Consider the following 72,089-nt stretch of genomic DNA (forward strand, 5'->3'; position numbering starts at 1 on the left):
TGGAGTCCTTGTAGAGTGTTGATCCTTGTCTTTCTGTAAGTCTCAACTTTTAGCACAGTTTATGACAGCACTCGTGCAAATCTAAAATTTGTTGAAATTTCATTTGTTCAAAATTGTTTGATTTTTGTTGCATATTGTTTTTTTTTATTTCCAAAATTCAGTTAGGTGAAGTTAATATGGTTCAGAAACAGCAGATAATGAACATGAGTTATAACATGTGTTGGTGGATGCTACATCTATCCCATTGTCAGATTTTGTTTTGCACATTTTGTCATAACAACTGTCTTTCAAATCATGGTAGAGCATCAATACATTAAGTAAAGGTCGTAAGAAACAAAACACAAGGAACAACATTTATGCTCGATGAAGGGCTCACACCCAAAACGTTGGTGATGTATCTTTATCTTTGCTACATAATGTGCACTGTTTGACCTGCTGAATTTCTCCAGCATTGCATTTTTACTTTTTTTTTACAACATTTAGGCTCATTTCTGAATGGAAGATTAGACAGTGTTTCAGAATTGAATTGATACTTTAATTCATTTTTTAAATCATGTTGGATGTTGGATTATTACAAATTAATTTACAATCAAATAAGTTTTTCCTCTTTTCTCAGGGGAAATGATGCCAGCAAAATTAAAGGAGTTCAGTTAGAAGAATCACCAGTGGTATATTTAATTCATCACGACACTCAAGGAATAACTGAAATAGTTGCTTCTATCATACTGAGTATTTTAGTGGTCTGCTGAGACTGAGGAAGTGTTGAAGGAACATGTAGTGCCTTTATTTAGAAAAAAGGATTAAAGTCACAACAGGATCACTCTAGACTGAATTTATTCTCATCAGTGGGAACATTAATAGAAAATCTTCTTACTGATCAATTAGAAGATGTAGGCTTAATAAGGGCTCACCCAACAGGATAAAAGAAAACACAGGTTTGACAAATGAGATTTAACTTTTTGAAGAAGTCTCTAGAGTTATAGATCATGAAGATACCCTGGATGTTCCTTAATTAAATTGTCAGAGGAAGCTATCTATAAAATACTGTTCTATGTTAAATTAAATCTGCTGATGTCAGTTTTTCCCGCAATATTTTTATTGAAACTGGAATTGAAGTTCCATATTGAAAAATATAGAGTACATAAGACTACATATCAAAAGTTAAAAAATAGTACATTACACTTAGATCATACCAATTCTCAATCAAACAAATTATATTATAGTAATATTTTATTATTTTATTTTTAAAAAATTGAAAATCTAAACCCACTTCGAAAAAAAGAAGCTGTTTGGCAAAGAGAGGAAAAAAAAGAATTCCCTCTCAGTGATAAATGACCTACAATTCTGCATTCATATCAAATCAGAGATTCTGAAAATAATTCATAAATGTTCCCCACAGTATTTCAAAATTTAAATTTAAATTGGAAATTGAGCATCTAATCCAGTGGTTCTCAACCTTTTTCTTTCCACTCACTTTAAGTATTCCCTATGCCATAGCTGCTTTGTGATTAGTAAAGGATTGCTTAAAGTGTTATGTGAGTGAAAGAAAAAGGTTGAAAACCACTGTTTTAATTGTACCTAATTGACTCGTTATGTGCACAGTTTCATAACTCCAAAGGAAATGGACCAATGACAATTTTTCTCAAGGAAAATATTTCAGTAACAATTGGGTCTCGAACAGTGATTCTCAACCTTCCCTTTCCACTACCTTAAGCAATCCCTTACTAATCACAGAGTGCTTATGGAATCGGGAATACTTAAAGTGCTCTGTGAGTGGAAAAAAAAATGTTGAGAGCCACTGATTTGATTTTCTCTAAATTTAAACATGACATGACATCACATAGCCATTGAGCTTGAGTAGGTGGAGTGAAGCCCTTGAATCTCAGGACCACTGCCCACCTAGTCATAAGAAAAGTAAAAGCTAATACATGCAAATCAGGTGGTGTTAAAATTATGCCACTCTCGCCAACAACACCAAACAAGGATTAGGCTTAAAATTAACTTTAAAAAGTATTGAAAAAGTTTGAAATACTTCATTCAAGTATTTTTCAAGGCTCTGGGATATCCAAAGCAGTGATGCCAGGGTTGATATGAGATTAATCTCTGCATGATTAAAGGCCTGGAAGGAAAAAGTGGTTCAAATGTGAATGCTTCTCAAGAGTCCTGTCACTTGTTGGTTGTTCTATGGCTTCCCTTCTTCTTACTCAATTCAATAGTAATCTGAAAAAAGAAATGCAGATAATGTAAAATTTGGTCAGGTCTTAGCAGAAGATGAAATGAATTATAACAGAAATTGAAAAGACTGAGACAGATATTAATAGTGGAAATGAATGTATATTTATACAAATAGATGTGTTCTATCTGGAATGAGAGTAACATAGAAGTCTAGTAATATCATGGTTAAATCTCGGGTCTGGCATCAAGAGGCAAGACTATCAATCAAAAAATGAGTTCACCAGTGCAGCTGCTAGGGAATTTAAACACTTAATTAAATTACATGAATTAGAAATTGAAGAGATACTTTCAATAATGCTGACCATGAAGTGGTTGGACTTTTCTGAAACCCACTGAGTTCATTAATGTCTGTTGGAGAGATACAAATCTTTCCTTAGTTTTACCCATGGTTTACTCCAGGTTCCCAGCTGTGCCATGAAGTGGCCTGATTTGGGATAAGGTAAAGGAAAAAAACACTTCATTCAGGGGAATGTGGATCCATATTACCTCAAATTAATTAAGAAAATATTCTTGATGGGCAATGGCTAAATGTGATAGGTATGGAGGAATGTTCATTGGTTTCTTTGAACAGGGTCAATCTCCAGGCAGTTGCATCCCAGATTAAAAAATGGTCTAGACTATATTATAAAAATCCTACAGTGTAATTCTTAGCAATGATAATGGAGTGTATTGCAATTTTGTATTTGTCTTAGATTTTCCCTTGCAAAGGCTGATATGGTCACTAAAATATTTTAACTTCATACTGACATAGTATAAAGCAATTATAATTGGAAGCTCATATGTTAAGTCAACATAAAATTCCATTCACATGCACAGTCAGAAGTGCTTCTCAAATCCTCCATGTGATGGGCAGACTCAATGTGCCTGACTATTTTTCAAACAGGATTTGAGCATTTAGAGAAGCAGCAGTAAATATAATTTGCTTCACTTAATTTTTGTTTCAGAAGTGTTAAAAAAACATGTTGTAAGGAATCATAGGTTCTCAAGTATTGATTTATTTGTTATAGGAGTGACCTTTATTTCAAGGCAACTTCTAATTGCAGAAACTGACCTCCTTCATTCCAACTTTCATCTTCAGATTCAAGCATACACTTCAGAGTTTAAAATTCAAGGTCCCTGGTGTGCTTTTCCACTTTTTACTCTGCAGGAGAGATCTCCTATAAGACTACCCTTCAACCAACTAATTACTCATGTTTTTTTTTGTTTGTGAGGCCCTGCTGGAAAGTGGTTGATGTACTTTCCTTTAACATAATCACTGCACATCACAAGCAGTTAATTGGCTATTTCTAAGCATCTTGGCAACATGAAAGGCATTGCAGAAAGTGCTCCTTCTTTTTTTTTTGTACTATAAACAACATAGTTAGCATCCTCTACATCGGGATGAGGTAACTGGGAGATTGCTTTGTTGAACACCTTTGTTCTGTTGCAACAGCAAAAAACTCCCAGTGATCAACCACTTTAATCCCACAGATCATTCTACATGTCTGCCACCCGCAAATTGAAAGAACATCTTGGCAGTTCCAATGAGACAGCATCAATAGAATTTTCTCCAATTTTCATTTACCCCTTTTCCTTCATCTCTTTGTCTTCCTACTTCCAACTCCTCATACCTTCCCTTTCTTCTTCTATCCAAGAACTATCTCTCTTAGAACTCCTTAAATTTAAATTTAAACATACAGCACGGGATCAGGCCCTTCCAGCCAATGAGCTTGCGCTGCTCAAATACCCAAATTAATTAACCCACAACTCACATACATTTTGAAGGGTGGGAGGAAAAGAATGCAGCCGGAGAAAACCCACACAGACACGGCAAGAACATACAAACTCCTTACAGATAGTGTTGTTACGAGTCCAGAGGACCCCAAAACCCAGCTGCAATAGAAATTCACCAAGACAAATGGTAACTTAAACAAAAGTAGTTTTTCATTTTCTTTAAACATAAAAACAGGATCAAACTTTAACTTATTACTATTAACTTAACTAACCTAACTTAACCCCTTTCCAATTCTATGCACATGTATATGTAATGGGCGTGTTCAGAAAACTTATTTGATTCACAGTCCAATCACACTTCTCACTCCTCCATGTTCACCGGTATCAGGCAATTCTTATATTGTGCACAGAATTTAACATTTATGAATTTTCACCAAGCTCTGGTGTTTAAAAGTAATTACTTGCTGCTCAGAAAGGTTCTCGTTGGTTTCAGAGAGAGATTTGTTGTTTGTTGGACACAAACTGCTTCCCTTCAATCAGCCTCTTTAGTGTCTTACTGAAGAAACTTGCCCCATCAGGGTTTTCTAAATGATAATCTCTTCTTCTGCAAGTCACCACAGAGTTCCTTTTTGTTTTCCTTATTTCAGGTGAAACATTCTGTCCAGCCATTTCCTCTTGTATGGACCATATGGGTTGTTTCAACAGGCTGAACTCAGAACTCACAACTTGTCTTCAAAATGGGGTTTTAAACAAGCTGCCAGCTTGCCATTACTGAAGAAACCAGTTCTCTCTCTCTCTCAACCAGTTCTCTCTCTCTCTCTCTCTCTCTCTCTCTCTCTCTCTCTCTCTCTCTCTCTCTCTCTCTCTCTCTCACTCTCTCTCTCTCTCTCTCTCTCTCTCTCTCTCTCACTCTCAGAGAAAGCCTGTTTGGTCTCCTCTCTCTTACTGTTCTTACATTACCTTCTTAGAACAGTGAACTGCATTCAGACAAATTGCAGCACCAGGCCCAATCTTCAAAGTCTGTTCATCTGTTGCTTTCAAAACAATAATCCATTACTCCACAGCATATCCCACTAAAACCTACTTGTGGACTCTCTATAGGCAGTCTTCAAAGTTTTTGCAAAGGCACTCGAAGCCTAGACTATCTGGCTTGAGCAAAGCTCTGGAAATTTTAAATGAGATCTGTTATGTGAAGTGTTGGTGTTTGTTTGTGACCTATACCACCCCCACAATCTATCTCTTTCAAAAACATAACTATATACAATATAAAATATGATATAATCCATCACAGTAGAAACACTCCAAAATGGTGGAAAAACTCAGCTGGTCTTGCAGCATTCATAGGAGAAAAAGGCCCTTTCACACTTGCAAGTGATCCCAGGAATTAACAATTAATCGGCCTTTAAAGTGTGAAAGCAAAATCAGCTCAATGCCGGCATCAGATGATGTCATCTCATGCCAGGGATTGATGACCTCAATTCCTAGAACAATCCCTTTGGTGCCTGCAGATGCTGGCATTGCAATCAGACAAGTGTAGAACGGGTATTTGCATTGTAGGAATGAAATGCCCAAGTTTTTGTGTGAGTGCAGGAACATAAAGGAAGAAGAGATTGAAATGAATGTATAAACTTTGCCATGGGAAAGTTGCAGCAGGAGAGAGAGATAGAGAGAGTGCAAATAAATGGCAATAAATATCAAAAGCAGACAATTTTTAAAGAGCATGGGAAAGTTGGCAGGACTATACCGTACAATTTATCAAGACCATTGAAAAAAGCTACCAACTTTCCCACAATGTTTAACAATTTTCCGCTATTGATATTTATTCCTAGCACTTTCCCACAGTTCTTTATAAAGGGTTATTTATATAGGTCAGCACAACAGCAACAGGGACTGAAGGGCTCATACTGTGGTGTAGATAAAGCTTAATTATGTTATAATTAGGCATGATTAATTTTGTTCAAATATGAGATCATGGGGACAGGTCCACCGTCATTCAATGCATCATGACATCTGTGTCATCTTCTATTCGTTTGAGTGAATTCTTAGACAACACATGGGTGAAGAAAAAGGTTCTTTACTTTAAAGTTGTAAACAGCACATGACAGCACATGAAGCATGCCATGAGGCTGAAAGCCTCCATTATAGATAACATAATGTGTGTCATCCCCCTGCTGGCAGCCAAGTCTAATCAAACAGTAACTATAATCAAGGCCTTGGTAGTGGCCTTGCACACATGATCACTATCATTACATCTCCCTTTCTTAAAACAAAAGTAGCTTACATTTAAGTAACATGTTTGATTTGTATAACTGCAATTTTAACTTTAACATCAAGAACTTACATTCTCATTATTATAAACATTGTTTACATTTTTAAACTTATTTTGTGTGTTCACATTTACATACACTAAAACTTGAAGATCGAATAAGATAGCACTACTTCATTCTATAACAGGAGTCATTAAATTTGCTCAATGAGTCTCTCACATGTCTTGAGAATCTCCTGATTGATTGTCCTTGAATTTGAGTTGTTTCCTCAGATGCTGTCTTCTCAGATGTGTATTCAGGTTGTTCAACAGTATCTGTCTTTTCATCTACTATAGCTGGTCCCATTTGAAGGTCTCGACAATTCCTTTGCAGAACAGCACCTTCATCTGTCTGAATGGTGTGTGATCTTGGCTGGACTTCACCAAGGACAGATCCCTTCTAAGTCCATCAGTTTGTTTTGTCTTTTAGCCTTTCTTGGTCACCAGTGCAAAGTTTCAGTAGGTTTTTTGTTCCTCTGTCAAAGTAATACTTATTTTTCTTTCTGTTGTTCTTTGAACTTCCTCAATTTCTCCCCCTTTTTTGTTTTTAGGAGGTTCTCCTGAATGGGTAGGTTTGATCTTAGCCTATGTCGCATGTGGAGTCATGCTGCTGACATACCACACTCGAGCGGTGTTGTGCGGTATACTAACATGCTCTGGAAGAAGTCCGTTCCACTGTATTTTGCCTTGTTCATCAGTCTTTTCACCGTCTGTACTGATTTTTCCACTAGACCATTGGAATGTAGAAAATGAGGACTTGGCGTGGTGTGTACAATTGGCAAACTGTCAGAACTTTAAATTGCAAAACTGGCATCCATTGTCTGTGAAGACCTTGCTTGCCACGCCATGTCTGGAGACTATGGATTTCATACCTGTTATTACAGCATCTGCAGTGGAGGTGTTCAGTCTACACACCTCTGGATACAGGGAGTCTGTGACTAAAAGATAGTCCTTCCCTTGACGTTCAAATAGGTTAGCGCCTACCTTATGGTAAGGTCTGTATTGTGCTGGATGTGGCTTTAGTGGTTCTGCTGGATTAATTGCTTGATATTTATGGCATATTGTACAGTTTGACACTTCATTTGTTATATCATTGTTGATTCTTGGCCAATACATTACCTCTCCTGCTCTTTTCTTAGACTTTTTGATTCCGAGATGTCCTCCATGGATCTGTTTAGCATCTCTTTTCTCAGACTCTTTGGGATTAGGATTTTATTTATTTCGTAGAAGATGTCTTCAACCACTGATAGTTCCACCCTGCAGTTCCAGTACTCTGAAATGTCAGGTGAGCAGTCTTACTTTATGTTGGGCCATCCATCCAATTTTCTTTTTCTCTTTTGTATCAGTGTTTCATATTTGTCTGTCTTTCACTCTATGAGCTCCATTTTAGCATCTGATATGGGTAGTGCATTTGTGATCATGTCCACGAAGGCATTCATGTCTTCATCCATTTTGGTGTGTGCGAGCTCTCTTGTATCAACAGCTCTAGACAAAGTGTCTGCTGTGTACATTAGCTTACCTGGAGTGTACGCCGCATTCAATGTATAGGGTTGCAGCCTAATCATCATTCTTTTTATTCTCAGTTGACATTCATATAATCGCTTTTGAAACAATGCCATCAAGGGCTTATGGTCAGTCTCTACACTGATTGCTTGTCCTGACACAAACTGATGAAATCTTTCACAAGTGATGCTGAGCAGCTCCTTTTTAATTTGATTTGTATCATGTCTCCACATCTGTCATTGAGCATGATGCATATGCAGCAGGTTTCCAGTTATCATATTTTTGCAGAAGAACTGCACCGAGCCCACTATGTGATGCATCTGATGATATCTTGATGGGTCTCGCTGGGTCGTAAAACCTCAGAACTGGTTCCTCTGTGAGCAGTTTCTTTAGTTCCCTCCATGACTTTTCATGGTCATGATCCCACTCCCATTCAATGTTCTTTTCTGTTCGTCTTCTCAATGGAGCCATCTTTTCTGAGAGGTTGGATATGAATTTACCCATATAGTTGCCTATTCCTTTAAACCTCTGTACATCCTTGTTGCATTGTGGCCTTGGCATGTTCCCAGTCGTGGACACCTTTCTGGGATCTGGTCTGATGCCCTCACTGCCAATAATGCCTCCTAGAAATGTTCGTTCTGTCACCCCGTACAGGCATTTCTCTCTATTCAGCTTCAGGTTTGCTTTCCTTGTTGCTTCCAGCACTTTCATTAGTCTCTCATCATTGTCCATTCTTGTGGTTCCCCATACTATGATGTCATCCACTGAGGTATCAACACCGTCCAGGTGCTCATAGACCATATGGATAGTTTTGTGATTCATTTCAGGAGCTGAGGCAATTCTGAATGGTCACCTTAGGAATCTGTATCTGCCAAATGGACAATTGAACATGCACAGTCTTAAACTTGCTTCATCCAATTGCAACTGCCAAAATCCTGTTGATGCATCTAACTTGCTGAAAAACTTTGCATTTGCCAACTGTGACATGATATCTTCATGTGTCAGAAGCTTAAAGTGGTCTCTCTTTATGGCTTTGTTTAGATCTCTTGGATCCAAGCAAATTCTAAGCTTTCTATTCTTTTTGTCCACAACAACAAGTGAGCTCATAAAATATTCCTACCCAAAATACTGAAAGTCCCCCAAGTATTGGGTTGTCTTTGACTCTTTGCCAGATAACCACAATTCCCTTATCTATTTGGGTTGTGGTAATAACTGCAAACGGCATCAGATTTTGCAGTAGCAGTTCTTTTTCTCTCCCTAGCCCCTCCCCCAAGAAACACTATATTTTTCAAAAATGTAACAAAGCTTTTTTCCCCCTTTTTTCTTTTTTTTCCCTCCTTATCTTTTTCAAACTTAAACTTTATATTTACATTATTATCTTTACAATTTATTTCTATATATTGTTTTGATAGTCTTTAAAAAAAACCCTCATTTTGTTGTCTGATCTGCAATTGTTCTGCAAAGTGTTGGGCATCATTCGGATCTGAGATCTATGACAATATTAAAAGTATTCATTCCAGGGGAAAGTAACTTTATTATTATGGAACGTGGTTTTTGGTTTGAATAAGGTTTTGGTGCCGATGTTCCATGTGCTCTTTTAATTTCTATTTTGTATTTCTGCTTCCAAGATTTGTGGGATCTATCTTTTTATGAATCCCTTTATGTCTGATCCTTCCACGCCTTCTTGTACGCCATACTATTTTTATATTGTTTCATTTGCTATAATTCTCTAACACATCAATTTTTTGAATTAACAGATTTTGTATCTCTTTAATTTCTTTGTCTTATCTTTCAGCTTTTCTTTTAGTTCATTCATTTCTAATTCTACAGCTGTCTGACTTTCTTCCACTTTATCTGTTCTTTTTCATATATATGCTACGGCCAGCTCTAGTTTTTGCATTCTGTCTTCAACTTTTTCCATTTTTATTTTTATTGTGTTAAATTCTGTTGTTAAAATGTCTTCTAATGTCTTCATTTGCTCATCAAAATATTCTCTATCTATTAACTGTTTATCTTTATTATTTTCCTTTAAGTTTTTTTATCTTTTTCTTCTCTCTCTAACTCCTTCTCTTGTCTTCTGTTCACCTCTTCTTGCCGCGATGTCATCTCCCCTGTTCTTTCTGTCAGTTCATTTTCGTCCTATTGCTGGGCCCCCCTCCCATCAGTGTCTTTTTTGTTATGCGCACCGCGCATGTGCAACTCTTCACACATGCACAGTTGTGCATCTTTTTGTGGCTCAGTGAGCCATTTTTTTTAAACTTTATTTATTAATTTTAACATATGAAGAAAGTAAGTAATTCATGTATAGAAAAAATACAAAATAAAATAATACAAGTACAAAGTAAAATAGTTAATACAATACCAATCTCGGCATCTCCCCCTAACAACTAAAAACTAAGACTAAAAAAAAATATTTTTAACCCCTAAACCCCCCCTCCCCACCCCCACGATAAAGAGTGAAGAATTAATACTATTAGTATAATAAAAAATATATATATATCTTTAAAAAAAGATTGATATATATAAAAAATATTAATTAAGTATTAATTATTAATCCAAATTTTTTTTATTATATAAGAATATATATGAAAAAACAAAAACAAAAATAACTTAAATGAAAAAACAACTAATAAAAAAAACTAAAAAAAAGAAAAAAAGAAAGAAAAAAAGAAAACATATATATAGAAAAAATATATAATAAAAAAAAGTTTTTTTAAAGAAAAACTTATTTAAATTGTATATAATCAATAACTCATAAAAAGACATCTTATCTTGTATAGAAAAAGATATTCTTTCCATAACCAAACAAAACTTCATCTCTGAATACCACCTATCTAAAGACAATACATTTCTATTCTTCCAAGTAATCGCTATACATTTCTTGGCCACTGCCAGCGCTAAATAAATAAAAGAGATCTGGTAATTATCTAATTCCAAATCAATCAACAGTTGCATATTTCCTAATAAAAATATATCAGGGTCCAATACAAAATGAAGATTTTATAGATTATTAAATACAGATTGAATACCTTTCCAAAATTTTGTAACCGATCACACAACCAAACAGCATGTAAAAAAGTACCAGAAACCTGATCACAACGAAAACAAAGATCTGACTTACTAAAACCAATTTTTTAAAATTTTTTGGGTGTTAAATATAATTGATGCATAAAACTATAATTAATCATCGCCAATCTAGCATTAATCAATTTTCAAACATTATTACGGCAGATTTCAGACCAATCTTCTTCAGTTATTGTTAAACTTAAATCTTTTTCCCATTTCATTTTATCTTTATCCCAATCTATTTTACTTTCACTTTCCAACAAAATACGATACAAACCTGATATATAACCCTTTTTTGCAAATCAGAGCACATATTTCTCAAAATCAGTTTCAGAAAGTAAATTCATTTGACGACCACATACCTGTTTTACAAAAGATCTTAACTGATAATACACAAATATAGAATAACCACTTATATCAAATCTCTTTTGAAATTTTACAAAAGAACAAAAATGACCTTCTAAAAAACATTCAGATAAATTATGTATTCCTTTCTCCTCCCATTGTTTCAAAGTAGTATTAGATACCATGAAAGGAACAAGTTGATTATTATATAATGGTAATCTTCCCGACCACTTATTTTTCAATCCCATTTTATGTAATTTACTTGTCCATAAATTCATTAAATGTTTCAATATTGGTACATCATAAGTTCGTAACAAATCTTTATTCCATCGAAATAAAAATTCATTCGAAAAATTTTCAGAAATAACTGCCAATTCTTCCTGCCAATTGAGCTGCTTCATAATAAAATTGAAAGTTAGGTAGCCGTAACCCTCCAAATTAAAAATCCCACGTCAATTTTTTCAACGCAACCCTAGGAAATTTTCCTTTCCACAAAAAATCCCAAATTACTTTATATAAATCCTTAAAAAATCTTTTTTGTAAACAACAAGGAATTGATTGAAATAAATATTGTATACGAGCAAAAATATTCATTTTTATAGTATTCTTTTCTTTGGCTTGGCTTCGCGGACGAAGATTTATGGAGGGGGTAAAAAGTCCACGTCAGCTGCAGGCTCGTTTGTGGCTGACAAGTCCGATGCGGGACAGGCAGACACGATTGCAGCGGTTGCAAGGGAAAATTGGTTGGTTGGGGTTGGGTGTTGGGTTTTTCCTCCTTTGCCTTTTGTCAGTGAGGTGGGCTCTGCGGTCTTCTTCAAAGGAGGTTGCTGCCCGCCAAACTGTGAGGCGCCAAGATGCACGGTTTGAGGCGTTATCAGCCCACTGGCGGTGGTCAATGTGGCAGGCACCAAGAGATTTCTTTAGGCAGTCCTTGTACCTTTTCTTTGGTGCACCTCTGTCACGGTGGCCAGTGGAGAGCTCGCCATATAACAGGATCTTGGGAAGGCGATGGTCCTCCATTCTGGAGACGTGACCCATCCAGCGCAGCTGGATCTTCAGCAGCGTGGACTCGATGCTGTCGACCTCTGCCATCTCGAGTACTTCAACGTTAGGGGTGTAAGCGCTCCAATGGATGTTGAGGATGGAGCGGAGACAACGCTGGTGGAAGCGTTCTAGGAGCCGTAGGTGGTGCTGGTAGATGACCCATGATTCGGAGCCGAACAGGAGTGTGGGTATGACAACGGCTCTGTATACGCTTATCTTTGTGAGGTTTTTCAGTTGGTTGTTTTTCCAGACTCTTTTGTGTAGTCTTCCAAAGGCGTTATTTGCTTTGGCGAGTCTGTTGTCTATCTCATTGTCGATCCTTGCATCTGATGAAATGGTGCAGCCGAGATAGGTAAACTGGTTGACCGTTTTGAGTTTTGTGTGCCCGATGGAGATGTGGGGGGGCTGGTAGTCATGGTGGGGAGCTGGCTGATGGAGGACCTCAGTTTTCTTCAGGCTGACTTCCAGGCCAAATATTTTGGCAGTTTCCGCAAAGCAGGACGTCAAACGCTGAAGAGCTGGCTCTGAATGGGCAACTAAAGCGGCATCATCTGCAAAGAGTAGTTCACGGACAAGTTTCTCTTGTGTCTTGGTGTGAGCTTGCAGGCGCCTCAGATTGAAGAGACTGCCATCCGTGCGGTACCGGATGTAAACAGCGTCTTCATTGTTGGGGTCTTTCATGGCTTGGTTCAGCATCATGCTGAAGAAGATTGAAAAGAGGGTTGGTGCGAGAACACAGCCTTGCTTCACGCCATTGTTAATGGAGAAGGGTTCAGAGAGCTCATTGCTGTATCTGACCCGACCTTGTTGGTTTTCGTGCAGTTGGATAATCATGGTGAGGAACTTTGGGGGACATCCGATGCGCTCTAGTATTTGCCAAAGCCCTTTCCTGCTCACGGTGTCGAAGGCTTTGGTGAGGTCAACAAAGGTGATGTAGAGTCCTTTGTTTTGTTCTCTGCACTTTTCTTGGAGCTGTCTGAGGGCAAAGACCATGTCAGTAGTTCCTCTGTTTGCGCGAAAGCCGCACTGTGATTCTGGGAGAATATTCTCGGCGACACTAGGTATTATTCTATTTAGTAGAATCCTAGCGAAGATTTTGCCTGCAATGGAGAGCAACGTGATTCCCCTGTAGTTTGAGCAGTCTGATTTCTCGCCTTTGTTTTTGTACAGGGTGATGATGGTGGCATCACGAAGATCCTGAGGCAGTTTACCTTGGTCCCAACAAAGCTTGAAAAACTCATGCAGTTTGGCATGCAGAGTTTTGCCGCCAGCCTTCCAGACTTCTGGGGGGATTCCATCCATACCTGCTGCTTTGCCACTTTTCAGTTGTTCGATTGCCTTATATGTCTCATCCAGGGTGGGAACCTCATCCAGCTCTAGCCTTAGGGGCTGTTGAGGGAGCTGGAGCAGGGCAGAATCTTGGACTGAGCGGTTGGCACTGAAAAGAGATTGGAAGTGTTCTGACCATCGGTTGAGGGTGGAGATCTTGTCGCTGAGGAGGACTTTGCCGTCTGAGCTGCGCAGCGGGCTTTGGACTTGGGGTGAGGGGCCGTACACAGCCTTTAGAGCCTTGTAGAAACCCCTGAAGTCGTCAATGTCCGCGCTGAGATGTGTTCGTTTGGCGAGGCTAGTCCACCACTCATTTTGGATCTCCCGGAGTTTGCGCTGAAGATGGCTGCATGCGCGACGGAAGGCTTGTTTCTTCTCTGGACAGGACGGCTTTGTAAGGTGAGCCTGGTGGGCAGCTCGCTTCTTTGCCAGAAGCTCCTGGATTTCCTGGCTGTTTTCGTCAAACCAGTCCTTGTTTTTCCTGGTTTCTTCCTAATAAACCCAAAGGTAAATCTTTCCATTTAACTAAATCTGCCTTAATCTTCTTCATTAAAGGAAGATAGTTAAGTGAATATAAATTTTGGTAGTCAGTATTAACATTAATTCCCAAATATTTAATTTGTTTCGTCCACTTCAAATTCGTAATATTTCTGAACATTGAATAATCATCTTTACTAATTGATAAAATTTCACTTTTAGTCCAATTAACCTTATAACCAGATAATTGACCATAAATCTCTAAGGAATTTTGAAGTGCTGGCAGAGAAACATCAGGATCCACCAAATACAGCAAAACGTCATCCGCAAATAAATTTATTTTATAATCTTCATTCAAGATTCTCATACCTTTGATACTATCATTCTGACGTATTAATTGTGCTAGAGGTTCAATAACTAAAGCAAACAAGGCGGGTGATAATGGACATCCTTGTCTAGTAGATCTTGTTAAATTAAAGGATTCTGAAAGCAAACCATTAGTAACAACTCTAGCTTTCGGATCATTATACAGAGGCCTAATCATACCAATAAATGAGAGACCAAACAAAAACTTTTCAAGAATTTAAATAAAAACTTCCATTCTACTCTATCGAATGCCTTTTCTGCATCCAATGAAACCACCATTGGATAATTCTTCTGAGATTTAGATCTATTTATCAAAGTAATTAATCGTAGAATATTATCCGAATCATACCTATTTTTTCATAAAACCTGTTTGATCACGATGTATTATCTTTGGTAATTACTGAGCCAACCTATTAGCCATAACTTTAGGCACTATTTTATAGTCTACATTTAACAAAGATATAGGACAGTAAGAAGCTACCTGTAAGGGATCTTTATCTTTTTTTGGTATAACTGTAATTATAGCATTAGAACAGGACTCAGGTAATTGAAAAGTATCATAAAGTTGTTGTATTACATTCTTAAATAAGGAAGATATATCAACATAAAAAGTCTTGTAAAACTCAATAGAAAAACCATCTCCACCAGGCGCTTTTCCATTTGGCATATCTTTTATAGCCATTTCAATTTCACTATCCATAAAAGGTTTATCTAACTCTTGTCTGTCTTCTTGAGATAACTGTGCTAAATTAATATTTTTCAAAAAAGAGTCTATTGCATCTTCTTTTATCTCTTTACATTCAGTCAAATAAAGTTTTTTGTAAAAATTACAAAATTCATCGTTAATTTCTTTTTGACTAAAAGTAATACCCGATTTATTTCTAATAGCTGGTATAATCCTAGATAACTGTTCTTTTTTTAATTGCCAAGCTAATACTTTATGAGCTTTCTCACCCCATTCATAAAATTTATTTTTTGAACGATTCAACAAACATTCAAATCGATATGACTGTAACTTATTATACTTCAACTTTAAATTAGTTAATTGGATCTTTTGGAATTCAGTAGCTTTCTTTCAAAATTCTTTTTCACAGATTGTTATTTTCTTCTCCAAATCCTCAGTTTCTCTAACTCTCTCTTTCTTCAGTTTGGATGCATAACTGATAATTTGACCTCGTAAAAAAAGCTTTCATTGCGTCCCACAAAACAAACTGATCAGAAACAGAGTGAACATTATTAGCAATGAAATCCTCAATTTGTTTTTTCAAATAAACAATAAATTCGGGCTTTGTAGTAACATAGTAATAAATCTCCATCTTAAAGTATGTTGTGTAACTTGAGAACTTTGATATTCCAGTAATAACAATGAATGGTCCGAGACTAACCTTGCCTTATAATCCACAGATATAACCTTATCCTGTAAATGTGCCGAAATTAAAAAATAATCAAGTCTTGAAAAAGAATTATGTTGAGAAGAATAAAAAGTAAAGTCTTTCTGTGTAGGATTAAATCTACACCAAATATCAACTAAATTCAAATCTTTCATCATATTAGCCATATGTATCGCCATCTTAGATTTCTTAATTACCTTTGGATACTTATCCAATAACGGTTCTAATACCATATTTAAATCCCCCCCAATCATCACATTGGAATTAGCTTGTCCCAATAATAAAGATATTTCTGTAATAAAAGCAGTGTCTTCAACATTTGGAGCATAAACATCAATCAAAGTCCAGGCTTCATTAGAGATCATACAATTCAACTTAAGTAGTCTTCCTCCATTTTTCTCCTTGTCTTGCAATTGAAACGGTAAATTCTTATGTACCAAAACCGCAACTCCTTTTGCCTTTGAATTAAATGAAGAATAGAAGACTTGTCCAACCCAGTCCCGCTTAAGTTTCAAATGTTCTTTATCTGTCAAATGAGTTTCCTGTAAAAAGGCCACATCTACTTTAATTTTTTTTAAATAAGCAAGTACTTTCTTTACGCTTTAAAGGATTATTCAAACCCTGAACATTAAGAGAAGCAAATTTAAATTTCGAAATGTCTTACAACAGTTAGAAAAAAAACCCAACTCTTACCCCCTTACCCTCTCTTAATACAATCAAAAAAAAAGAAAAAAAGAAAGAAGAGAAAAAAAAATGAAAAAAAAAAATTATTATTTAAACAAAAAAAACCCTTCACTCTTTAATCTAATAATACAAAAAAAAAGAAAAAAAATGGGTAGGAGGTTAAAAATACCCCCTTCCATCTAAACTGCGCAATGCGGTAACTCCCAGAAAAAAAAATGGTTGTGAGATAACTCACACGTAGCAGATGACTTTCAGAAAATAGTGCCTATCCATTTCTCTCCCCCAACTCTCACTTCATCTTAAACTAACATCATCATTATTTAATATCCCTTTTTTTTGAAAAAAAAGCATAAAAAAAAGGACAACTCTTCTTTTAATCAGCTCCAACTGCCGAGTCACCATTACGACCGATGGCAGTCTCTTCAATCTGAGGCGCCTGCAAAGCTCACACCATGACACAAGAGCAACTTGTCCGTGAACTACTCTTTGCAGACGATGCCGCTTTAGTTGCCCATTCAGAGCCAGCTCTTCAGCGCTTGACGTCCTGTTTTGCGGAAACTGCCAAAATGTTTGGCCTGGAAGTCAGCCTGAAGAAAACTGAGGTCCTCCATCAGCCAGCTCCCCACCATGACTACCAGCCCCCCCACATCTCCATCGGGCACACAAAACTCAAAACGGTCAACCAGTTTACCTATCTCGGCTGCACCATTTCATCGGATGCAAGGATCGACAATGAGATAGCCAACAGACTCGCCAAAGCAAATAGCGCCTTTGGAAGACTACACAAAAGAGTCTGGAAAAACAACCAACTGAAAAACCTCACAAAGATTAGCGTATACAGAGCCGTTGTCATACCCACACTCCTGTTCAGCTCTGAATCATGGGTCCTCTACCGGCATCACCTACGGCTCCTAGAACGCTTCCACCAGCGTTGTCTCCGCTCCATCCTCAACATTCATTGGAGCAACTTCATCTCCAAAATCGAAGTACTCAAGATGTCAGAGGCCGACAGCATCGAATCTACGCTGCTGAAGATCCAACTGTGCTGGGTAGGTCTCGTCTCCAGAATGGAGGACCATCGCCTTCGCAAGATCGTGTTCTATGGCGAGCTCTCCACTGGTCACCGTGACAGAGGTGCACCAAAGAAGAGGTACAAGGACTGCTTAAAGAAATCTCTTGGTGCCTGCCACATTGACCACCGCCAGTGGGCTGATATTGCCTCAAACCGTGCATCTTGACGCCTCACAGTTCGGCGGGCAGCAACCTCCTTTGAAGAAGACCACAGAGCCCACCTCACTGACAAAAGACAAAGGAGGAAAAACCCAACACCCAACCCCAACCAACCAATTTTCCCTTGCAACCGCTGCAACCATGTCTGCCTGTCCCGCATCGGACTTGTCAGCCACAAACGAGCCTGCAGCTGACGTGGACATTACCCCTCCATAAATCTTTGTCAGTGAAGCCAAGCCAAAGAAAATAACCCAATAAACACATCATTGGATCCAATTGGAAATCTATTTTGAACAAATCGCTCAAAAACTTTACAACTTCCTCCCAAAAGGATTGAACTTTTCTACATAACCAAACTGAATGTATGAACGTACCTCTCTGTTCCCCACATCTAAAGCACAAATCTGACAAACTAAATCCATATTTATTCAATTTTTCAGGAGTTAAATATAATTGATGTAAAAAATTATAATTAACCATATTATACCTCACATTAAACAATTTTGTAACACTATCAGTACACATAATCGACCATTCTTTCCATGACAAAACAATATCAAATAACCTGTTAATAAATTTCAATTCTGCACCTCCATAGTAATTCTGAAAGCTGTGGTAATTGTAAAACACCTAATTCAAAATGCCAACCCTTGACAATTTACAGTTCCATAAAAATAACCTAATTACTTTATTTATTTCCTTAATTTTTTTTTTTGGTATTACACTTGGTACAGATTTTAAAAAATATATTGTATCCAGGGGTAAATATTCATTTTGATACAATTTACTCTCGCAATTAAATTTAATGGTAAATCTTTCCACCTACGTAGATCACCTTTAATCTCATTCAATAACGGCATATAAATTAAATTGTAAAAATCTTCATATTCCTTATTCACAACAATTCCCAAATATTCAATTTTAGTTGACCATTTAAATTTAGTAATTTGCCTACAATCTGTATAATATTCATCAGATATTGATAATATCTCACTTTTTTGCCAATTAACCTTATACCCTGATAACATTCCATATCGATTTAACAAATTTTGTATTGACTTCAATGAATCTTTAGGATCTGTCAGATATATCAGCACATCATCTACAAACAAACTAATTTTATATTCCTCTTCTCCTACTGTAATTCCTTTAATACTAACCTCCTGTCATATGGCCTGAGCCAAAGGTTGTATTACCAAAGCAAACAAAGCAGGGGAAAGAGGACACCCCTGTCTAGTTGAACAAGACAAATTAAAAGATTTTGAAATTTGACCATTTGTCATACAAAGCTTTAACCCAACCTATAAAAAGGACCAAAATTATTTTTTTCTTAAACTTTAAATAAAAAATTCCACTCAACTCGATCAAATGCTTTTTTCTGCATCTAATGCTACTACCATTGACTGATTAACCTGTTGTCTTGCAACATTTACTAACGAAATCAATTTAACTATATTATATGCAGAATATCTACCTCTGACAAAACCTACCTTATCAATATGTACAAATTTTGATAACAAATTTGCTAACCTATTAGCTAATACTTTTGCCACAATTTTATAATCCACATTTAACAATGATATTGGTCTATATAAAGCCACTTTTAGAGGATCTCTATATTTTTTTTGGAATAACAGTAATCAATGCTCTTGAAAAAGATTCAGGAAACAAACAAATTTCAGTTGCTTATTTCAATACTTCTTTATATAACAGAAATAATAAATCATTAAATTCTTTATAAAACTCCATTGTAAATCCATCTTCTCCTGGAGATTTCCCACTAGGCATCGACTGCAATGGTTCCTTTAACTCTAATTCAGTAAACGAAGCATCTAAATAGTTAACATCCATCTCACTCAATAACAGCAAATTTAAATTAGATAAAAATAATCAATTTGATCTATTTCTTAATTACCCTCTGATGTATATAAACTTTGATAACATTTAAAAAATTTCTCATAATTTCCTCTCATTTGTAAGTCATGTCTTATACTTCCTAATTGCATTAATCATTCTCAATACTTGCTCGGTCTTCAATTGCCACCCTAAAACTTTATGTGCTCTCTCCCCAACTCATAATAATGTTGTTTGGATCATAAAATCATTACTTCATATTTATAAGTTTGCAGAGTATTATAATGTAACTTCAATTTAAGTAATTGTATCTTATATTCCGTAGATTTTTTCTGAAATTTCTTCCCAAAATTTTCCGATTAATTTTCCAATTATAAACTTTCTAATAAATATTGCTTTTTAATCTTTGCACTATAATTAACAATCTGACCCCTCAAATATGCTTTCAAAGCATTCCATAAAACAAATTTATTCTGTACTGGACCATCATTCATTTGTAAACAAAAAATAATATACCAAAAGATCCAAAAAAATTTTCTGTTAAATAATATGAGAGACAAAAAATTAGGACTAAAATTAGACAAAGCCCAAATAAAATTTATTATGATAGTGGTAGCAGTAGCAAAAAATATATTATGACAACCTGGAAAATGGAAACGAACCTAAAAATACAACAGTGGTTTACAGAAATAAACAAGTGCATTCCATAAGAAAAAAATTACATACAATCTGAAAGACAAGTGTACATTATTTGAACAAATTTGGGAACCATACATAAAATATGTCGGAGAATGCCGACAACAAACCTCCATCTCGTAAAACAACCTAATTATGAACACAATAAGATTTAAATATGTGAAAGTAGACAATACAACTTTTTTCTTTTATTTTTTGTCATTTTAAAATCAAATCAAATAAATCAAATAGCATTTTATTGTCATTGTACAAGTTATACAACGAGATTTATGACAGCAGTACAAGGTTTCCCAATGCAGCGACGCAACCACAGGCAGCATCACTGAAGTTAAATAAAAAATTTAATTTACAGTGCCGTATATGTCCTTTATATGAATGGAGGGGGCGGGGGGGTGTCGGCTGTATGTATAATAGATGTGGAGGACAGAGAGGGGAATTTGTGGATATGTGTGTTCAGTGTAGTGACAGCCTGGGGGAAAAAGCTGTTTCTGAGTCTGTTTGTTCTTGTCTTGATTGACCTATAGCGTCTGCCAGAGGGTAGTAGGTCAAACAGATGCAGGGCAGGGTTGGTGGGATCCTTTATTATTGCTTGTGCTCTACTGAGGCAACGAGAGGTGTTGAGATCCTTCAGGGAGGGTAGGGGACATCCAATTATCTTTTCTGCTGCCCTCACCACCCGTTGAAGTCTTTGCCGCTCTTCTTCAGTGCAATGGGAGAACCATACTGTGCTGCAGTACAGCAGGATGCTCTGTATGGTGGAACTGTAGAAGGTAATCAGCAGCTTCTGACCCACCTTGCTCTTTTTGAGCATTCTCAGGAAGTACAGGCACCTCTGGGCCTTTTTAATGACTGCTGAAGTGTTTACAGTCCAGGAGAGGTCATCTGAGATATTGATGCCCAGGAGGGTGAAGCTGTGGACCCTCGTCACACAGTCACCATCTATGTAGAGGGGGAGCGGGTCAGACCTGTGCCTCCTGAAGTCCAGAATGATTTCCTTTGTTTTTGTGGTGTTTAGGATCAGGTTATGAGCCCGGCACCACTCGGTCAGATTCAGGATTTCATTCCTGTAGGCAGACTCATCTCCCCCTGTGATCAACCCCACCACCGTGGTGTCATCTGCAAACTTCGCCACGGTGTTACTGGCGTGGACAGGTCTGCAGTTGGCGGTGTAAAGAGTGAAGAGCAAAGGGCTCAGCACACAGCCTGTGGGAAGCCCGTGCTCAATGTGCGGGTGAAGGACAGGTGGGTTCCAAGTTTGACTGTCTGTGGTCTATCTGTAAGGAAATCTTTGATCCTTGAACAGGTGAGAGGATGAAGGCCCAGAGCAGACAGTTTGCTGACTAGGATATCAGGGATGATGGTGTTAAAGGCTGAGCTGGTCCACGAAAAGTACCCTTGCATAGGTGTTCCTGTGTTCCAGATGGCTCAGCACAGTGTGGAGGATGATGGATATGGTGTCTTCCGTCGATCTGTTCGCTTTATAAGCGAACTGGTGTGGGTCGAAGGAGGGAGGGAGACAGTCTTGGATGTGGCCTAGGACCAGTCGTTCCAGGCACTTGGTGATGACAGGTGTGAGTGCTACTGGACGGTAGTCATTTAGGCCGGTTATTTGTGGTTTCTTTGGTATGGGTATGATGGTGGAGGCCTTCAGACAAGCTGGTATAATGGCTTTTGACAAGGAAAGGTTGAAGATTGTGGTGAAGACCTGGGACAGCTGATTTGCACAGGCCCTAAATACCTTCCCCGATACGTCATCTGGACCAGCCGCTTTTCTTGGGTTTACCCTAGCGAGGGTTCGTTCCACCTCGAATGGCTGCACAGTCAGTGACTCGTAGCTAGGGGCGGACTGGGTTAGAGGGGGTGCAGCTGTAGGCTGCCGGGCGGTGGACTCAAAGCGTGCGAAGAAGGTATTTAACTCCTCCGCCAATGCAGTGCTTGAGTCCACAATTTTGCTGGGCTGACCCCTGAAGTTGGTCAGCTGTTGTTGTAACCCTTGCCACACTCGCCTGGGATTGTTGTCAGTGAGATGGCCTTCCAGTACTTCCTTATTATCTAGCTTGGCTTTCCTGATGCCTTTCTTTAGTTCAGCTCTGGCAGCACTATACAATTTATTATCACTGGATCTAAAGATAGTGTTGCGGCTCCTGAGGAGTGATTTAACCTCCCTAGTCATCCAGGGTTTCTGGTTTGGGAACACCCGGATGTGTTTGATGACAGTGACAGTCTTCATGCAGAACCTGATGTACTCCAACACATACTCTGTATACACTGACAAGTCATGGTGTTCAAATATACTCCAGTCAGTGAGTTCGAAGCAGTCCTGGAGCTGGGAGAGAGCATCAACGGGCCAGGTGGTAATGGTCTTTCTCACAGGAGCTGAGCTTCTTCTCATTTCTTTTATTTATGTGTTTTATTATTTATTGATTTTTGAAGAGGTATCGGGAAGGGGAGAGGGATGAAAGGGGGGGGGGGAAGAACAAATGTCACTATGAATATATTGATGATGATCATTTGTGGATGTTGTTACTGATCTAACTCATAGTTCAGGCTTTCCACCCTGTCCAACTCTTCCTTTAGTTGTTTTTGAAGTGCAAATGGAACTTTTCAGCATGGATGTATTATCGGTGGCACACATTTATCCACTCTGATCATGTGTTCTCCTGGAAGGCTACCTAGACCCTGAAATAGGTCATTGTACTCGTTCATGAGTTCATCATAGACTGTCTCTTCTTCGCTTTCCACAACAAGGACTCTTTTTGCCAGGTTCAGTTTCTCACAGGCTGTTAAACCTAGTATGGCCCGTATATCCTTTGGTACCAAGATGAATGCTAGCATGTGCTCTTTGTCCTTGTGTTTCACTTTGACCATGCATTCCCCTTGCACTGATATATCAGGACCTGAATATCACGTCATTACATTAATTTGTGCTCCAGTATCTAATTTAACATATATGTCATTCATTTTTAATCTCTATTGCAGTGGATAGATCTGAGGTGCTTAACAAAGCAATCTCCTATTCTGCATCCATTTCTGATGTAGAGGAGACCACAGCAGGAGCACTGGATGCAGTAGATTACCATTGTAGATTTATAAGTGAAATGTTACTTCACTTGGGGCCCTGAATGGTATTGAGGGAGGAGGTGTGGGCTCAATTATAGTGTCTCCTGTGGTCTTAAGGGTAGGGACCTCGGAGATGATTGATGGGGAGGGAGGAATGGACAAGGATATCATGGAGGGAGCAGTTCTTGTGAAAGGTAGGGAGGGGAGGAGATGAGAATATGTATCCAGTGGTGGGATCATGTAGCAGTTGTCAAAAATAGCGCAGGAGGATGTGTGATACCCCTGTAAACACACACCTCCTCCCTCACCATCATTCAGGACCTCATGCTGTTCTTCCAAGTGAAGCAACCTCACTTGTGAATCTACTGTGTCCAGTGCACCCGTTGAGGTCTCCTCTACATTGGAGAGACTTGGTGCAGACTGGGATATTGTTTTGTTGAGCACCTCAGGTCTGTCTATCTCAATAGCGTGCATCTCTCAGTGGCCACCAATTACAATTCCCCATCACATTCCCTTGCTGACAAGTCTGTCCATGGTTTCATGCACTGCCAGATTGGAGGAATAACTTCCATCTGGTTACCCTCCAATCTGTTGGCATTAATCAACTTCTCTGACTTTCATTAAAACAACCCCCATTCCCCATTTCTTCTTCCGTCATCTTCTGTTCCTCTCCCCTTTCCCTCTGTCTCTTTTTACACAGACAAAATCAACTCTCACCTCTCCTCTTATCATATCCAATTAACAGCTTATGTTAGTATGGAGTTCCTCCAGCATTTCAGTGTGTTTCTACTTCAATCACAGCGTCTACAGACTTTCGTGTTTCACTCCTTACAGACAGCATTGGATTCAAACATTGGTTGCTGTCACTGTAATAGCACTGCGCTAACTGCTACTCTAACCACGCTGTCCTCTCTCCCTATCATTTTATCTTTTTATTTTCTACCCTCCACGTCCATCTATAGCCTCTTCAGTTAACCACTGTTATTCCCCTTTCACCTCCTGTCACCACCGTTTCCCGATTTTCAGCCCTCCTAAAAAGAGCTCCAAAATAACAAATACCTTTTACTTTCTACGATGCTTAGTGATCTGCTCAGTTTCTCCAGCACTTTTGTCTATGCAACTTAATTCCCTTGTTAGATCCATGACCAAACCCCAAGACCAGTATGCCTCATACTTTCAGCATTGTAGTGCACTACCAGTAACTACAAAGACTAGGCTGAGGGAATGATAGACTTGAATGTACAGAAGAACCTTGCTGGCCCGGATGCAGGTATAGGAATAGTGGGAAGGGAGAGGTGGCTCGACCTTTATACCCCAGGACCACGGGAGCGGAGTCATAGGGTATGAGTCATCAGTGGGCGGGCCAGCTCCATATATAACTATCAATTTTATATATTTATATAAACAATGGAGGAAACAAGCATGTACTGACACAATTGAGTTGTGGAAGTTCAAACACCATGACACGATTGTCGCTGACTTTAATGCATTCTAAGGCAGACTTAAAGAATTATGAACAAGAGATTCAGAGAGCTTGTAGCAGTGCAAAGCTCTGTACTCTAAAGGAGCTCTAGATAAAATGAGGACTCTTCCAATAACAAGGGCATGCATTTGAAATACAGGAGAAAGTGGTTGTTCTCAAGTTACCACCAATTACTTGTTAGCATCTGCAACTTAGCATCTGGTAAAGTGATAAGAGAAATTCCCAAGAGCAAATAAGGTCAGACTGGAAAAGAAGAGTGTATTCCTGGTAGAAAAACAGAGCTATCTAAAACAGCCATATGTTGAGGTAGATAGCGAGCTGAATCACAACAAATTCTGCTCTAGACATTCCTGGAAGCTTTCATGTTCATTCCCTTTATTAGGGAGCAGTTTAAACTTCCGGCCCATCATTTCACAGTAAAATGATCAGACACAGGGATGTTGCCATCATTTAGTCATAAGGCAAGGCCTGCAGGAAAGGCTTGAACCGAGTAACGAACATATGTTCCTCCCTGTAACAGCTGCAAGACCTGCTGCTACCTCAACATCTTATTCAGCTCACTCTTGCCTTTTGTCTGCTGTTCCACAGATTGTTGCTTTACAACTTTTGTGTGGCTGATCCTGCTGTGCAGCATATGTCACGTCATCAAGGACCTCTGGTATAAATTGGTCAATTCTGTTGACCAATTCCAGAAGCTGGATTTCAATATCACGAGCATGACTTGGAGAAGGTTATTAATCCACACCACACAGAGAGAAGTCAGTGCCTGGAATGCATGGTCAGGGGTGGTGGGAGAGACTGATACAAAAGGGACATTTAAAAGACACAGAGATATCAGAAAACAAAATGGAGGGTTAAGGATGCAAAAGAGGGAAGGGATAGGTTTATGGGAAGTAAGTGTATATAGATCAGCCGATATTTACAATCATCCTAAAATGATATACGTGATGAGTGTTTGAATAAACACGGTTCCAAAAACCCATTGTTTCTTGAGAATATTCTAGACTCCAAAAAATATATTTTTAGCCTCTCCTGTCAATATTTATCAAAAAACTGGCTTTGTTAGATTTATAGCTCAAAAGTTCAAAAATTATTTTTATTGTAACATAATTATGCATTAAAAATGTAATATACATGATAAACTTTAAATTGTGTCTGTCATAAAAAACAAACAGTCCCCATGAGCATTCCCCAGTGCCCCAAACAATAGGAGAAAGAGAAGCAAAAGAAAGTCCCTTCATAGACACTGAGTGTCCATGGATTCACTTTCAGTGCTCCTGTAGTCTTTGCAGCTCTGCAGATTCCAGTTCAATCCATCGGCAACCTGAGCTCCAGATCCAAACCTCCAATACGATCAGCAAGCCTTCAGTATATAAAGCCCTTTGGGAGCCCTTGCCCTTGGCACCCTTTCGAATCCCAGTTCCAAGAGTCCAATCTCTTTCTCATAGGGCAGTGGGGGCATTATCTTTGAATATTTTTCTAAGTCCGAAGAAGATCAAAACTGAAGATCTAATGTGAAATTGAGGTTGCAATCAACTATGTCAATATCCTATTAATTAATGGAGATGCTTAATTCCTGTTCCTACTTTATGTGCTGGTACATTTGCTCAGCAGTTTGGTTGTTTCAATAGTTGTATTTTTGCCCATGTCAGAGGAGAAAGACAAGCAGCAGAGGAAGACCAAAATAGGCCATGAGACTAAGAAGAAATCTAACACCACTTCAGATGGTGTGTAGCATGCAGGAAGCAAAGACACACTGGTCTTACTCAATGTCAATGTGTGAAGGGTTGATGAATTACCAATGCTGGATGCATTATGATATTTGCTAGAATGATTTCAGCAAAAGTATCCACTTTTCCATAAAGGCAGTGCTGCTGGTATGGACTGGAGAGAGTGGGTTGCAGAGAGACACAACACTGCTCCACAGGGTCCAACATGATACCAATGGCTCCAAACAGACATTAAAGGCAGAATCCGGGGGAGGAGTGGACCAGTGCAATGTGCTAGAAACTGTGAGAACACCTTTCTCCATTGAGATGGAAAACCATAGGATGATGAGCATGGCAGCGGACCATTGAGGGGCTCAGCATCTGAAGAACCCACACAGGCTGTGGTGCATTGGCAACTAGCAGTCAAAGAACACACACAGGCAGCGGGAGACTGATTCATGGAGCAGAATGTACCAGCACATGAAGTAGGAACAGGAATTAAGCATTTCCATTCTTTCTTTGGCTTGGCTTCACGGACGAAGATTTATGGAGGGGGTAAAAGTCCACGTCAGCTCCTGGCTCGTTTGTGGCTGACAAGTCCGATGCGGGACAGGCAGACACGGTTGCAGCGGCTGCAGGGGAAAATTGGTTGGTTGGGGTTGGGTGTTGGGTTTTTCCTCCTTTGCCTTTTGTCAGTGAGGTGGGCTCTGCGGTCTTCTTCAAAGGAGGTTGCTGCCCGCCAAACTGTGAGGCGCCAAGATGCACGGTTTGAGGCGATATCAGCCCACTGGCGGTGGTCAATGTGGCATCTCCATTATATTGACATAGTTGATTGCAACCTCAATTTCACAATAGATCTTCACCATGCATTGGAGCAGTTTTGATCTTCTTCGGCCTTACAAAAATATTCAAAGATACTGCCCCCACTGCCCTATGAGAAAGAGATCTGACTCTTGCCCACTTGAGAAAAAAGATCAGTTCATTTCTGGCTTCAATGGGTAACACCTTATTTTTAAGTGGATCATCTTTTACACATCAAACCTATCAAGATCTTTCACGATTTTATTTGTTTCAATCAAATCACCTCTCACTCTGCTAACCTTCTTGACAATCCAGTCACTATTCCAGGGATCAATCTGGTAAATCTTGCTCAAACTACGTCCCATGCATTGGCCTGCAAAGTTCCTCCTTTCAATATCTGTTAGTGAATGCATTCACAATCTTCCCTTCAACATCACAATTAACACAATTACCTAAAATAAGCTTGGTTCCGCTAGTTACCCAGACTCCCTTCTCCCCATCAAACACTATCTATTCTGATCAATGTTGTATGGATTCTTGACATTTCAATTTCAATGCCATCCAATAGATTGTTGCAAGGTTTCATCAATGGCCATTCCTCATAAAGAGTAGAGAGGCTTCAGCTTCAAATGACTAGACAGCCTTTGACACCAGCCTCTATCCAGAGGCATATAAAATTAGATTAAAATTGCTATAAGTAATTGAAACATATAATAACTAGTAAGTTGTAGGGTCTACTTGGGTAAAGTTACTAAAGCAATAGACATACACTGGGTTAGTCAACACAAGACTGTTTATTTGAGCTTTACATGTTTCTTTTATATCCCTCACATCCTGGGCTCCAAGGGACAGGGTGGTGGCATCACTATGTGTTTACCACCTATCCACAAGGCTGGCAGGTTTAAATTAAACATGGTGGGGGGCCCGCGCCCTCTAGAAGGAGACACAGCAAACCGACATGCCATTATTCGGCAAACAGTACCACATGCGTGTGGTCCATTAACCAGGTGAGTACCCAGCAGTCCGGCCTATGGCTCCACGTGCCCACCGAAGAGCTGCACCAGCGACAGTTTGTGATACTGCTCTGTGCTCCCACTCTGCCCACTATACGGCTGCTACAAAGTGATGTTTATTAAAACCAAAATATATTGAATGTACCTTCCTTTCTCATCTTTAGCTTTCAAATGAACAGAGATTCCAATGCCACCTGTTTTAGTCTGTCTTGCATTGACTCAAGATTTTGTTTCAAGGTTTCAGATTTATTATCAGAACACTTAAAAGACATCATAAACAACTCTGAGTTTCTCTGCCCTGCCGTTTAGGCAGGATTATCACTTATTGGTAGTTCACATGTAAACAAAGGTGGTGAGGTCAACAAAGGTGATGTAGAGTCCTTTGTTTTGTTCTCTACACTTTTCTTGGAGCTGTCTGAGGGCAAAGACCATGTCAGTGGTTCCTCTGTTAGCGCGAAAGCCGCACTGTGATTCTGGGAGAATATTCTCAGCGACACTAGGTATTATTCTATTTAGTAGAATCCTAGCGAAGATTTTGCCTGCAATGGAGAGCAACGTGATTCCCCTGTAGTTTGAGCAGTCTGATTTCTCGCCTTTGTTTTTGTACAGGACTCTACATCACCTTTGTTGACCTCACCAAAGCCTTCGACACCGTGAGCAGGAAAGGGCTTTGGCAAATACTAGAGCGCATCGGATGTCCCCCAAAGTTCCTCAACATGATTATCCAACTGCACGAAAACCAACAAGGTCGGGTCAGATACAGCAATGAGCTCTCTGAACCCTTCTCCATTAACAATGGCGTGAAGCAAGGCTGTGTTCTCGCACCAACCCTCTTTTCAATCTTCTTCAGCATGATGCTGAACCAAGCCATGAAAGACCCCAACAATGAAGACGCTGTTTACATCCGGTACCGCACGGATGGCAGTCTCTTCAATCTGAGGCGCCTGCAAGCTCACACCAAGACACAAGAGAAACTTGTCCGTGAACTACTCTTTGCAGATGATGCCGCTTTAGTTGCCCATTCAGAGCCAGCTCTTCAGCGCTTGACGTCCTGCTTTGCGGAAACTGCCAAAATGTTTGGCCTGGAAGTCAGCCTGAAGAAAACTGAGGTCCTCCATCAGCCAGCTCCCCACCATGACTACCAGCCCCCCCACATCTCCATCGGGCACACAAAACTCAAAACGGTCAACCAGTTTACCTATCTCGGCTGCACCATTTCATCAGATGCAAGGATCGACAATGAGATAGACAACAGACTCGCCAAGGCAAATAGCGCCTTTGGAAGACTACACAAAAGAGTCTGGAAAAACAACCAACTGAAAAACCTCACAAAGATAAGCGTATACAGAGCCGTTGTCATACCCACACTCCTGTTCGGCTCCGAATCATGGGTCCTCTACCGGCACCACCTACGGCTCCTAGAACGCTTCCACCAGCGTTGTCTCCGCTCCATCCTCAACATCCATTGGAGCGCTCACACCCCTAACGTCGAGGTACTCGAGATGGCAGAGGTCGACAGCATCGAGTCCACGCTGCTGAAGATCCAGCTGCGCTGGATGGGTCACGTCTCCAGAATGGAGGACCATCGCCTTCCCAAGATCGTATTATATGGCGAGCTCTCCACTGGCCACCGTGACAGAGGTGCACCAAAGAAAAGGTACAAGGACTGCCTAAAGAAATCTCTTGGTGCCTGCCACATTGACCACCGCCAGTGGGCTGATAACGCCTCAAACCGTGCATCTTGGCGCCTCACAGTTTGGCGGGCAGCAGCCTCCTTTGAAGAAGACCGCAGAGCCCACCTCACTGACAAAAGGCAAAGGAGGAAAAACCCAACACCCAACCCCAACCAACCAATTTTCCCTTGCAACCGCTGCAATCGTGTCTGCCTGTCCCGCATCGGACTGGTCAGCCACAAACGAGCCTGCAGCTGACGTGGACTTTTTACCCCCTCCATAAATCTTCGTCCGCGAAGCCAAGCCAAAGAAGATGTAAACAAATAAAGAAATGTAAACAAACTGGTTGTGACATTGAGCTGTAAGATTGTTGTTAGTGGACAATTCAGCAAAGTTTCCAATCTCCATCCTGTATGCTAACTTATTGCCCCTTTTTTTATACCAACCACCACCATGTTATTGTTAGCGAATTTGTAGAAGGTAGTGTTGTCATACCAAGCCACACAGTCATACGTGTACAGGGAGTAGAGAAGGGGGCTAAGAATGCAGCCCTGTGGTGCTCCTGTACTGATGGAGATTGTAGAGATGTTCTTACTAAGCCTCTCTGATTGTGGTGTAAACATTTAGAAAATCCAGCATCCAATTACATTGTGAAGTGCTGAGTCCCAGGTCTTAAGAGTTTGATGATCAATTTTGAAGGTATGATAATGATAGGATTACAGAGGTAGAATTCCCAGCACAACTAAAGTTACAGGTAATGAGGCATCCCTCACTCCAGTGATAATTCATAATGCAGGTCAAAGATTGAGGATCTGGTTGGGTGGACAATCTTGTCCCAAATGTCAGCAAGACCTTGGAGATTATTGTGAACTTTAGGAAAGGGAGGCTGAGGGACCACATACCTACCTTCATTGGCAACACAGCTGTGGAAATGGTTAATAGCTTCAAGTTTTGGGAGTCTACTTGTGGAATGTCTTCTGATCACAGAAAAGTGAGGCAACTGTGAAGAAACAACACCATTACCTTTGCTTTCTAATAAGTCTGAGGAGATTTAAAATGTCATAAAATACAATCCGATTTCTACAAGTGTACTGTGGGAAGTATACTGACTGGTTGTATTAGGGCTTGATTTGGAAACTCAAAAAATGTTGGTGTCAACTCATTCAGGTTATACTAACAGAGGCTAGAAAATCTAGATTAAAACCAGATCTTGTTATGAATCACATTTGACAATTCATCATCTCAGCATCCAGACTTTGATTCTTGGGCCAGAAATTTGAGACTAATCTTCAGCACAACTCTTGTCAGGTCTCTGCTCCTCAACATCTCCATCAAGATTTATATTTGACCCAAAAGAACAAATAATTTCACTGCCACCCACATTGCTGATCCTTTTAGCCAAACAAAAAGCTCAAAACATAATTCTTAGCAATTACCCAAACACTAACGCTGTTAAATAATCCAATCATGGACTGCTCCAATGGCACAAAAGCACTATCCGCTCTATTGCAAGTCTTTAATGTACACTGGGATTATTGTGAACATTAATTATCTATCTTAGGTATTTATTGTCTTTTAAAATTCTATTAAATTAACTATTATAGTACCTGTTCAGCTTCAGCAAGTCAGAACTTTGGTGCATATGTCCCTTGAACATATGACAACAAACTAATTACAATTATGTCATAACATTGAAGGTCAACATTTAGTATTCAGTTATCCTCAATTACAATGATTTAAATAAAATGGGTGGTACAGATGTTTGAACTGCTGTCTTAGTACTCTAAGATAAATCTTTACCTCAGTTGTGTCCATTCAAGGAAGGCATGTTCCCTTATATCTGCAGGCATTTCCAGTAGCTGCTCTGATTTCCCCTCTCTTTCAAATCATGAATTAGGAAGTTGATTGTTAGTTAGTGAAGATGATCCTTTTTCATCGGTAAGTTGTCATTTAATTAAATGAGAATGGATAGATATTTGAGTGAGAATAAGGTGCAGGGATATGAGGAAAGTAATGAGAGGGAATATGACTAATAGTGAGTTTGCTCCGCTTGGAAGCCAATTAATGAATGAACAGTAACCTCTTTCTTATTGTAAGTAAGAACATGACTAGTGTACAGAAAAGAAACCAAAACCATTCCACAATCATTCCAATGGTATGTTATATGGCAAGGATACATAAAGTGATGTTACAGGAAAAAAAAAGATCTTGACCAAATTTCATTCCAGACCCACAGAAAATTAAAAATGAAAACAATTGCAAGAATATTCATTTACTGGCCTTGTTTGGAAACCTTTTTGGATAACTAATGCCATATTTATCAAAATCACCTTTTCAGGTTGATTGAGCATTGATTGATTGCAGGATGAACATTTTCATTCAGAAGAAATTCTTTGGCTTGGCTTGGCTTCGCGGACAAAGATTTATGGAGGGGGTAAAAGTCCATGTCAGCTGCAGGCTCGTTTGTGGCTGACAAGTCCGATGCGGGACAGGCAGACACGGTTGCAGCGGCTGCAGGGGAAAATTGGTTGGTTGGGGTTGGGTGTTGTGAAAAAGTCAATGACAATTTCCTGGCAATAATCACTCAAAGAGGTTTAAGGTGAAACACACAGGTTCAAGTACAGTTCCTGAATGAAGTGCAGCTGGCTTGAAACCATGGCTTAACAAACAAACCTAAATGCAACTTTAGTTTGAACCAACAATCATTCCTCAAATTAAGAAAGATTGCATTCCAGGAAAATATTTTATGAGGAACATTTTATAAATCATCACGGTTTTGCAAAATTCATTTATGGCTTCTTTCGTACAGGTCATATTTATGGGGTAGAGGAAGGTAACAATATTTCACTATGAAGAGAAATACATTTGCAAAATAAAGATATGTAGCCCAAAGAGTTAAAATAAGATTTAAAATAAATTCATGAACTCAACATAATTAAATTAGACAATACTTATACTTTATTCACTAACAGTATGATACAGTGCGATATCAAACATACACTTGTTCATTTAGAATAATCAAGGAAGTTATCAAGAAGCAAATGATGTAGCAATGTTCAAAACTCATGTTATTCACCTGTAGAATTCTTGATGAAAAGATTGAGAATGTTCTTGAGTCTTTTTCAATAGATTTGAATATAAATTAGTTAAAAATATCTCTATCGCATTAGTCAGATGGATTGTAGTTTCAAACAAAAGGTATGTTCATGTTCTAACCCACTGAGCATGCAAGTGGGAGGTGATGATAGTTGTGTAACATATTGAAAGTGTCAGATATTAAGAAGAAAGTGATGATAAAATCAGACTGAATGATAAATGTTGGAGATAAATGGTCTGGATGATGAGCTATTCATCCATGACATTTTATTCCAGATGGATCCAAGCAGGCTTCAAAAGTGAAGCATTTACTCCAAGCATATTTGACAAAGGATCCTCATATTGTCCAAAATATATTTCAACAAATAAGGAAGGAAATCAGGAAACTTAGTTTCTAGACAATTTTATAATTGTGAAAATGTTGCCTCTAAGGTCCTTTTAAATCTTTCCCTTTTTGCCTTAAATCTATGCCCTCTAAAGTTGGACTGCCCTAGCCTGGGGAAAAAAGACTGTGATCATTGAATTATTAATGCCCTGAATGATTCTATATACTCTATAAGATCACTCCCCAGCATCCTACATTTCAGAAAAAAAAAATCCTAAATCTATCCAGTTTCACCTCGTAACACAAGCATCCATTCCTGGTTACATCCTTGTGAAACTTTTCTGCATCCATTCAAGCTTAACCCTTTGGACTCCAGCCATTTTTAACCTTTCATGATATGTACTCCAGACTGGGTCCATGGATCAGCTACAATACAAACACCAGCACAGACCAGCTGGTGGTTGAGAATAAAACTAGTCCCGGAAAACTAGGACACAGAGAATATGCGCTTGTTGAAAACTGGGACACTTGAGTCCAAAGGATTAATGACAAAAGGAAGTCTGGCTGACCAGAATTGCACATCATCTCACAAACAACCTGTACAGCTGTAACATGATGTTTCAAGTCTTGTACTTAGTGTCCTGACTGCTGAATGCAAGTCTTTTATATGTTTTCTTCACCATTCCTGGCTATACGGTTGTAAGTGTAGAGGAATTATAGTAGAGAACTGAATACTCATCCTTGAGTAGCGCTGTCATTGAGCGTAATCATGGAGGAAAAGAATATCTTCACTGACTGTCATTTGTTATACATGGTCAAGGATGCAGTTGCAGAGGGACCTGAGGTCTAGATCTTGAAGTTTAGGCATGTTTTCAAGAGATATGGCATTGAAGATAGTGTTACAGTCAATGAACATTACACTGATAGAGGTATCCTTGGTGTCCGGGCCTGACCACATTGATCCTTAAGAAGCCCCTTTCTCTCCCTTATTATCTTTTTGTTTTTAACATACTTGTAGAATCTATTTCCTTCTCCTTCACATTATCTGTCAAAGTTACAAAGTTATTTCATATCCTCTATGTGTAGGGGTCCAGGGCTATTTTTATTAGGTGCCAGAGCTCACCAAAAACAGCCACAATGAGGTGCCAGAGCCCTGCCATGAGGTGCCTGGAAGAGCCCCATGAGATGCCGGAGCTGCCCCCCCCTGAGGTGCCGGACTGGCAGCACAGCAAACCTGTCTAGGTGACTGCTTGATTTCCTTCTAAAGTGTACTCCGACATTCCTTGTTGTATCTTGCAGCAATGTTATTATTATGGATGTTTGGAATGTTCAGTTTGCTCAAACATGTGAACAGTTTATCATAATACAGACCTGTAAATAAACCATTACTACTTCTCTGCGCTGTGCCTTCATTTTTTAAAATCATTTCAGAGATTTAATTACTGTCCCGTCATTGAGACCTTGATACATTGTTTCCTTTGCTGCACTGTTCTTTGCCTAATGCTTTCTTCACTTGCATGCAAAAATGTCCAAGTCTGCAAAAGTAAAGATGATACTAACAACACAACCTATGAGATACTCTGCTACTGCAAAACGATGGGCCATTATGTTTTCTTTAGCAGCTGCATGCTCTATCCCCCAGGGAATCAGAGAATTCTGCATTATAACAATTAATCTGACAAGAATGGTCTTTTCCCAGTTTAATTAAAGAATGCTAATTGTAATGACGCACCAATGGATGCCGTGGTGATGGATGGAAACTTGCAGTTGTGAAATTAATTACTTTGCTAGGGTAGGCCGGTGCCTGTGGAGAGCTCAAACCCTTATGAAGTATCTAATTACTCTCAGATAGTTATGACTGTGGCAAGTTATTTTAACATAATCAACCATTAAGAATTTGCAGTCCTAGTGGATTGTTTAAAACAAAATAATGACAAACAGTTCATTCTGTGTAGATTTAAAATGAAAATCTGAAAACACTGTGATTCTGGTTTAATACACAAAAGTGCTGGAGAAACTCATCAGGAAATGCAGTATTCTTAATGTCTCTGGGTTACTTGGGAGGCTTCTTAAATAACTTAGAGATGCAAGATTCAAATTAACAGAAGGGAATTTACTTACTCATGCTTTCCACTATCTCAGGAAACTGTACACACACTCACACACATATATATATATATGTGTGTATAGCGATCTTTGTCTGCGGACAAAGATCGCTAAAGTGACTCCCAGGACAACGAACTGGAATTGTTAACTATCATATCAAAGAACTGGCGGGGGTAGAAGCTGGGGCAGCATCAGACCAACAACCCTAAAATGGCATTGGTCAAGCTGCCCAGCTAACTCAGCAGAAACAGGCTGGGGAAGAAGTGCATTCATATGCATGGATGTTCCCGCTCGCTGTTGTTATTCATATGTGTGACTCAATTAGCAATAAATTAAAGGAACATGAACAGTATAAAAGCAGCCTTTTCAGCCCTAATGTATGAGTGAGCTTAACCTGGCACACTGTGTGTGTGTGTGTGTGTGTGTGTGTGTGTGTGTGTGTGTGTGTGTGTGTGTGTGTGTGTGTGTGTGTGTGTGTGTGTGTGTGTGTGTGTGTGTGCGTGTGTGTGCGTGCGCGCGTGTGTGTGCGTGTGTGTGTGTGCGTGTGTGTGCGTGTGTGCGTGTGTGTGTGTGTGTGTGCGTGTGTGTGTGTGCGCGTGTGTGTGTGCGTGTGTGTGTGCGTGTGTGTGTGTGCGTGTGCGCGCGTGCGTGTGTGCGTGTGTGTGTGTGCGTGTGTGTGTGTGTGTGCGCATGTGTGTGTGTGTGCGCACGTGTGTATGTGTGTGCGTGCGTGAGTGTGTGTGTGTGCGTGTGTGCGTGTGTGTGTGTGTGTGTGTGTTTCTTTGTAGAGGTCGGTCACAGTTACTACAGTGAGAAGAGTATGTTCTAAAGCTCTTTCAATAGTTTACGTTATCCTATCTATGTAACATCCTTCCTTCTCAATATAAAGGAAAAGATAGTGTTCTTTGTCACTTTTATTTCCAGTGCAACTGAAGTAACTGAACTTGTGCACTAATTTATTTACACAATTTATCGACACACACTGGCAGCAGTATGTTCCTTCACCATCTTGTGGATTTGGCTCTGTGTAGCTGGTACCTGTGTAGGTGATGTAGCTTGTTGGGCTTCACCTAACAACTCAGTATTAGTGGTTGTGATCTCTTCACTTGATAACTCACTTGATATTGGTGTTGCAGGCTTTGCTAGTATTAAAGCTTTCTGCTTCATCACATCTTGTGTCGGCCGAATGTAAATTCTGTTCCTCCTCAGCTGATTCCCAGAGTCTGTCTTGACAATGTGTGATTTTGGTGTCTCAGCTTCTCTGATGACCTTTTCTGGGATTCATGTTTTCAACATCGGCTCTTGAATATGCACATGCTGCCCTCTGAAGAATTCTCGCAATATTTGTACATGTTTGTTATAATGCTGGTGTTCTTCTTCTTGCTCATCAGCCAATCTTCTGGTTTCCTCCTGGTCTTCTGGAGGGTGTATTTTGCTTGGCAGAGTTTATTTTTAAATATCTCCTGCTATTTAGAAGTTCTGCCCGGGACTTCATGTTAGCCCATAAAGGTGTGGCTCGTAATGATAGAAGAGCTAGGTATGGGTCTTCTTTTGTTTTGTGACACTTAACCAGTGTGCGTTTCACAGTTTGCACTTGTCTTTCAATGAACCCATGACCTTTGGGGTAGTATGGGAATGATAGCTGGGCTGGACTCTCCAAATTATGGAACATATGTGAACCATCTTCCTCTTCTTCTGTGACAAACCCTAGCTTCACTACAGGTTGGAAAATGTGGGCAATACTGGAGAGTCTTTGAAAAGGTATATGCAGACAAAGGGTTTGGAGCTGTAGTATTTATTGTATGTCTAGAAATTACTCTCCCTAGTTTAATTTAGATAAGTGTTGTGCCTGCTAAAGATATCAAGGGGTGGTGGGTATCTTATGGTGTAACTTGATTGTATAGCTTTCTATCCATAAGTGATTGCAAGTGTGCGATTTTATCCAGCGAGTGTGTGTATCTGTGTGTTATGTATCTCTGTTGTTGGCTCGTGTTCAAATTCATTGCCTTTTGGACCCGTCAAACTGATTTCACACTCAAAACAGATGTCCATAGAGAAAGTAAGGCTGTTGAGTTCAGGGACTTGGAAGCTATCATTCCCATACTACCCCAAAGGTCATGGGTTCATTGAAAGACAAGTGCAAACTGTGAAACGCACACTGGTTAAGTGTGACATGTCATAGATGTTGGCAGGGAGGGACTGGAACAGGGGGGTGGGGGAGAAATTGAGTTGAAATAAGATGATATGAGTTTGGTGGGGCAGGAAAACACAAAATCAATGGGTCTACTGAGACAACTGGGTTTAGAACATAGAACATTGAGTATAGAAAACTACAACACAATACAGGCCCTTCGACTCATGATGTTGTACTGACTTATAACCTACCTCCCCCCACAAAAAATGAACTCTCCCTACCTCATAACCCTCTATTTTTCTTTTATCCATGTCTCTTAAATATCTCTAATATTTTAGCCTCCACCTCTATCCCTGGCAATTCATTCCAGGCTTAAAAATTCTATGAAAAAAAAACACCCCTGATGTCTCCCCTAAACTTTGTATAAATGTCCTCTGGTGTTGGCTACTCCCACCCTTGGAAAAAAAAGTGCAGACTCTCTTCATTATCCATGCCTCTCATACTCATATAGATCTCTATTAAGTCACCTCTCATCTTTCTTTGTTCCAAAGAGAAAAGCTTTAGCTCTGCTAACCTTGCCTTATAAGACTTATTTTACAATCAAGGCAACATCCTTGTAAATCTCCTCTACACCCTCTCCATAGCTTCCACATATTTCCTGTAATGAGTTGACCAGAACTGAACACAATATTCCAAGTGTGGTCTCACCAGAGATTTATAAAGCTGCAACATTACCTCACAACTCCTGTACTAAATTCCCCAATTAATGAAGTCCAGCATACCATAGGAATTGTTAACTAGCATATCAACCTTCATGGTAATCTAACGAGATACAATATATGGATTTGGAATCAATATGTAGGCAATATTTCTTTTAACCAAATCAATAAAAATATATATTTTTTTAAAAATGAAGGTCCAGAACGGGAAGAAGGTGGATGGGATCCCAGGATGGGATCCCAGAATGGGCTGAGGTGTCAAAGAAGAGGGAAAAAAAGCTTTAGGTGGGAGTACAATAGGGGCAGGAGAATCTTGGGGGAAGAAATGGGCATGGTGACAGAGATGACAGAAGAAGAGTTTGGCATCATGGTATGCACAGAACTTTCTGAGGTGTGGGCAAAGGGAGATGAAGGTAAGGCCTTTACTGAGGGATCAAGATAGTTTACTCCATGCCTTTTTTATCATTTCAGAAATAAATGATTAGAGGAGATTTAGGAGTGATAGCCAAACAGAGATCCAGCCTTGGAAGACAAGGAAGAACCCTCTGCATATCTTGTTATTTAAGAAACAGTTTTGGATGCTGTCTAATCCAAGTGAAGACAATATTCATATCACCTAATAACTCACCATTTACAAATGTTCCTGTCATGAGAAGTAGAATATATTAGAATGTGAAATGGGGAAAGGATTTTGATGATGAGTAGGTTCAGTAAAATAGTGGGGGATTAGTTGGAGGAAGGTTCTGATGTAACAAGTGCATTATTCATGATAAAAATCCACTGGCAATAGATTTCACATCTTTTGCTGAAAATGAGGATGCTAAACTGAGCACCCAGCACTTAAAGTCCATCTCATGTCATTTCTTAACTTAGATGCATTTCAACATATGAAAATAAATTAATAAATGTAGCATTTATGATTTTTTTTTCTTTCTATTGCACCTCCACCACCATATTAAATCAAAGGGTGTTTCTCACCAAATATTTCCACTCAACCTTACTCTCCATATTTTTATTCCATTGATTTCAGTGGAATGAAAATCTGGCAGATTGTGTGTTGGAGAGCAGGGACAACAGAAGATTGTACAATCTACACAACCAGATATTCCCAAAGGAATGAACAATAAACATACTCTTCTGCAGCAGTTAATTATTTCACTTAAAGTCCCCTTCTAATTCCTTTGTTCATCTCTGAAAAGTGTTCTTTTAGTTTCTTTCTTCCAGTTATTTTCTCCTTATTTCATTTCTATCAAGAAAATGAGTGGGGGGGGGGGGTGGTGGGAGAGGCAGGGAGGGAGGGAGGGAGAGAGAGAGAGAGAGAGAGAGAGAGAGAGAGAGAGAGACAGACAGACAGACAGACAGACAGACAGACAGACATACAGATTGCTGACTACAGGCCCTTCAACTCATCCATGTTCAGCTATCTTTGTCCTTTTTCTCAGTACTTGGGCAGCTGCCTTCAATACAAAGATGGAAGGGCATCCACTTAGAATAGTGATGTGGAGGAATTTTCTTTAGCCTGAGGGTGATGAATCTATGAAATTTGCTGTCACATGCAGTTGTGGAGGTTAAGTCATTGGGTGTATTTAAGGGAGAAATTGATAGGTTCTTGATTAGCCAGGGCATCAAAGGTTATAGGGAGAAGGCCAGGCAATGGAGCTGAGTGGGAAAATGGATCAGTTCATGATTGAATGATGGGGCTGACTCATTAGGGTGAAAAGTCTATTTTTGTTCCTCTTTCTTATGGTCTTGTGGTGTCATTTCATCTATAATCTCCACCACTTCCACCACCTTCACCTCTTCCTCCACTTCCACTATATTCATCTCCACCACTTCCATATCTCCATCATCTCCACCATCTTCTCTATCTCCACTGTCTTTACCATCTCCACTACCTCTATCACTATTTCTGAGTTCTAGGTTCAAACACTGATAAATGAAAACATTATTTCCTTATATCCCAACTTTTCCCTTAAAATCTTTGCCTTCTTGTCATGGACATTGCTGTTCAGGAAAAATACTCCTCCTTAGCTTCCCCCTTCCTTACTCCTCACAATTTTGTACATAGATTAACCCCTTTGCTGGCTCCATTTAAAAGAAAGCAAACCTCCCCTCCCCCTACCCCCATGATCTTGTCTCTCCTTAAAGTCAAAATAATTCATCCCAGGCAACATCCTGGTGAATCTCCTCTCCCATGCAATGGCATCTTTCCTATAGTGTAGTGACCAGAAGTGCTTTCTTTACTCCATTGGGAGCTCACCAATGTTTTATCATGTTGCACCATAACCCCACTGGACTAACATTCTATGCTTTTGATATGAAAAGTAAGTCCTAAATGCTTTCTTCATTTAATTATCTACCAGTGTAGTTGCCTTCAGACAACCATGGGCATGAATACCCAGATCCTCTGTCCCTCAGTGCTTCCTTGGCTCTAATCATTCATTTTGTTTATCCTAGCCTTAGTAACCTGTCAAATACATCAACTTATTTCAGGATTAAATTACATCTAACATTTCACTGCCCCTTTACCAAATGATCCACACTGTTACTTTGCCTAAGACAGAGCTTCATTATCAACAGCACCAACAATTTCACGACACACGTGAGCTTTCTCATCATATCTCTTAATCAGAATCATTTAGATTGTTAACATACATGATAAACAGTAAAAATCCAGACACTAATCTCTGTGGCATCCCATTGGTCTTCCATTCACAAGTAGAACCCTCAACCATCACCATTCATCTTCACTTACCATGCCAATTTTGTTAAAATTTGCTAAACTGCCCTGTCGCTCAGGAGCACTTAGCTTTTGATTCAGCCTCTGATGTGAGAACATCAAAAGCTTTACTGGAATCCATCTGGACATCAATTGCATCACTAACAAAGTATATAGCCTCCTTTAAAAGTTAAGTTGAATTAATCAGACAGGAATTTTCCTTAATAGAGTCAGAATGCATATTCTTGTTTATCATTGTGTCTCTTTCTTTTTAAAATATTTTTATTGATATTTAAAATATGAACAATTGAACAGTACAATTATACATTGTGCAACAAAATTAGAAAAAATGATTACAAATGTGATCATAATTAAGGAATCCAGAGCAAATCTTAATTATAAAATAAAGCTTAACAACAAAAAGAAAAAAAATGTAAAAAAAATAAAAACCCCTTTCTCTAAGCAAGGTTGAAAATTGACATGTATGAATCAAGTAACACTTCCTGGAGAGGGACAATACAGTGCCAATATTCCAGAACAACACTAAATCTTAAGATTATGATAGTACTCTGTAAATGAACACCATGTCTTTTGGAATTTGATATTTGAATCCTTGATAGCGTATCTAATTTTTTTTTAATTTAAGCAAGACATATTATTTAGCCACTGTGCATGAGTAGGTGGGGTATCATCCTTCCATTTCTCTCAAAATTGCTCCTCTATCTATCAACAAAGTAAAAGATAATATTCAGCTCTGTGGAAGTCAGTCATACATTATCCTCTTGAGATATTCCAGAAAGGACAATTAAAGGGTAAGGTTCCAATTTTAAATTTAAAATGACCAGTAGCATTTGAAAAACATTCTTCCAATATTTTGCTAAATTAGAACAGATCCAGAACATATGAACTTATAGAGGCATCACCTGTTTTACATTTGTCACATAAAGGATTCATATCTGAATAAAAATGCATTTGCTTAACTTTAGGCATATGTGCTCTGTGGACTATTTTAAATTGCAGCAAACAAGGCCCTGCACAAAAGGAAGTAGGGTTAATGAAATTAATAATAGAATCGCAAACCTCATTGGACAGCAAAAGGTTCAAATCCTGCTTTCAGGCATTCTTGATTTTAACTGACGAGGCTGGTTTTAAATTTCCCACTTTGTCATAGATAAGAAATATTAAGCATTTTTGAGGAGATTGTAGTTGAGAAAATGTAGCAAGAACATTCTATTCTTGACCCTCAGTGTGCAGATTAATCCTAACCCTCTGAAGTGTTGACAAATAATTTCTCTCCGAGCAATTTTACGGTCACTGGCCTGTATTTACCTAACTCATATCTGCTGCTTCTTCAGAACCCACACTGCCTTACCAGACCTCAACAATTATGTCCCTATGCTCCTACTAAATGTGCAATATATGTCATCAGTTTCTTTATGGTCACCATGGCATCTTGTACTTATTTCTTCTCAATGATAATTTGTACCAAAATTTTACTTTTCCCTTCCCTGAGTTCACTAGCCACAATGACCAACCCCAAAGTAAATACATGTGAAAACTATTAACTCCTCATCAGCAATCATTAATCCCACATAGTTTTTTTTTCCCAAATCAACCCGATAAACTTCTGGTCTTTATTTGAAAATGCACTGAGATTTTCTTACGTGACAGTGCTATTTCAGTACCTCTCTTTGACTCCTCAAATACCTTTTGAGAACTCTCCTTTCAAATATTCTTTCTTTTTTCTTTGGCTTGGCTTCGCGGACGAAGATTACATTTCTGTTAAACGGGATATTATGCAAACATTGGGGTTGAGTGCAATAATGCTGCTTGACCTGCTGAGTTTCCCATCATTTTTGTTCACTGTTATATTTCTGTCAAATATTCTAATTCTTCAGACCTGGTATAAGCTACTTCTATTTCTTTTATCCCATCCTTGCTGCTCTTCAGGTTTCTGCAACTTGAACTTACCCACCATTAGTTTGGGAACACAGTTATTCTGAACTCCTGCTATGCTTGGGGAAAAAAAAAGCTTGATGCCTGAAATTGACAGGTCTAGTGGTCTTTCATGTTCCAATATTGCCTAATTCACTCAGAATATACACAGAGTTTGATTTTTGGTTGATAACCATTAAGGTTAGACATCAATATTTTGAATATTATTGCTTGATTTTTCTCAATTATTATACTGTTTGTTTTGTTCATCTCTTCTCTACATGCTAATAATTTGACTTTATTGGTGATGGGATGAGTCAAGCTTTATAAAATATGAAATTACAGCGCATCTTCACACTCAGATAATGGATAGCGGAATAGAATCACATGATCCTTCCATGATATCCTCATGAGCTAAAGAAAAGGCTGCATCCCAAACATATAATCAGAAATATTTCAATGCTCAGGATGGAAGTACTAGGTCCTGTCTGTTAACCTACAGGCTGAAAGAAGTGTACCACATAATTATGCAAAAGGAATAAAGGAAAGATTCATTGGTTTCCTTCAAAGGACATATTCAGGATTCAGTGGGATGTGTCTTCAGGGAAACAAAGCTCCCAGCAATCACTTGGCACATTATGTGACTAGCTGTCTCCCTGGATTGTCTATGATATTCAAATGTTTCACGTGCTTCTCCAAAATTAATCGAAAAAGAGGTATAAGTCAATTCCTGGATTGGATAAGTAACTTTCATGATTTTAACTAACAACTGGATTAAAATAAACTTGATAATTAACTGTTTTTTTGCAGAGTATTTTTGTTCGTGTCAGCAAAGATAAAAAGAAAAATACAGGGCATAAAATTCAAAAGCACAGGATGCAGAGATCGCTGGATTCCAAAAGGGCGATGGGCCTAAGGGCGCTTTATCTGAATGTCTGTAGTATTAGAAACAAAGTTAGTGAACTTGAGGTGCAAATCAGTACCCAGGCATATGATTTAGTGGCCATCAGAGAAACATGGTGGCAAGGTAGGCATGATTGGGGATTAAATATTCAAGGGTATCAGGTAATACGGAAATAGAGACAGGAATGCAAAGGAGGTGGAGTGGCGCTCTTAATTAAGGATGAGATCAGGGAAATTGTGAGAGATGATACAAGATCTAAGGAGCAGAATGATAAGTCCATCTGGGTAGAGATTAAGAATAGTAAAGGGAAAATAAAACACTGGTGGGAATTGTCTATTGCCCACCAAATATCAAAAGCACAGTGGCACATGCAATTAACCTAGAGATAACTGAGGCATGTAAGAACGGAAGGGCAGTTGTCATGGGGGACTTGAACTTCCATGTAGATTGGGAAAATCAAGTTGGTCGAGGTAGTCTGAAGGATGACTTCATAGAATGCATCTGTGATAGCTTTCTTGATCAGCGCGTTAAGGAACCAGCTAGGGAGAATACTATTTCAGATCTAGTATTGTGCAATGAGATAAATAAAATTTACAATCTAGTAGTTAGGGACCCTCTTGGAAAAAGTGATCATAGTATGATTGAATCTCTCATATAAAGATGGAGGGTGCAATAGTTAGAACTAAAACATTTAAATGACTGCTTGTAAGAAAGTTAGAGGGTAATGGGGTGTGGAGGAAGGAAGAGTTAGATTAATCATGGAGTTGGTGTAGATAGGTCGAAACATTATTGGCACAACATGTTCTATATTTTTTGCTTGGTCATACATAAAATTAAAAACTGAGTTGGAGCAATATTCAATTTGGATTATGGTATAGAAGTAATAGAGGGAGGGATTTTGTAGGACACCGATGTTGAATGTGATGGTGGAGGAGATGTTGCTGTCTAAAATCACTGATTTCAGCCCATCTGATTGAAAGCCAGGAATATGTTTGCAGAGGGGAGTGCTGAGGCTAAGAGTCTGGGCATCAGTTTACTGGGGACTATAGTATTAAAGATAGATTGGTGGTCAATAAACAGCAGTCTGGCATGAGTGTCTTGGTGTTCATGTATTCCATGGCTGAGTGGAAAGTCAATGAGAGAGCATATTTTGCAGACCTGTTTGGACAGCAAGTAAATTGAAGTGATTCAAGGCTGGCTGCAAGGCTTGAGTTGAAGAGTGGCATGACCAGCCTCTCAACAATTTTGGTGATGATGGATGCTAGAGCTACTAGTCAGTAGACATTAATCCTTGTGGTTGAAGTTTGCTTTAATGCTGGTATGATGATAGCCTTCCTGAAGCAGGTTGGAACTTTGGTCTCCTCAAGAACAGAATGTTAGTTCCAATTACTGAATGAGCATGCTATTGGGACCTTACATTCTTGTGAGCAAGAAACATGGTAGTTATCTATGATGAATCCACTACTATGGCAGTGTTACCACTGGTATAAGCATATATAACTATATAACAGTTTACAGCATGGAAACAGGCCATATCCAATCTTTGAGTCCATGTTCACTTGAACAACTCCACTAGTTTCCCCCTCCCACTCTCTGCCCATAACCCTCTAATCATGTACACATCCAACCTTCTCTTAAATGATGGAAAGGACTCTGATGCAACTATCTCCTCTGGAAGATCATTCCATTCTGCCAAGCATCCTCTAACATTTCTCCTAAAGTTTTACCCCCTTACCTTATGCCCTCTTGTTCCAACCTCCCCTGATCTCAGGGGAAAGAGTCTACTCATGTCTAGTCTATCTATTCCCTTCATAATTTTAAATACCTCTATCATATCCCCTCTCAACTATCTACAATCCAATGAATAAAGTCCCAATCCCTTAATCTTTCTCCCTACTCTAGATGCTGTAAGCCAGGCAAAATCTTTGTAAATCTTCTCTGCACCCTCTCCACCAGAAATGAATACAATACTCCAAACCTGTCCTCAACAATGCCTTAAAGAGTCACAGTATCACTTCCCAGCTCCTATACTCTATACTATGATTTATGAAGGCCAGGATATCATATCCCTTCTTAACAACCCTGTCTACATGGGAATCCACCTTCAATGAACTCTGTACCATAACTCCAAGATCCCTCTGTTCCTCTGCATACCCCACTGCCCTCCCCTTAACTGCATATGTCCTATTTTGTTTTTTTTTGAAAGGCAGCACCTTACACTTGTCTACATTAAATTCCATCTGCCATCTTTCAGCCCCCTTTTCCAAACAAGCCAAATCCTTCTGTAATCCAAGAAAACCTTCCTCACTATTCACCACTCCCCCTATTTTTGTATTGTCTGCATATTTGCTTACCCAGTTAACCACCCCCTCCTCCAAATCCTTGAGGCACATCGCTCGTCACAGGCTTCCATCCTGACAGACAGTTGTCCACCTTGACTCTCTGCCGTCTATCTTCCAACCATCTCTGAACCCATCTTACTATCTCACTATTAATCCCTAGTGTCTGAACCTTCCTTTCTAACCTTACATGTGGAACCTTGTCAAAAGCCTTACTAAATCACATCAACCACCCTACCTTCATCCACTTTTTTTTGTCACCTCTTCAAAAAACTCAACAAGTTTCATCAAACATGACTTTCCCTTCACAAACCCATGCTGGATGCCCCTAATCAATCCCTACCTATCCAGATATTCATACATTCATACATACTATCTCTAAGAATACCCTCCATAACTTTCCCCACTACCGAAGTCAAACTTACTGGCTGATAATAACTTGGCCTACACCTAATGCCTTTTTAAAATAACAGCAGCCCTCCAATCCTGTGGCACTACACCTTCCTCCAGTGATCACTGAAAAATCACTGTCAGAGCCCCCGCTGTTTGCTCCCTGACTTTCCTTAATGTCCCGGGAAAAATTCAATCAGGACCAGACTTATCGATCTTTATTGACCCTAGAAGCTCAAAAATCCACTCTTTACTAATCCCTATCCTTTCCATAACAGCCATTTGCCTCACCTATCTCACATAGTCTGATGTCCCTTTCCCTCGTGAATACATAACATAACATAACATAACAATTACAGCACGGAAACAGGCCATTAGGCCCTTCTAGTCCGCACCGAACCAAACAGCCCTTTCTAGTCCCACCTCCCTGCACAATGCCCATAACCCTCCATCTTCTTATCATCCATATACCTGTCCAACCTTTTCTTAAATAATACAATTGACTCCGCCGCCACTATTTCTACCGGAAGATCATTCCACACGGCTACCACCCTCTGAGTAAAGAAGTTCCCCCTCATGTTACCTCTAAACCTCTGCCCCCTAATTCTTAACTCATGTCCTCTTGTTTTAATCTTTCCTCCTCTTAACGGAAATAGTCTATCCATATCCACTCTGTCTATCCCTTTCATAATCTTAAATACTTCTATCAAATCCCCTCTCAACCTTCTACGCTCCAAAGAATAAAGACCTAATCTGTCCAATCTCTCCCTATACTCTAGATGCTTAAACCCAGGTAACATTCTGGTAAACCTTCTCTGCACTCTCTCCACTCTATTTATATCCTTCCTATAATTAGGCGACCAGAACTGCACACAGAACTCCAAATTAGGCCGCACCAACGTCTTATACAATCTCAACATCACCTCCCAACTCCTATATTCCATGCAATGATTGATAAAGGCCAGCATACTAAAAGCCTTCTTCACCACCCTATTCACGTGAGTTTCTACCTTCAGGGAACGATGTACCGTTACTCCTAAATCTTTCTGCTCTTCTGTATTCCTCAATGCTCTCCCATTTACCACGTATGTCCTATTCTGATTCTTCTTACCAAAATGAAGCACCTCACAAAATCTTTCAATATTTCTCCCATCTCATATGGTTCCTCACATTTTCCAATGGACCTACTCTTTCCTTAACCCTTTTTTTGCTATTCACATATCTATAAAAACCTTTAGGATTCACTCTCACCTTATTAGCTATGGACTCCTCATACCTTCTTTTTACCTTCCTAATTTCCCTCAAGGTTCTTTCTGCAATCTCATTAACGATCATACAGCTGATCAATCTTTTGTTTCTTATATTTAGCATAGGCCTCCCTCTTATCACAAAACAACTTCCTAATTTTTCTAGAAAACCACGGCTCCCTTGAACTTTTGGTCTTGCCTTTCAGCCGGACTGGAACATTAAGATCCTGTACTCTCAAAATCTCACCCTTTAATACCCTCTAATTTTCCTCTACATTCTTTTCGGCAAAAAGATCAGCTCACACAACTCTCTGCAAATCTTTTCTCATTTCTTCAAATCTGGTCTTCCGCCATTCGAATACCTTCGACTTTGGATGCAACCTATCCCTTTCCATAATTAAGCTAAAGCTAATGGACCAAAGATCTGAAGTTCTCCCCAACGCTCATCTCCGTCACTTGCCCAATTTCGTTCCCAAACAACAGATTGAACATTGTTTCCCCTCTAGTGGTCATCTCTACATACTGCTGCAAAAAGAAGTCCTGAACACATTATATAAATTTTAAGTCATCCTGCCCCCTCACTGACTGTGTTTCCCAATCTATGTTAGGTAAATTGAAATCCCCAACCATCACCTCCCTATTCCTACTGCACACCTCAGCTATTTCCTTGCACACTTGCTCTTCTAGTTCCCTTTCTCCCTTTGGAGGCCTATAATATACTTCTATAATAGTAACCTCACCCTTCTTATCTTTTAGTTCTACTCACACTGCCTCCCTCGATGAGCCCTCCAGTCTATTTTGCCTCAGCACTGCTGTAATATCTTCCCTGACAAGTAATGACAGGTGGTATTGACCCAGGAAGGAAAGGGTAGTGTAGGTACATCACCATTAATCCATGGGGTCCAACTTCCTGGCCATCCAACACACCTCTGCAGGTTTAACCCTCCTATAGAACAGGGCCAACAGTTTTTTTTAAAATACATTGAGGACCAGTGGATGTCCATGCCCATGCTTGGCAGTCCAGACCTGGGAGGTTGTAGGCTCTAGGCATCAGTGGATCAGCGCAGGGCACCAGATTGGAAAAAAAAAAACCTCCCCCCTCTCCAAGTACCCTGGTAAATGACCTCACAGGGAAGCTGACTGCATCAGCAGGCCAGCGAGAGGTTTGGTGGCCTAGGATTCACACCAGGCTGATGGTAGCTTTTGGGAACCAGGCATTGGTACATTGCTTTGTAAGGGTGCAAATGACAACCATGCTCCCAATTGGCTTTGGGGACTGACAACTTCTCAATGGTATCGGATGTTCAGAGTCAGAGCCCAAAGATGATGATTTGGATGCCTCATGCTCAGGCAGTGCCAGACAGAAGGCTGTGTGGAGATTACAAAAACACAAGAGGTGATGACATTGAAGGAGATTGCAGGATCTACTGACAATCGGTCTCTGAAGGGCCTCTGCTTCTATTTCTCACCTTGATCTCGATAATGGCACTGAATGAGTAGTTCCTTTGTGTGTGACATCACAGGACAAACAAAGAAAGGCAAATTTTGTGGACATGACAATAAGGTAGCCTTGATCGTGAACTTAAACAATGTTTTAAAGAGGCAGGCATGATCAAAGGCTTCATGATTAAAAGTTGAGAGAATGCTGGTTTAGAAACATCAGGCTGCTCTATAATGAGAATTATGGTGCCACAGTGCTACTCTAGCTAACCAGAGAAGTTTGGAGATATAGTCTCCATAACTCCAACCTCAAGTTCCAATGAATAAAAGACACTGCCTTACTTTTTGAACACTATTGTCATTATTATTTTATTTTATTTTTATAGTAATGTTGTAAGATGGATATAATAAGTTTGTTTGCACTATGATACTTGCCCAAAACACTGAATGTCATGACTGGTTCATGACAATATATCCTGATTCTGATTCTGAATGCTCAATGGAAGGAAGACAAAAAGAAAAGAAATATTCATATCTGATATGTGGTCTAAGTTCACATAATATCCTTGTTTTTGATCTTTGTCTGTGTTTGTAATTTCCAAGAACCCTCGTCAGATCTAGTTCTGCAAACATCATCATGCAATTTGCTTGGTTCATCCTCCACAGTGCTTTGAGAAGCAGTCCAGTGTTCTTCACCTGCTGTTTGTTAACTACAGGACATGAATTGTGTTCCTGCCAGGGCATAATTTTGGCTCAACTGATTATCGCTGCCTGCTCCTCTTTCTCAATCGGAAGGAAGCTGGTCATAATAAGGCGAAGAGCAACACAGTGGCACAGATAATGGGGCTCCTCCCTTGAAGATCCAGTGACCCACCTTCAATCATGACCTTCGGCGCTGTTTGTGCAGGGTTTTCACATTGTAAATGACTCAATGGGCCGAAGGGCTTGCTCCATGCTATGTCACTCAATGAACAGCAGTATGAAGACAGAGCTTAAAAAAGATAGGGGCAGAAAATCTCAGAAAGCTGGAAACTCGCTTGAAAATCCAAACAGTACAAAATACTTAGATTCTTAATCAATGACTTCCAACTTGAGTACAAATTTTAAAAACATTAAAATATTTTAATCATTAATCACAGAAATATAGAATTCTATAGTTCTGAATGATGTACTCAATTAAATGTTTCTGAGACCTGAATGAATATAGACATTCAGTTCTCCTGTGCATGATTTCTTGATGCCACAGATTGAATTACATCTTTAAATTGATTACCATGTGCAATCAGTACCTTAGGGTGGGCACGCAGCCTCTCAAAACCTTCAAGCACGGTCCCAAAACATTGTGAAGCCGCTGTGTTGATGTCAATCATTGTTCAATGCACAGGGATGTCTCTGCTCTCACACTGTTGCATAGGCACAGACCAATGTGTGCAAAGTGCAAAAGAGCTATAATATTCTTTATTCTGCACTTGGGATGCTGTAGAATATTGAAGATTACAGCTTTAGCTGTACTTCACATACTAATGTGTCTGGTTGCATTCATTAGTTCCCACTCAAAGGAATAAATGTCAACGTAGTTACTCAAATGACTTTTGGGCAGCAATAGTTATCCAATCTCTTGAGCAGAATTACAAGAATCTGCAGAGTAGAAGCCTTCAAAGTCCCATCCTCCTGCCACATTCACCAAATGTTTTTAGTCTTTTCATTTTTAACTATATATTAATTTCCATTTTGCCATCTGTTATGGATTCCATTTCTGTAATTCTTTCCACTGGGGGTAGAAGTCCTGACAAGTTTGCAAGATAACAAAATATTCTGGCTGTCCCTTGGTTCCTGTGATGGTAATTACATTTTACAAATTCTGGTCTCCTTTGAAATAAGGAATATTTCAGTGTTATTTACCTTTGAGAAACCTCTCACAGCTGTAAACACCTATTGGGTCTCTTTCTTCAATTCTCCATTTTACAGATTTATGATCTTAATTTCTTTGATATCTCCCCAGAACCAACCACACTAATTTAAATTAATCACTTTACTTAGTGGTGGCCCAGCTTCTAGAAACATCAAAAGACAGGCCTAAGGGTTAAGAACAGATATGCGTAAATTGAGCATATCCTCTTACATTCTTAATGTCATGTGTAAAGTTTTCATTTTATATAATATTTAGAGCTTCCCCACCTTAAGTTATTGATCGTTGAAATTGGAATCAGGCAATAATTGAATTATAATGAAACTAAAAAAGCTGAAATAAGTTGCCATACAGTACTCAGAAATGCTGGAGGAACTCAGCAGGTCATGGAGCATTCATGGAAAGCATTGGAAAGTCTAGTTTATGTTGAGCCCTTAGTCTAAAAGTAGAGGAGTCCCAGGACATGCAGGTTGGTGTGTGAATGAGAAAGCGAGTTAAAATGGCATGCAACCAAGAGCTCATGATGGCCATTGTGATCTAACTGAGGTAAAGGAGACCACATTGGGAGTATGAGGTTAGAGGAGATGCATGTGAAACTTTGCCTTGTGTGGAAGGACTGTTTATATTACTGGATAGTGGTGAGGGAATGCTACACTTTCTGCAGTTGCACATTCAAGTACTGGGGAGGCAATGGAGACGTGGATGGAGAGGGATGAACAGACAAGGGAATCATGGAGAGTGCAATCCCTGCAGAATGCAGAAAGGAATGGAATGGGGAAGATGTGTCTGGTTGAGGAGTCTAGGTGCAGCTAATGGAAAAAATGAAGGATGATACATTGAATGTAGAGGCTGGTGGGGTAAAAGTTGTGGACAAGAGGAGCTCCACCCCTTGTCTTTGTTCCATTCCCCTCCACCCTATCTTTCCATTGGATTCTTCTGCTCTCTCTCCCTACCCCCACTTTGTTCTGTCTGGTCTCTTTTTAGATCATTCTCACCTTCATTTCAGAGTCTATCACTGACAGCTTTTGATTTATAATCCCCATTCCATCCTTAAAGACTCACCTTCCTCCACCTCACCTTCACCACTGTTCTTTTGTTTTGGCTCTTTGTCCGGCATCTGCCAATCTATTGCCTATGTCTATCATGTTCCACCTGGTTGTCCACTCCCATGTGAGGCTCCTGCCTCACTCCCCTGCCACCCTCCACTCCATCTTCTTTATGAAAGGTTTCTGACTTGAAATGTCTTCCATTTATTTTCTCCAACTGATGATGCTCAATCTGCTGAGTTACCCCAGCAGATTTTGCTTCAATCTGTGGTCTCCTATGCATCTTCTATACATAAGATAAGATAAGCAGGAGCAGGTCATTTGTCCTCAACCTTCAGGGTACTAGATTTAGCATGGAGAAGAGAAAGAATTGTCTCTCCCAGAGAGTTGTGAATTTGTGGAATTCTCAGTCCAAGGAAGCAGTCGAAGCTGCAATTATTAAATCTATTTAAGATGCAATAAGATCAAGTTTTTTACACAGTTGGGAAATTAAGATTAAATCTTTCACCATTTAAATAATAATCAAATCTTTCTCTCCAAAGAGGATGACCTTGCATTTACTAACTGTACTCCATCTGACAGATTTTGCTCACTCACTTAATCTATCTATAGCTATCTACTAATCCTCCACCTATATTATACCCCTGCTCCATGCATCATTATCTGATGGAAAGTCTTTATCTTATTAAACACTACCTGGAAATCACTTTTTCTGCTCTATCCATTACTCTCATTATATCCTCAATGGACTCCAGTAAATTGGTCAAACAGGACCAGTACCTCCTGTATCCAATGCTGGATCTACCTGCTGAAATTATTTTTTGTTATTTTTTAACAATAGCTTCAAATAATTTTCTGACTACAATGTTTAACTAAAGGGCTTGGCAGGATTCCACCAACAAGTCCTAATGCTGGATGGTTCTGTACAGGCTTTAAACATCATGTTAAGGAGCCAACAGTGTTTTTTCAAACCTGCAACTATGGGGTCTCTGCCCAAGATGGTGATGCCTGTGCTGGACAGTGAACCATGAAGGTTTGCAGAGTCTGAGGGAACAGCAGTCCAAAGGCTCAAGCAACTAGAAATTAGAATAGCGTGGGAGATGATCTTACAGGATGGTAACCATTGCGAGGGGCTCAGTGGCTGAAAGACCCACACAGTCTGTAGGGCTTTGGCAATTTGCAGTCAAAGGACCCACACAGGCTGCAGGCTGCTAGAAACTGGCTCAAGTGAACCAGGTATCTAAACCAGAATTCAGGAGAATGCTGAGAGCAAGAAGAGCTCCCGAAGGGTCTCGGGTTCGGAAGACTTATTGATCATCTCAGAGGTTTAGATCTGGAGCTTGGGTTGCCGATGGTTTCAAATGGAGTCTGTGCAATTGCAGAGGCTGTAAGAGCTCTATAGGTGAATCCTCAGACACTCCGTGTCTCTGAAGAGACTCTATTTTGCTTATCTTTCTCCTATGGCTGGGGCACTGGGCAATGCTCATGGCAACACTTTGTTTGCCTTATGGCAGCCAAAAGTTACAGTACATCATGTACAGGCAGACTCCAGGTGACAAATAAGTTCTGTTATCTGGGTCTGTCCATAAGCCGAATTGTATTTATGGTTATCATTTAGCATTTGTGAGGTAACATTTTGAGAATTGTGCACATGTGCAAATTGGTACACCATTTTACCCATGTGCAAATTAGGCATCTACCCGTTCATAAGTACGAGTTATTCATAACCTGGGGACTGCCTGTACATTGCATTTTTTTCTCAAGAATATTTTTATTGAATTTTACATAAATAAAATGTATAGAAAGTTTGTAGAGTGCACAACATTGATGTCAAATTTAAAGAGTCCAATAAAAAAATGATCAAACTTATAGAGCACAGCCATGATGAAAAGCTCATCATACAATCTTATACCAATCACCCCTCAGCATGTTAACCCCATCTACAAATCGGAGTTCTATATTTACACATGTACTTCATTCTTGGAGTAATACAATAAGGTGATGGAAGTCGGGTTTAATATTTAATAAATAAATAAATATATATGTAAAGAAGAAGGGTTAAGCAACTGATAAGTTTATACATATTATATTATTGATGGGAATCTGCAAAGAAACAAAAGACAAAAAGTAAGTGAAGAAATAAGTCCTTAGTTTAGGTAGAGCTTCTGCAAATAATTCAAGAAAGGTCCCTACAACCTTTGGGAAGTTTTTGTTTGAATTACAATCAGAATTTTTTCAAGATTTAGTCAGGACATAATGTCTCTCAGCCACTGACTGTGTGTGGGTGGGGCTGCATCTCTCCATCTTATTAATACTGCAAGTCTGGCCAAAAAAGAGGCAAAATCAGGTGAAAGTCGTCCTCGCCAGTGGTACCAAAAAGGACAACCAAAGGTTTGGGTTCTCGATTGAAATTGAGGATTAGGGATAATGTTTGGAAAATGTTCCTCCAGTATTTTTTGAGGCTAGGATATATCCAAAACATGTGAATAAGGAAGCCTCACCTCACCTACATTGGTCACAGCAGGAATTCACATCTGGGTAAATATAAAATAATTCATATTTGGGCATATGGGCCCTGTACACAACTTTAAATAAGCAATAGTAATGGGCACAGAGGGATATTGAATTAATCAGCTTAAAGATTGAATCCCATACCTCATCTGACAGTTAAAGGTTTAAATCCTGTTCCTAGGTAGTTTTGATTTTGTCAAGAGGGCCACATCTTCCACCTGCCATCTTATCATAGATAATGGATATCAAATCTTTGTGTGAGGGTTTTAAACTAAGAGACACAACCACAGTGTTCCTATCAGGTACCTCCAGGAATATTTGATATTGGAGAATGGAGAAAATGCCTGATTTGCAGATATCTGGGGAAAAAAAAGAGTCCTTGATAGATCCAACTTTTCAGAAAATTGTTCCAATGATGCAAAACTGCTATCGATAAAAAGATCTTTAAAGTGCTCAATACCATTCTATGTCATTCTTGAAATGCAGAATCATGCAAAGAAGGTGGGAATAGATGATTGGATAGAATAGGATTTGAAAGAGAACAACCACAAAAACCAAAATGCTTTCTGAACTGAGTCTACACTCTCACCAGTATGCCTGATAAAGGGATTATCACTTCATTTATTTGGGAGAAAAGGAAGTTATGATCCAAGTGCTGGAATTGAAAGGTTTTGAACAGAATTCAACTCCATTGCTACCCATGATGGATAGTCAGCTTGGTTATGAATGTGTGACCAAAACATAAGGCTGTGTATATTGGCCACCCAGTAGTGACGGAGGTTAGTGTTGGCGAGCACTTCGGGTCCAGTGATCATAATGCCATCAGCTTCAATGTCATTATGGAAAGAGAGAAGTCAGGGCCAAGGGTTGAGGTTTTTGATTGGGGAAAAGCTAGATTTGAGGAGATGCGAAAGGACTTGCAGGGTGTGCATTGGGACAATTTGTTTTATGGGCAGGATGTAGTAGAGAGATGGAAGTCTTTTAAAGATCAGATTTTGAGAGTGCAAAAGCTTTATGTTCCTGTTAGGTTAAAAGGAGGGGCAAAAGGTTTGAGATAGCCGTGGTTTTCAAGGAATATTGGAAACTTGGTTCGAAGAAAAAGGGAGGCGTACATTAGATATAAGAAGCATGGAGTTAAGGAGATGTTTGAAAGATACATTGAATGTAAGAGGAATCTTAAGAGAGGAATTAGGAAAGCTAAAAGAAGGTACGAGGAAACTATGGCAAGCAGGGTGAAAACTAATCCAAAAGAGTTCTACAAATATGTTAATGGTAAGAGGAAAGCTAGAGACAAAATTGGTCCCTTAGAAAATCAGAGCGGAAAACTGTGTGTGGAGCCTAGAGAAATGGGGGAGATATTGAACAGTTTCTTTTCTTCGGTATTCACTAAGGAGAAGGATATTGGGAGATGTGAGATAAAAAAAGCAAATTGGGTAAATATGGGGAATATAGAGATTACAAAAGGTGTAGTTTTAAGGCTTTTGAAGAATATAAAGGTGGATAAGTCTCCGGGACCAGACGGGATCTTCCCCAGGACATTGAGAGAAGTGAATAAGGAAATAGCAGAGGCTCTGGTGGTAATTTTTCAAATGTCATTAGATATGGGGATAGTGCCGGAGGATTGGCGCATTGCGCATGTGGTTCCGTTATTTAAAAGGGTTCAAGGAAGAAGCCTGGCAACTATCGGCCTGTAAGTTTGTCGTCTGTGGTAGGTAAATTAATGGAGAAAATTCTTAGAGATAGTACTTATAAACATCTGGATAGACAGGGTCTGATCAGGAGCACTCAACATGGATTTGTGGGAGGAAGGTCATGTTTGACCAATCTGATTGAATTTTTTGAAGAGGTGACTAGGAATGTGGATGAGGGTAGCATAGTGGATGTTGTCTATATGGACTTCAGTAAGGCCTTCGATAAGGTACCACATGGAAGGTTAGTTAGGAAGGTGCAGTCTTTAGGTATAAATTTTGAGAGTCAAATGGATTGAACATTGGCTGAAAGGGAGAGGCCAGAGAGTGGTAGTGGATAATTGTCTGTCAGGTTGGAGGCCGGTGACCAGTGGTGTGCCTCAAGGATCTGTATTGGGCCCATTGTTGTTCGTTATATACATTAATGATCTAGATGATGGGGTGGTGAATTGGATTAGTAAATATGCAGACGATACTAAGATAGGTGGAATAGTGGATAATGAAGAAGGTTTTCAAGGATTGCAGAGGGATTTGGGCTGCTTAGAAAAGTGAGCTGAAAAATGGCAGATGGAATTTAATGCTGATAAGTGTGAGGTGCTTCATTTTGGTAAGAAGAATCAGAATAGGACATACGTGGTAAATGGGAGTGCATTGAGGAATACAGAAGAGCAGAAAGATTTAGGAGTAACGGTACATCATTCCCTGAAGGTAGAAACTCACATGAATAGGGTGGTGAAGAAGGCTTTTAGTATGCTGGCCTTTATCAATCATTGCATGGAATAAAGGAGTTGGGAGGTGATGTTGAGATTGTATAAGGCGTTGGTGCGGCCTAATTTGGAGTTCTGTGTGCAGTTCTGGTCGCCTAATTATAGGAAGGATATAAACAGAGTGGAGAGAGTGCAGAGAAGGTTTACCAGAATGTTACCTGGGTTTAAGCATCTAGAGTATAGGGAGAGATTAGACAGATTAGGTCTTTATTCTTTGGAGCGTAGAAGGTTGAGAGGGGATTTGATAGAAGTATTTAAGATTATGAAAGGGGTAGACAGAGTGGATGTGGATAGACTATTTCCATTAAGAGGAGGAAAGATTAAAACAAGAGGTCATGAGTTAAGAATTAAGGGGCAGAGGTTTAGACGTAACATGAGGGGGAACTTCTTTACTCAGAGAGTGGTAGCTGTGTGGAATGAGCTTCCGGGAGAAATAGTGGCGGCGGAGTCAATTGTATTATTTAAGAAAAGGTTGGACAGGTATATGGATGAGAAGAAGATGGAGGGTTATGGGCATTGTGCAGGGAGGTGGGACTAGAAAGGGCTGTTTGGTTCGGTGCAGTCTAGAAGGGCCTAATGGCCTGTTTCCGTGCTGTAATTGTTATGTTATATGTTATGTTATGTTAGTAAAATTGGAAATGAGCCAGCATTATGCCTCCATCTCTTTTAGATTTTTGAAGATGGACTTTGTTTAGTAGAGGGTGTTTACCCTTCCATATATAGGACAATATAACTGAGTCTAATGAGTAAAAAAAAAGATTTAGTTATGAAGGTCGGGACAGATTGAAAAATTATATTAAAAAATTAGGTACAATAATCATGTTGATTGAGTTAAATCAGTCCACCAGGGATGTAGACAAGGGTGACTACTGTGATAAGCATTGTTTTACATGTTTTAATAAAGTGAGGATATATTTTTAAAAAATGCATATATATTTTCTTGTGACTGTAATATCAAGGTAAGTAAATAGACTTTTCACAACCTTTTTAAAAATGAGTTTATTCACAGTGAAAAAAAATCACTTTTGTGTAAATTTAGCTTGTATTCTGAGAACTGACTGAATTGGGTGAGTAATGACAGCATAGGGGGGGGCAGGTGGGTATCAGGGCTTGATATGAAAAGCAAGAGATCATCTGCATAAAGAGAAATTTATGTCCTACTCCCTTCCTCCAAATCCCTGAGATATCCTCTCAATTTTGGGACATGATTGCTAATGGCTCTATGGTCAGATCAAAAAGTTTAAAGGGTACCCTTGATGGGTTTCCTGTTGATGATTAAAAAGTTGTGACTGTTGAACATTGGTGAGGATTGAAGCAATAGGGCACAAGTACAGTAATTTTATCCATGTAATAAAACTTGGTCCAAAACTGATTTTTTTTCTAAAATCGCAAATAACTACATCCACTTTTCATGGTCAAACAAGTTATCTGTGTCTAGAGAAAGGACAGATTCAGAAATTGCATCCGAGATTGAGTACAAAATATCAAATAGATGAGACATATTAAAATAGAGGTGGCAGTTTAAAAAAAAAAAAAAATTTTCTGATGGTAAAATGTTCTCCAATCTATGGGCCAAAACTTTATCTAAAATGTGGACATCAATATTTAATAAAGAGATTTGCCTATAAGAGGAGCACTCTGTTGAATCTTTTCCTTTTTTTGCAACAAGAGTGATACATGCTTCATTGAACAATGCTGGAAGTGTACCTTGCGTAAACAAATCAGATAGCACTGAACTTAGATGACGTGAAAGCAAAGAAAAACAAATTACATTGAAAAAAATTTCCAAGAAACCTATCAGATCCTGGGGATTTTCCAGATTGCAATGAAGAGATAGCTACAGCTACTTCCTCTTGTGATATAGGTTCATCTAATCCCATTTTATTATCAGGGAAAAGCATGGGGATGTTTAAACAATTTAAGAAATTCTCCATCAAAATGTTATCATTAGGGAATTCAGAGGTGTAAAATTGAGAATAAAAATTCCTGGGATCTGAAGTAATATTGCCATCATCCATTTAATTTTTTGCAATTTGCTGTTTTGCTTTGAATTCTCTCAACAGATTAGCTCACAGCTTACCTGATTTGTCACCGTGGATATAAAACAGATTCTTACTCATCAACATTTGGTATCAATTGGATGTGTCAGAGAAGGTCAAATTTAGTTTGGAGTCCACTCACTTTTTATATCGTTCTGGATTTTTAACTTGAGCGTATTGCTGATCTATTTCTTTAATTTGATTGACTAGTTATAATTGTTCTTTATTGGCCCCCTTTTTTATATTCACGTTATAAGAAATTATTTGCCACTAAGGTAGGTTTGCAAAGCATCCTAAACAAACAGGCTAGAAGTTTCTAATGAGATATTTGTGCAAAAAAAAGGTTATCTTCTCCTCCATAAATTTCACAAAATCTTTATCTGATAGTAGGGTCGAATTGAAATGCCAATGTCTATAAATTTGAGGAAGGCCAGGAAGGGTCATGGATAATAAAATAGAGGTGTGGTCTGATATCACTATACCATGCCAATTACAAGAGTGGGCCAATGGGATCAGTTGATTATCAATGAGAAAAAAATAATCTATCCTAGAAAAGGTATGGTGAACATTTGGATGGAGAAAAGGTCACACATCAGAAATGCCATAATTTGATAGGAAGAGCTGAATAAATTATGTGGACTTTCTCATTGTGCCATATATGGGAAAAGATCAATCCAGCATAGGATTCACTAATAATTGAAATCTCCACCAAGTATGAGCTCAGATATGGGTAAGGATGAAAAAAAACATTCAAAAACCCCACATCATCCGCATTAGGGGCATATACATCAGCAAAATAAATACAATTTTATTATATAATTCATCTGAGACAATGATATAATGACCACAAATGTTTGATATTAAATTGGAAAAGAATATTTTGATGAATAAGAAATGAACCCCCGCCGGCTCTGGGCTGGAAAGTGGAGTGAAAATGCTGCTTCCCCCCCCCCCCACTGCATCATGAGGCAAGATTTATCAGAACTATGAATGCATGTTACTTGTAACAAAATGCTGTTTTAATTTGTTTGATGTGTGAGAACACTTTCATTCTTTTAACAGGATGATTTAAACATTTAACATTCTACTAATGAAATTTAAGAGGCTTTCCATTATCCTTAGCTGAAAATATAGGTCGGTAGGCACAAATAATATCAAAACTCCAGATGTTGGCCTTGAAATAAGAACATAAAGCAACTACAAGATTAGAGATAAACTGTGCATGGTCATGGCTCATATAGGCTCCTAGAAAATTTGCAGCATTGAAAAATCCACCCTCCATCTTCCCACCCCAAAACAAGATGAATGTCAAAAATCATAGCAGCAAGCTCTTTAAGACATAAATTTTGCACCAAAACTACTTTCTTGCCCTGTGTAACACCATTTTCAGCTCCACTCTTGTTGTTTGAAATACACTGAACACATTCAAATTGTTCATAGCACAACCACATAAGAAAAAAAAAAGTTGCTTTTAGGATTTCTTGTGTAGCTCTGGAAAGTGTACAGTAAAATGGAAATATAAACTGTTACTAAAAATAAAGTATAAACTTTATCCAGTATTCTTCTCACAAAGGTTAAATAATTCACTGAATTTAGGACAGGGGAAAGTACTCACATTACTGCAGCCTCAGTGGATATATTAACCCATATAATGTTAGTAAGGCTGTCCTCACCACCCAAATACGATATGGCTGAAGCTAGAAATATTAAAAGTAATAATAATCAGTCAGCCAGAGTTACCAAGCAGTCATTTATGATGGACGCAATGTAGTGGAGAGACCATTGATATGTCTCTGTGCCTCATGGGCCAAGCGCAGCCACCTCCTTTCTCTGCTGGAATGTGTGAGGTAGCGTCATATGGCATAGAGCAGGGAGAACCTAAGTCCTTGGTGTGTGTAGATCCATCATTGCTTCCCTGTACTCAGCTTGAAGGACATCAAACATTTTTAATATTTTATGACATGACAATTAAAGGAACATTTGAACTGTAGTTACCTGAATTTTGCCCACATCATTTATCTTATTTTAAACAGAGGCAAGAAATTTGCTATCTTCTAATCTGCTATGACCTGTGCAGAATCCAGAGAATTTGGTTGAATTATCACAAAAGACTCCACTATAATTTCCACCATTCCGTACAATTCCCTGGGATCCGGACAAGCAAGCTTATCCACTTTTAAACCCACAAGTTTGCTCAGTACTTCCTCCCATGATTGGGATTGAATTGAGGTTCTCACCTCTCATCGTATACTTAACATCATTGCTTGAAGTGTTCATTTTATCTTCTACTGTGAAGACTAATACAAATTAACCATTTAAGGTCTCAGCTATTCTGCATTACCCGATATTAATTTCCTCTTCTTGTCTTCCAAAGGACCAATTTTCACTTTAGCCACCCTTTTCTGCTTAACTTGATGGTAAAAAAAATACAATCTGTTTTTATATATTGTGCTGATTTACTTTTATAATCTTTATCTTTATTGCTTTTAATAGTTCTTTGTTGCTTTTCAAAGTTTGCTCAGTCTCCAAGTTTCCCACTATTCTTGGGAACCTTGTATGCATGAGTTTTAATTTCATCGCTTCCTTTATCTATTTTGTTTCCCAAGATTGGATATCCCACCCGTACTGTCATTGTTTCTAACAAGAATATACTTTAATTGAACACTGTGAAATATCTCTTTGAAAGTATTGCATTTTTCATCAACTCTTCCACCATTTACCCTGGTATCTCCTTTTACATTCTCCCCTCTCACATTAAACATGCACACTCTAATTCCAGAATACCCATCCCTAGGAAAAAGAATGATTAATTAATGTTGGTTCTAATAGAACCATTGAATGTCGTTTCCCCTTCTTATTTGTTATAGCCATGCTAATTATGATCTTTCAAGAGCTTATACAATTCCTTGACTGTTTATGCTTGCACGTTTAGAAGCAGTGAGTAGGGCCCATACAATTTGTCCATTAGAAGAATATGATAAGCTAGGGTTGTTTCAGATCTTTCAGTGTTTGTATACCCATCTGTTATTAGTTTCATGATTTAGATCCAGTGACAATGAAGGAAAAACAATGGCTTGCCAAGTAACAAAGGTGTCCCAATAGGCATATTATTTTTCTTGATATTTGAAGTCATGAGTTCGGATGGTGCTGTCAGAGTATCAGCTTTTGAGAGGCGATGGAGCTCCATTCGTCCAAGAAAGTGAATAGTATTCCTTCAGACTTGTGTTGTAGGCATATATTAATTAGATTTATTTATTATTTTTATGTGTACCAAGGTCACGTAAAGCTTTCATTTGTATGTCGTTCAAAGGCTAGCAAAGGGTTGTTGTGTTCCTTGCCAATTTTCAGAAAAAAAAGAGAGGAGCAAAAGAAAGAACAAAGTCCCTTCAGAGATGGCAAATGGTCAAGAATCATACCACTATACTAAATTTTCTGATGTAACCATCCCTGCTGCCACCACCATCGGCACCATTACTTGGCCCCATTGTTTCCACGTGTTGTCCAACTGCAGGGGCACGCAGATGCTAAGCTCAAGCCCTATATTCACTACCTGCTCGCCATCTCTCCTCCTCAACACTTGATTCCAGTTCCCTGAAGTTGTCAGAAATATCAATCAAGAAAAGCTTGGGTGTCAGAGGATGAGATATCCAGCCTCTGACCTGCGGTGGTATTTATGGTTAGGTGGTTGGACCAGTGGAGTTTCTGTTCAATAGTGATATCCAAGATATTAATTATATATTGACTATTGATAGAAATAGTCATTGTATGATCTGCCCACATATCAGCCCATGCATTAACGTTCTTTGACAGTCGAACTGCTTGCTTAGTGATGTCCACCTAATTATATGTTTGCAAATCTGTTGTGCTTAGTATGTCTAAACTTAACAGTATTTCCAATTTTAATTGCAGTGGATGTTATGTTTTATCCTTGAGTTCTCCCAAAACTGTCCTCACAAACAATTATTTTGTTTTCTCTCATTCAAATTCCTGTCCAGCTCCCACTTTTCTTTAATTCTGAATTCCTTAATTTTGTTACTCACACTTGGTTAAGGCAATTTTTCTCATGATACTTGTTGTTCTACTCCGTTTTTATTGATATGGGTGTTTTCTTTTCTAATAATACATATGTTTCCCAGAACTATTTCAATTTTTTTTTCCCATTTAAACATCTGTATTTGTTTTCCTAATTAAACCATATGTTTCTGGGTAAGCACACACCTTTTGCAATATTTTTTTTACAAAGGATTAAACATTGCTTCTTTTGTTTGGCTAATTTATTCCTATTTCCATTTTCAATGAAGATTTTATATTGGGAGTTATCAATAATTAGGGACAGCTTCCATAGCCAAGGATATGTGAATGATGAGTCTTGGCTCATTTTGTTTCCAAACTTTCTTCAATATTCCAACTTTGTGCTCCATTTATCAATACTGTTATTTCCATCTGCAGGTACCCTGCTGAATTATTCAATTTCACTCTCTTGATCTATATTTATAAATATATCAGGATAAATATGACCTGACAAAAAGTAGGTATTTCAGAAGAATCCTTGACTCTTATTCCTTATATCTAATCAGGAACAGTTCAAAGCCTAGGAATAAATAATCACTCAAGTGATCAAGACATCAATTAAAATGCATGCAAACTACTCCATGAATGAATTTACTTTTGTGATATCGATAAATAGCAGTTTGTGCAATATATTCATGAGGCAACATTTGCTTATTAACATAAAATTCATAGTTAACATGACATAATCATCAAGGACTTACTAGTGATAGAAAATAATTAGTAATTAGAGATAATAAAATAAATGCAGACATGGTACTTCAATAATCATTTGTCAATTTTGCATTCATAATTGAAATTAGTTGATGTGAATTAGTAAAAGGGATTTAATCTCAGATTTCTTAAAAGTTTGAAAAGCAAAAGCTGAAGATGTTGGAAATATTCATACAGTCAGGTCAGGTCTCCTCATCAAAGAAAATATATACTTAACGGAAACAAAATGCAGCAAAATTTCATCAAATTAAATTATGGCATACAAGGTATTATCTTATAAACACTAATTAAATGGATACGGCCTGTATTCCTTGCTCTCAGAAAAATGAGTGTTATCCCACAAAATTATAATATAGATTAAACATACACAATTATCCTGGGGTGGAATACAATAGATTTGGTGTTAGAAATTTCTTCCATGTGGCGCAGATGGCATAATGATTAGTACAAAACATTTACAGTGCCAGTGATCAGGACTGGATCGGGGTTTGAATCCCATGCTGACTCTAAGGAGTATGTACATTCTCCCTGTGTCTTTTTGGGTTTTCTCTGGGGGCTCTGGCATCTTCCCACCATTCAAACTATACCAGGAGAGTAGGTTAAATGGTGTGTAAATTTGGTGGTACAAACACGAGGGCCAAAATGACCTGTTACCATGCTGTATGTCTTGAAAATGTTAATTTAATTCTAGTTGAGGTTTCTTAGAGAAAAAAAAAGTCACTTCACATATCATTATATATCATATTTTTAAATAACTATCCTAAATTAAACATTCTCATACAAGAAGAAACTTCTCTAGGCAGACCCTTTGGTGACATGTCTGTTTAGTTATAAGCACCTCCATTTGTGTCATTTACAATCTCATTCTTTGTATCCCATAACAGACACCCCTTTTGCTCTCTCAACTTATTCTCCTCCTCTGCAATTAAGTTGTTTTGATTTCCATCTTGTCCTGGTTGTAATAAAAGGGTATTGATCTATTTCTCCCTTTCCATGTACTATCTGCCTTCTTTCCTTCATTTATTTTTAAACAGGCATAAATTGAATCTGTTTTTATTCCATATTTTCATCACAGCATAATTTCCACTGCATAGCATCCCAAATAGAATAGTGATAATCAAATTTTTTTAAAAAAATGATCCTAATAAACCAGAAATTAAAAGGAATAAGGGAAGTAAGAGAGCAGAGCTGATAACTACATATTATAGGTACTTTGTGATCGGAAAATATGGGGAAAGAAGAAATGGCATGAGATAATTTTACTAATTGTAGATACAACTGTGGGAGTAACAAGAATGGGTAAAACAAAGGATTCTGCTGACACCGTGGTTATGTGATGAAGGACTGAAGCCCCTTGCTACATAAAGACACTCTTTGACCTGCTGAACTTCTCCAGAATTTGTGTGTTTTTTCATAAATTAAAAGCAGATTATTTAAGAATCGAATTAATGATAAGTGAGCAATCACACAATTAGAGATGAGATGTAGAGAGAATAAAATATTCTTTAGAAAAGCAAATAAAAGGAAATCTGTTAGAGATTGAACTACGAAGAGAAACAAGAAAAACATAATGATAACAGCAGCATGATCGAAATAATGAGAGTTCCTCTGTATTCACGAAGGAAAACAACGTTAATAAAATTTACTGTTGGAGATTGGTGGCAGTAACAGTAACTGGAGGATGGGGGCAGGGGTGGTAGCCTGGTAGTGTGGTGCGCTGTTAGCCAGAATCAGACACACACAAGGTAAAGACTGAACTACAGGCTTTAATCCACAAAGACTTCCACAGAGCCAGGCTGGCTGTAGCTGCAGTAACTCTGAGTGAAGCCACGGGAGGCCGGCGCAGGTTTATATCCCAGGGGCTGATTGACACCCAACCGGGTGGGGCATAATCCCTTCAGGCCAACTGATTGACAGCAGCCAGGTGTTGTCCTGTCCCCTTACACTCCTGCAAGTACAGAGGTTGCCCCCTGCAGTAGGCCGGTGGTGTACCACCACATTCAAAATTCTTCAAAATTGTTCTGGGGGGGTGCAGTAACAAGGAATTGTACCCCCTATACACATATAATATTTACAGGTTGAGACGGTCTGGTGGCCACTGGGGTATCTGTGACCATCATAGGTCACTGGTCAAAGGGGGAAGTGGGGGGACTGGTGGCAGGGTTCTGTCTGACGGGTGTGGTGCCACGCGGAGGGATGGCCGGGGGGGCCGGGATCAATGTATGAGGATCGAATTGGATGTGTAGGTGGGCAGGTTCATTTCCCAGGGCTGAAGCAGATCCCTGGTGGTCAAGAAGGTCCTGCGTGCCCCATAGCTGCCTGGGAACGGGGATGAATGCCTGGTCAGCATTGTCCTGGGCTGGAGGATGGCGTGGTGTGATGGGTGCTCCTGCTGGTGCCAGGTCCCTGGTTGAGACGGTGTCTTCCCTGCCATGGCGGACCAAACATAGGCTTAGTTGTGGTTTGCATGTAGGAGGAAGACCTGCTTGACTAGGGCTTTGGCCTTGTGTGTCCATATGTGCTTACACAGAGGCACCGGTCCCGGGGACGTGAGCCATGCTGGGAGGGACATTTCAGTAACCGACTTGCTGGTGAATGAGAACAGACATTCATGAGGGGTCTCGTTGGTAGCCGTGAACAGCAGCGACCGAATGGCATGGAGCACCTCGGGAAGGGCGTCCTGCCAGTACTATATGGCCCACCCTTTTGACTTGAGATCCAGTGGACTGCCTTCCAGACCACCCCGTTTTCACATTCCATTTGCTCATTGCCTCTCGGGTTATAGCTCATCGTGTGACTGGTCGCGATTCCCCTCGCCATCAGGTATTGGTGCAGTATGTCACTCATGAAACTAGACCCCCGGTCGCTGTGGATGAAGACCGGATAGCTGAACATCGTGAAGATCTGCCCCAGGGCCCTGATGATGGTGGCAGTGGAGGTGTCCATGCAAGGGATAGTGAAAAGGAAGTGTGAGTACTTGTCCACTACCATGAGGAAGTAGGTGTTTCGGTTTGTGGAAGGCAGGGGCCCTTTGAAGTCGATGCCGAGATGCTCGAAAGGCTGAGTAGCCTTTACAACATGAGCCTGGGGCGGGCGGAAGAAATAGGGTTTACATTCCGCTCAGATCCGACAGACCTCGGTCATGTCCCTGACGTCCCTGATGGTGTACGGCAGGTTCTGGGACTTAATGAAATGATAAAACCTGGTAACACCTGGATGGCAGAGGGACTCATGCAGTGCCTGCAACCTGTCGTCGTGCATAGACACACAGGTGCGAGAGAGGGCATCAGGGGAGTCATTAAACTTCCCGGGGCGGTACTGGATGTCATAGCTGTAGGTTGCCAGTTCGACTCTCCAGCTCAGGATCTTGTCGTTCTTGATCTTGCTCTTGAGGTTAGTGTTAAACATGAACGCCACGGCCTGCTGGTCCGTGAGGAGGGTGAATCTCCTGCCGGCCAGGTAGTGGCACCAATGGCGGACCGCTTCCACAATCGCCTGGGCCTCCTTTTCAGTGGCAGAATGCCCTAGGTCGGAGCCTGGAGGGTCCTGGAGAATAAAGCAACAGGGTGCCCCTCTTGGTTGAGGGTAGCGGTAAGGGCTACCTCAGAGGTATCGCCCTCCCCCTGGAAGGGAGATTCCTCATCCACAGCCTGCATCGTGGCATCCGCAATGTCTTGCCTGATGCGGATGAAGGCTGCCTGCACCTCAGGTGGGAGGGGAAAAGTTGTATTTGGGTCAGTGGGCAGACCTTGTCCAAGAAGCGAGGGACCCACTGCGAGTAATAAGAAAAAAAGGCCCAGGCACTTGTGGAGGGCCTTTAGCGTGGAGGGAGGAGAGGTAACTCCATTAACGAGTGCATTGTTTCTGGATCTGGGCCGACAATTCCATGGGCCACGATGTACCCCAGGATGGTGAGGCGGGTGGTGCTAAACACACACCTCTCCTTGTTGTAAGTGAGGTTCAGGTCGGCGTCCGTCTGGAGGAATTTTTCCAGGTTAGCATTGTGCTCCTGCTGGTCATGGCTGCAGATTATCCAGATCTGGAACGTCACCTTCAGCTTGTGCCGGTCTACCATGCGATCCATCTCCCGCTGGAAAATGGAGACCCTGTTCGTGACTCCAAAGGGAACTTGACGGAACTGGTACAGGCGCCTGTCCACCTTAGATTGGGAAACACATTCTGTGAAAGGACTGGATGGGTTAGAGTTTGTGAAATGTGTGCAAGATAGTTTTTTACAACAATATGTAGAGGTGCCGACCAGAGAAGGAGCAGTGTTAGATCTACTGTTGGCAAATGGGATGGGTCAAGTGACGGAGGTTAGTGTTGGTGAGCACTTCGGGTCCAGTGATCATAATGCCATCAGCTTCAATGTCATTATGGAAAGAGAGAAATCAGGTCCAAGGATTGAGGTTTTTGATTGGGGAAAAGCTAGATTTGAGGAGATGCGAAAGGACTTGCAGGGTGTGCATTGGGACAATTTGTTTTATGGGCAGGATGTAGTAGAGAGATGGAAGTCTTTTAAAGATCAGATTTTGAGAGTGCAAAAGCTTTATGTTCCTGTTAGGTTAAAAGGAGGGGCAAAAGGTTTGAGAGAGCCGTGGTTTTCAAGGAATATTGGAAACTTGGTTCGAAGAAAAAGTGAGGCGTACATTAGATATAAGAAGCATGGAGTTAAGGAGATGTTTGAAAGATACATTGAATGTAAGAGGAATCTTAAGAGAGGAATTAGGAAAGCTAAAAGAAGGTACGAGGAAACTATGGCAAGCAGGGTGAAAACTAATCCAAAAGAGTTCTACAAATATGTTAATGGTAAGAGGAAAGCTAGAGACAAAATTGGTCCCTTAGAAAATCAGAGCGGAAAACTGTGTGTGGAGCCTAGAGAAATGGGGGAGATATTGAACAGTTTCTTTTCTTCGGTATTCACTAAGGAGAAGGATATTGGGAGATGTGAGATAAAAAAAGCAAATTGGGTAAATATGGGGAATATAGAGATTACAAAAGGTGTAGTTTTAAGGCTTTTGAAGAATATAAAGGTGGATAAGTCTCCGGGACCAGACGGGATCTTCCCCAGGACATTGAGAGAAGTGAAGGAGGAAATAGCAGAGGCTCTGGCGGTAATTTTCCAAATGTCATTAGATATGGGGATAGTGCCGGAGGATTGGCTCATTGCGCATGTGGTTCCATTATTTAAAAAGGGTTCAAGGAGGAAGCCTGGCAACTATCGGCCTGTAAGTTTGACGTCTGTGGTAGGTAAATTAATGGAGAAAATTCTTAGAGATAGTACTTATAAACATCTGGATAGACAGGGTCTGATCAGGAGCACTCAACATGGATTTGTGGGAGGAAGGTCATATTTGACCAATCTGATTGAATTTTTTGAAGAGGTGACTAGGAATGTGGATGAGGGTAGCACAGTGGATGTTGTCTATATGGACTTCAGTAAGGCCTTCGATAAGGTACCACATGGAAGGTTAGTTAGGAAGGTGCAGTCTTTAGGTATAAATTTTAAAATAGTCAAATGGATTGAACATTGGCTGAAAGGGAGAGGCCAGAGAGTGGTAGTGGATAATTGTCTGTCAGGTTGGAGGCCGGTGACCAGTGGTGTGCCTCAAGGATCTGTATTGGGCCCATTGTTGTTCGTTATATACATTAATGATCTAGATGATGGGGTGGTGAATTGGATTAGTAAATATGCAGACGATACTAAGATAGGTGGAATAGTGGATAATGAAGAAGGTTTTCAAGGATTGCAGAGGGATTTGGGCTGCTTAGAAAAGTGGGCTGAAAAATGGCAGATGGAATTTAATGCTGATAAGTGTGAGGTGCTTCATTTTGGTAAGAAGAATCAGAATAGGACATACGTGGTAAATGGGAGAGCATTGATGAATACAGAAGAGCAGAAAGATTTAGGAGTAATGGTACATCGTTCCCTGAAGGTAGAAACTCACGTGAATAGGGTGGTGAAGAAGGCTTTTAGTATGCTGGCCTTTATCAATCATTGCATGGAATATAGGAGTTGGGAGGTGATGTTGAGATTGTATAAGACGTTGGTGCAGCCTAATTTGGAGTTCTGTGTGCAGTTCTGGTCGCCTAATTATAGGAAGGATATAAACAGTGGAGAGAGTGCAGAGAAGGTTTACCAGAATGTTACCTGGGTTTAAGCATCTAGAGTATAGGGAGAGATTGAACAGATTAGGTCTTTATTCTTTGGAGCGTAGAAGGTTGAGAGGGGATTTGATAGAAGTGTTTAAGATTATGAAAGGGATAAACAGAGTGGATGTGGATAGGCTATTTCCGTTAAGAGGAGGAAAGATTAAAACAAGAGTACATGAGTTAAGAATTAAAGGGCAGAGGTTTAGAGGTAACATGAGGGTCAACTTCTTTACTCAGAGAGTGGTAGCCGTGTGGAATGATCTTCCGGGAGAGTCAATTGTATTATTTAAGAAAAGGTTGGACAGTTATATGGATGAGAAGAAGATGGAGGGTTATGGGCATTGTGCAGGGAGGTGGGACTAAAAAGGGGTGTTTGGTTCGGTGCGGACTAGAAGGGCCTAATGGCCTGTTTCCGTGCTGTAATTGTTATGTTATGTTATGTTAAAGGCGGTGTAGGGCTTGTTCTTCGGGTGGATGGGGATTTGGTAATATGCCGACTTCAGGTCAATCGTGGAGGAAACCCGGTAGCGAGCTATATCGTTGACCATGTCAGTGATCCTCGGCAGGGGATAGGCGTCCAGCTGGGTGTACCGGTTAATGGACTGGATGTAATCCACGATCATTCTCGGCTTACTTCCCCCTTTAACCACCTGGACTTGGGCTCTCCAAGGGCTGTTACTATGACACCATCTGCCAGGAGTCACTGCACCTTGGCCTTGATGAAGTCTCTGTCTGTGGTGCAATAGTGCCTACCTCTGGCGGTGATTGGCTTGCAGCCTAGCAAAAGATGTGGGAAGAGCACCGGTAGGGTGATGCGCAGTGTGGATAGGCTGTAGGTTGGCATGCTGTGTAACGTGAGTGGAGGTTGGGACTCCCCAAAGGCAAGGGTGACACTCTGCAGGTGGCACTGGAAATCTAGGCCCAGGAGGACTAGGGCACAGTCTGGGCGTGACCAGGAGCCTGAAACCTCTGTAAGTCTCCCCTCCCACCGTTATATCAGCTGAGCAGCATCTGAGGGTAACAACAGTCTTTTCATTGGCGGCGAGGTGGTGGGGTGGACTTTTAATCTCAGGGAGTGGGCCATGCTCGGGTGAATGAAGCTCTCGGTGCTGGCACTGTCGAACAGGCACTTTGTTACCTGCCCTTTGACTTGCACATCCATCATAGAGCGCCCAAAGTCGTGAGGGATGTCCCTGGTCAGTGTGGTGGTGGCCAGGACTGTCTCGGAGTCAGAGTCATCACTCTCCAGTTCTGCGCAGCAATTTATGGCATCCGGAGGCATGGGGAGCATCGGTGGGGTAGCCTGATCATTGTCCGTGTTGACCACGTTGACGTTGGTCATGGGGTGCAGCATGCGGCAACCGTTGGCATGTGGATACACGGGGAGTATCGGTAAGGTTGCCTGGTCACGATCAGTGTTGACCACATCATTCTCAACGTCGTCGGGGGCCTTCCGTGTCAGCTGCTGCCTGGCCCAAGATGGCGGTGCCACGTGGGGGCCCACTGCATGGCTGGCCTCCTTCCCCAGCTGTGTCCATTGTGCCGGGGATGTGATGTCATTGCAGCCAGTGGAAGTGATGTCATTACGTCAGCCGGAAGTGACATCACACCATGAGCCGGAAGTGACATCGCTGTAGTTCTCGGAGAGCGGCGTTAGTGAGTGCGGGGGCTTGTCCAGGTGCTCAGGTCACCTGGTGCGACAGTCATTGGTGGGGCCGGATGTTGCACCGTCGAGGTCGGGGAAGACAGAAGTCGTAGAGGGGACAATGGTGCTGCCTGGCACGTGCATGTGGAGGGATCCGCGGGGAAGGTGGGGAGGTCATAGAGGGTTGCTGAGTTGCCGGCTGGTTTTGAGAGGCACAC

The 72,089-nt window shown here is 39.8% G+C and overlaps 1 long non-coding RNA gene across 1 annotated transcript; it reads right to left on the minus strand.

Moving 5' to 3' along the window:
- Nucleotides 1-1,985: 1,985 nt before the first annotated feature.
- LOC138756199 (uncharacterized) lies at nucleotides 1,986-48,950 on the minus strand. Its single transcript, XR_011352849.1, has 2 exons — nucleotides 48,778-48,950; nucleotides 1,986-2,220 (listed from the first exon to the last, which is right to left on the minus strand). It is a non-coding gene; the product is annotated as an uncharacterized lncRNA (long non-coding RNA).
- Nucleotides 48,951-72,089: the final 23,139 nt, after the last annotated feature.

The sequence above is a fragment of the Narcine bancroftii genome, chromosome 3 (assembly GCF_036971445.1).
Source record: "Narcine bancroftii isolate sNarBan1 chromosome 3, sNarBan1.hap1, whole genome shotgun sequence".
Taxonomy (NCBI): Eukaryota; Metazoa; Chordata; class Chondrichthyes; order Torpediniformes; family Narcinidae; genus Narcine; species Narcine bancroftii.